Genomic DNA, 72089 nt, shown 5'->3' on the forward strand with positions numbered 1-72089 from the left:
AGGGGCTGCAGAGCTGTGTCCGCCGCCCAACACGGGGTCCGATTGACCTCGCTCCTGTCAAACTGCTTCCCCCTGGTCTCGGTGGCGGGCTCAGGAACAACCAAATACCTTTGGAAAAGCGAAGAACTTAACAGTTCGTGCCTGTGTATTCCGAGCCCAAGATGGTGAGGCGGGGTCTCTGCAAGCGCGCCACAGACAGACGCGTAGATACGTGCCAAGAACCTTCTCCAAACAAAGAAGAACAGAGACCCTCGGGGAAACGTTTGGAGGCTTTTATTATACACACATGGCGGATGCATTTCTGGCTGATGTCTTGCCGTCTTCAGCGCCCAAAAGCCTCCACAGGTAAGTTTGCACTTTCACCAATGTTCCACTTCTCTTTTAAACTCGTTGTTTCAAGTCTGCACCGCCCCCAGTGCTTTAACTCCGCACACCTGTGTAGCCGCCCTTGTGTTCTGGCAAACTACACATCCCAGAATCCCCCGTGGAGAGACTCTGGCAGTTGTTGCTGGGGGGTTGGATTGCTGTCACACCCCATCGTGCGTCCATACAGAGGAATGGCCAAAGTGCGCCCTGGGACACACCACCTCGTGTTGATGCGTTTGCTGGCTTCAATGTCCACAACAAAAGTCTCCTCCGTCTCCCCGTACCGCCTCCGCCTTTGAATCCAGGATTCACTGTGACAGGGGCTGCAGAGCTGTGTCCGCCGCCCAACACGGGGTCCGATTGACCTCGCTCCTGTCAAACTGCTTCCCCCTGGTCTCGGTGGCGGGCTCAGGAACAACCAAATACCTTTGGAAAAGCGAAGAACTTAACAGTTCGTGCCTGTGTATTCCGAGCCCAAGATGGTGAGGCGGGGTCTCTGCAAGCGCGCCACAGACAGACGCGTAGATACGTGCCAAGAACCTTCTCCAAACAAAGAAGAACAGAGACCCTCGGGGAAACGTTTGGAGGCTTTTATTATACACACATGGCGCATGCATTTCTGGCTGATGTCTTGCCGTCTTCAGCGCCCAAAAGCCTCCACAGGTAAGTGTGCACTTTCACCAATGTTCCACTTCTCTTTTAAACTCATTGTTTCAAGTCTGCACCGCCCCCAGTGCTTTAACTCCGCACACCTGTGTAGCCGCCCTTGTGTTCTGGCAAACTACACATCCCAGAATCCCCCGTGGAGAGACTCTGGCAGTTGTTGCTGGGGGGTTGGATTGCTGTCACACCCCATTGTGCGTCCATACAGAGGAATGGCCAAAGTGCGCCGGCAATCTCCCACCTTGAACCATTCTGTTGAATTCGGCAAAACCGAAAACAGGGAGATTGGTGCCACCGAGGACTGGATCTCGGCATTGGTTTTGGTGTCAGTCTCAAATGCAGGCTGACCCGTGGAAACTCGCTGTCAAACTGATGGACATTTTAAAACAAGCACCGAAATAACAACAGCACAACGCTCTACCCACTGGAGGGTTTTAAATTTGAACAGACCTTTGAACCACAGGTCCGACTTGGGTGTCAGAAAATAACAATCAAAACGGGAAGATAACACTGAGTGAGACACGCAAACCAATGAGAGGTGACTTTAAAATAAATCGGACTGTGTATTAAAAGGTCTGGGATCAAGGCACGACCACATGTCCCACAACACATTTCAAACCGGAAGTGATTCCATAAAAGAATGCCATTGGAGGCAAACGAAATGAATTAAAACATCGGACTGTGGAGTGATGTAAGAGCGGGGCTTACCTTTGAAGAAGTTCTAGGAGGAACGAAACATGTCGGGACTGAGCCACAAGCCGCTTGTTTACCATAAATAAAGGCAGCTAAAACGGAGTTTTCTGGTGTGACCAAGGTTTTTATTCCCTCGGGATCAAACATTGCTGGAATATATATATATATATATATATATATATATATATATATATATATATATATATATATATATATCTTTGGACTTTGCACACAGAGCGTTTTAATATTAATAAAGCCTTTTCCAGTCTATCCCGGAGCTGTGTCGCACTCTTTTCTCACCTGAAGGGAGCCTAGTCTGCATGTTTCGCCAGCCTGCAGGTTTGGCTAGCGACACGCCCTCTCGGTCTGGAGCTACGTGTCATACCTGCAACGTTTGGTCGGAGCATTGTCTGCAACACGTCGCCCCCCCGGTGCTACTAATTGCCATTTGGAGGTAACTGGCACATGGGGAGAGAGGAGGCAATATCGCATTGCCTGAGAAGGGAGACTGGAAGAGGCTTTGAACCCCCCAAGCGGCGGCGGTGGTGTGGGGAAAACTGCCAGCAATGGGACATCACATGATGGACTGAGAGGCCCCATTACTGAATGGGCTCGCACAGAGGACTCCAACACCCAGCATGCAGCAGCTTAGAGGAAAGGAGCGCAAGGTGCTCAGCAGTCCCCAAAGCGGAGGAGGGGCAAGAAATCACCTGATGGGAAGTGGTCATAACGGACATCTTTAAATCAACTGACCCCCAAGAAAATGAAAAGCCACAGAAACAGGCACTGATGAAGATAATTGAAAGCAGAAACGCGTCTGCCGAGCGTTTCTTTGGACTTTGTACACAGAGCGTTTTAATTTTAATAAAGCCTTAATCCAGTCTATCCCGGAGCTGTGTCGCACTCTTTTCTCACCTGAAGGGAGCCTAGTCTGCATATATATATATATATATATATATATATATATACTGAAAAAAACAAAGGTTATTGGGGCCTTATAGTTATGCTCAGATTGTACTCGTACAAAAACAATGAAATTAAGCAGTTATAGGTAACTGAGCTAACTATAAATTATGCCCCTGCAATGCACAATGAAATTGCTTATGACCTCACATATTACATCACTCATTACATGGTCAATGACGTCACTGATGACATCTCAAACGACATCCTCATTACATCACTCATGACATTATCATGTGAGAATAAGTATTTTGAAATAGTTTACAATTGTTAAAGATATATACTAAGGTACTATAAAAATTGAAGTAGTGTACTAGGTGTACTACTAATGAGTGATATAACTTCAAATATATATTGTGAGTGGCTGTGTAACTGCATGTATCCTTGTGTGTATGGGTGTGTGAGTGGCTGCATGGGTAAATAAGTGGGAGGGTAAGTAGCTGTGTGGGTGAAAGAGATGCTGTGTGGTTGGCTGTTTTGGGAGCGAGTGAAGTGTGTCAGTGGCTCTATGGGTGAGTGCTTGGTGGTGTGAGTGGCTCTATTGGTGGGTAAGTAGAGACTATATGGGTGAGTGTGTGGGTGTCTGAATGGCTATATGAGTGAGCAGTAGCGATCGGTGGTGGGAGTAGCTGCTGGGTGGCATTTGGGGATGCAGTGCACGCAACGAAATTCAATTTATTTATGTATATATTTACTAACCTGTAATCCTCTGTTATCCATAGATTACTACCCCCCACCCTGCCCCTCCCCCTCCCCATGTCACCGCCCAGCAGCTACTCTCACCACCGACCACTACTGTGAGTGAGTGACTGGATGTGTAAGTGGCTGTATGGCTGAGTGAGTGGCTGTTTAAGTTGGTGTTTCATTAAGTGAGTTGGTGTGAGAGTGGCGGTATTGTAGAGTAAGTGTCTGTTGTATGGATGTGTGAATGGGTGTGTAAGTGGTTGTGTGACTGCGTGTGTGAGGGCTTCTATGGGTGAGTGAGTGGCTGTGTTGAGAGGCTGATTGGGTGAGTGGGTGTGTGAGTAACTTTGTAGATGCATGAGTCAGTAGCTGTATGGGTGAATATGTGGTTATGTGACTGGCTAAATGTGTGCGTAACTGGTTCTATGAGTGGCTGTATAGGTGAGTGAATGGTTGTGTGAGTGGCTGTATGACTGAGTGGGGGTGTGAGTGGCTCTACTGAGGAGTGAGTGGGTGTTTGAGTGCTGGTATAGGTCTATGAATTGGTATGTGATTGGTTGTGTGGGTGTGTGAGTAGGCATAGAGTGTGAGTGGTTCTGTGGATGATGACATCAGTGATGCCATTTGAGATGTCATCGGTGATATCACTGACCATGGCATGAGTGATGCAGTGCATTGCAGGGCGTTAGCTAAAGTTATCTCAGGTAACTATAACTGTGGAATTTCACTGGTTTCATACAATTGAAATCTGAGCCCAACTATAACTACCCTGTAACCTTTGCTTTTTCAGTGAAATTCCAAGTTTTGTAATGCTATTTGCTAACTATACTGACCCTGTAACCTTTGTTTTTTAAGTGAATTTCTAAGGTTTTTCAAGATCTATTTCCAATTAAAACATTCCTGTAACCTTTATGGTTTTTATCTGGTAGTTGTGTTTGCAGAGTGTTGAGCAAAGGGGGCTTGCTGCTGACCTGCTCTCCAAAATCCTGCTATGTCAGTATTACTGGAGGTAACAGGCTGACCTCTGGGCCCCCAAGAACCCTACACATCCAAGAGGACATTAGCGCCCTACCAATAGTGTGCCAGGAGGCACATTTTCAGAGTGGTAGAGAAAGAGGGTGTAGCCTACGAAGACCTCTTAGCAATTCTGATTTACTGGAGGTAACAGGAAAGCTTGTTGGACCCTAAGGACACTCTAGAGCCAAGGGGACTTCATTCCCCCAACCAGCAGTATGCTACAGGCATGTTTGCAGAGTGGTGGAGAAAGGGGGTCTGACCTCTGAAGTCCTCTCATCAATCCTGCTATGTGGGACTTACTGGAGGTGACAGGAGAAGTTGTTTGCCCGAAAGGACCTTCAGCATCCACGGGGACTTCATCCCCCAACCAGCAGTGTGCCAGGAGGTGTGTTGGCAGAGTGGTGGAGAAAGGGTGTGTGGCCTCTCAGCATTGCACTCTGTGGGACTTAATGCAGGTAATAGGAGGGCTTGTTGCCCCCCTAAGACCCTCTGCATCCAAAATGGGTGCCACAACCAAAATGGCTTCAGCTCATGCTAACGCCAATTTTTGTCGATTTCCACGCTAAGTTTGGTATATACACAATTATTACATCTACATAGGTGAATCATGCCATTTATGTCTTGTGCACTTTTGGTAGCTCTGGCTGGCGCTGCTCCTCCAGCCCCACTTCAGGACTGGGTCATGTGATTTGTCCCGTCATGATTAACTCAGTGATGGGCAAACGTCTTCAGAATCTTGAGAATCTTACCTTTTGGATAGCACAGATATTTTAACAGATTGAAGCTGTTTTTCCACACACAAGCCCTATGGTGAAACACAGGGTCCTTACTATGTGTTTTCCAAGTGGATTGATTCTCCCTCTAGTGGATTGCAACACCTGAGGGGGGTGGTGTTTGCATCAGTGTCTGCACTGTGGTTTGGCACCCCCTCCATGAGCATTCTGTTGAGCGTTCTTAAACGAGTACAGGATGAACACAGGGCTGGCCCAGCCCTGGATCTGGGGATGAGATTAATGGGAATGTTCCCTATTGTCTCCGATATGATTCTGACTAATATTAAAGGAGAAGCAGTTTGCTTGCAAGTGCACCAATGCCTAGCGGCAGTGGGTGATACTGATCGAGAGTAACAGTTGCTGATTATTATTGCGGATGTATATACATCCCTCAGTCGCAATAATTTGGGAATCAGACCATTTACACAAGTACAAACGAAACCCCCTTTGGCAAAGAGGGTCATCTGGTCTTTCCTAAGAAGGGCTGGAACAGCAGCAACATAAGCCTAGGTCCCGTACAGGTTCACCTCCAACTGACGCTTCTAAGCGTAGATATGATTCACGTCACAGAACTAAAATTTAGACACCTGAGAGGTTCCTGATCCCCGTTCTCCTCATTTCTTTCAGGAATCATTGGATCAATAATTTGGTGGAGGGGGACAATAGGCTTGCAAACAGGGCGAGACCACGCAACAAAGTCGAGACCCACATCACCAATTTGACATGAAAGTCAAACGGGAGGAACCACCTCAGTAACCTGCTCCGTTTCAGAAGAAGTAAGTTGCTGCTTTGACTGCAAAGTAAGCCCCAGACAGTGAGAACCCTCCTCCTGGACAGGAGTTGGGTGGTAACTCTCCTTGAGAGCGCAGCAAACACTCCACCAGCGTCTGGAGGTGAAAGCAACGGACACTTTTATTACTGTTGAAACCGTGATAGAATTTACGACGTTGAGCTTCAAGTTGAAAGTGATATTAAACGCACTATTAATGCAGTCTTTTGGACAATTTGACTTCTTCTTAAGACATTTTGACGGCGGAGGTTCATTGTCCTCCCCCGTTTGTCTTCACTTCCTCTAGGGGCAAGGATGTTATATTACCGTCTTTCTCTCAATATGACCCAGACGAGACTAAACAAGCTTATGTTTCAGAGTGGGTTCTAGGCTTAGCTCCTGCTTTATATCGCAATCCGGAGGGTTGGAATAAGGATTCACTTCAGTATGTAATTCCTTTGCGATATACACCTCAGCTCAACCGCAAAATCCCATCAAAAAATGATGCTAAGGCGTCCATTGTTGACATTCTGACACAAGTAGAATTTGTGAGTGTTATAGAAACATGTGTATCGTCAATGAAAAATCCTCTTTTTCCGAAATTGAAACCAGACAGTTCATATCATATTGTTTTAGACTACTGGCATTTGTATAGTCAAGTTTGAACATTTGCAGTACAGAATACACATAGCTCTGCGTTAGTGAATAACATAGTTCATAAGAAGTTCAAAACCAAGCTCTAAATTTCCAATGGGTTTTTCAGTCACACTTTGGCTCCTGAGAGCAGTGTATCGTCCGCATTCAGCTCTTTCTGCAGTTAGAGATGCTATACGAGATTGCCTATGGGGTGTAGGAATAGCCCGGGGGTTTCGCTGCACGCTTAGTGTCAATTTTACATGAAATTGACCATGATGCATTTTTTTATGTCGATGATATTTACTTGAAAGACGATTAATAAAATCTTCATTTTATGCTTGTGGAAAACAAAATGACAAATTTTTTGACTTTAGGTTACAAATTCAATATTGCCCTATTGGCAGTTCTTTTTCTCAGTTTTGAATTGAATAATGAGGGTAGGTGTTTGACACCCAACTTTTTGGGGAAATGTGCCCGATTGCAACCTCCATCTACCCTCAAAAAGTTACAATCTTTGCTGGGTTTCTTGAATTTACATTCTAGATTATGCCCAGGTTATCAAACCGCTATATGCATTGAGACAACCTTCTTTCTCATCTTCCATTTGGCTTCCAGAACACACCACAGTACTGTGGTCTTTGCAGTCTGATCTACTTGCTACTCAATTTCTTTTGACATTTCAACGAATTTGGTTGTAAGGATTGTTCAAAAAAAAAAAAGGTTTCACCTACGTGCCTTTCTAATGAAGGGAACACAGTTCCATTTGCTTATAAATCGCGTTTATATACTCCTGCTGATATGCATTTTTCTTCTACTGAATTGTTTTTGACAGCGATGCAGATGGCAATTCTAAAAGAATACTCTCTGGCTCAGGGGAAACACATTTTCATGGTCTCGCCTGTGCACGCTTTGGAAGCTATTACCAAGGTGAGCGTGCTCATTTCTAAAGCTCTGCATCCACGCTGGGTACAATGGGGTCGTTCATTGACTTCGGCTTATGTCAATTTTATTCTTGATCCTTCTTTGCAGACATAAGAGTTTTTACAGTATGAACATGTCCATCCTCTTCCCTCATCCCTACTGCCTCTTGATCAGTATAAAGGTATAATTTGATGAGACTGCACAGCCAGCTATTTGTTCTAAACATGCTTATTCTGCAGCCTGAGCTATTGTGGCAGGCACAATAGTGGACATTGATTTTAAATCCTCCCTAGTTCACACACAATCCCTTGGGGATTATACAGCACAATCGGTGCTTTACTACTAGCCCTTGAGTTTGCTGATCCTGAAGTGCCTACTCTTGTAGTTTGAGATTCATTCTAATGTGTTCAATCCTTTAATGACAATCTATTCTTTTGGAAACATAATGATTTTTGTGATTCTAAAAGTAGTGCAATAAAGCATAAAACGCTTTGGGCCCGGGTACCCGCTCTTAAGGAACGTTTGCCACTAACACATGTATTTCATACGTTGGGTTCTCAAAGTTTGTGGGAACACTGTTGGTAATTCTATTATCGCAGGGATCCTGCTCTCACACAGAACTGTGCATAGAGACTTAGAACCTCAGTGAACTAGGGTGTGCCAAAACTCACCTTAGTATCCAAATTCCGCAACAGACTAGCAATCAGTGTCTCATTGGTTCTTACCGACCCCCAAAATTTAGACAACCCAGAACATGGACTTAGAACACCTCAGGTAACGTGGAACACATGAACACTCTTTCGTAATACTAACATATCAATCCAGAACGAGGAGTCAATGAGGACACGTGCGAGTTTGAAATGTTTATTTCTAATGCAGTATCTTAGCTAATACAAGCAAACATATTATTAGGAACAAGGTTAACCGCATGGTTACTATTCCATAAAATACAAAGGGTGAAAGCATGTTAAAAGGCTAAAGGAAAAAGGTCTAAATAGAACCTCCGTTTACCCTCCCTAGCTAGTATATTATATTATATCTACAGAAGGTCTCTTTGGGTTAAGAAGGGCGGGACCATACCTTTGGGTTCAGCAGAAATGGATCACATCATCTCCTGCACCAACTCTCTACATACGGACATTCATGAAGTGTGTGGGTCTCATGCTCTGTGCAGTGCGAAGGAGCCCTAGCCGAGACAGCTCTTCTTGTAACACAGGGTGTGCATCCATTTTGAAATAAACAAAACAGCAATAGGTCCCCAGCAGCAAGAGCCAGTAGTAAGGGAAATCCACCCAACAGGCTGGAGAAAATAGAATGAAAGAAAGCTGGAATGATTCCCAAAATCTTTTGGAAGGAAGTCACTAAGCCACTGCTTACAACTTTAAAAAAGTGAGCCAGCCCCAAAGTGGAAGACGCATTGAAGATTGTGTGAATTACTTCACACAATCTTCAATGCAAGAGCAAATCAGTATTTAATAAGGCATGCACCTCTGTGCGGGTGCTAGCCTAGTGAAGGACAAATGTTTGATGAGCAGATGTGAGAGCAACTTCTTTCTGGGACAAAAGAGCTATTATGCGACTCATCTTATTGAACTCTGCTTTCAAGGTCGGAATCTTCGGCCAGATGGAAACATCAAGTTTCCCATGCGGGGTGGATACATTACATTTTTGCAACAAACTACACGTTCACTGACTGTAACAACATAAGCAATCCCTTTTATTAACCCATAACAATCCTCATTGTTTAAAAGTAAATAACTCCCATTTGCCAGCAATGTGAATGTGGGAACTATTGCAGGCACGGGTCTACCTTTCAAAATACAGGCTAAATTAGGCTCATTTTGATTGCAAGAGCCATGTAATTGGATATGTCGACACATTAAGGAATGATCCGGTGTTTCAGTGCATTCTTCACCATTCAAATAAACTTCTTTTCCCTCCCCTAAGGCATCTATGAGTAAAAGGAAGCGACCAGGCTTCATGGAGATAAGAACTTCCAAGAGGCTCGTATCTACCAATGGCAAAGTTTTAAACTTGAACAAGGGAAACGGTAGAGTTATTAAACCGTGAATAAGCCATGTTGCAGTATTGGCTTCTGCCACAGAAAACGCTAAAGGCTGTAACCTCTCAATGTATAACATGGAAAAAGAAGCATCCTTCATCGACAGTAAGCGTCGCTTGTCAGTCAAATTAAAAGGGGCAAACAATGATGATGTATTCATGTAATAGTACAGCACTCTACCTGCCTTAAGGGACTGCAATGTCCATGCAAACTGCATAATGGAACACAACTGATTTTGACCGTGGTACAAAGCAGACACTTCATCTTGCACAATATCTACAACAGATGACACAATATTATCTAACGTGTAAATGCGGGAAGAGAGCGTGTTAATGCTGTTATCTACAACTGCTAGCACTTTTTCTAAAATAGCCTGATCTATAGCCGCCTCAATCTGGGAAGCTTTCCAGAATTTGTTATAAACAGCATATATCCATCTTTTAGATCTACCTTTAGCCAGGCCTTTAATAAAATCATTCAGATCAACATCGTCAGTCAGTTTAGATAAATGTAGTTTAACTGACGCCAAGGTAGAATGTCTGAACCAGTTCTGACACAATTTGCCTACAGAATAGGTAGTTACAGAATGGCCACTTTCAAAACGGGTATCTACCCTGACCTGTGCAAAGCCATGAGCTAAACCCAGAAAACGATGCTGGCATGAGTCAGCACTTCTGTGCCAGAGCAACCAGCCTTCGAGATCCAAACTGGATATGTTAAAGGAGAAATTCAACAATAGAGTTTGTAACTCTCGCATGGAAAATGTTGTAATATTACTCCAACCGGAATATTCCTCTAAATCAGGACAAGAAGGAGCTTTTAATTTTTTAGGAGTAGCCAATACAAAACATGTTGTCTGTGAAATTGTAGAATTAAAAAACAACATATGGTTCGGGATGAGGCATGCACGGTGCAAAGCCTCAGTGCCTTGCACTTGCCAGCTTTAAGTACCCCAAACTGATTTAAGGTCAATTGTATCTTTCCACAACTCGTAGCCCCCAACAGCCAACTGGTCTAGAAAGGACTTCAAATACAATAATTTAGTATCGGTAAGTCTAACTTTGGATGTGGACTTATCACCCATTTAAAAATAAAAGGCATTGGGATTAGATTGATTAAAATCTGTAAAGTATGTGAAGCTTTTGAAAAAGGTAGCAGAACTGCCTTGTATAGGAGCTGGACAGTGTTCCCACTGGGTGTAATTTACAGTGAGTCTCCTGGTATTAGCTTTATGCAGGTAGTGATTGCCAAAATGTTGATAACAATACAAATCACATAATTAGCAGACGCCAAGTACAAATCTTCAGCATCAAAGGCAGCATAATATTTCAAATCAGAAAACAATGATTCAACGGCCTGAACATCCCAATCATCAGAACGTATATTTTGTTTAACTACATCCCCCATAGACATTCTAAGCACATTAGGGACATTTATAACCTCAGTGGGCCCATGAATTTGAAATCTAACAGCATCCCATACAATCCCATCTAAGACAGGCCAAGCAGTGATATTAACTAAGGCCAAGTCTCTCTTCAATCTGTGTGATGAGGAATGGGGAGCCTAAGTCCCATTAATATGTCGAATGCATGTTCTCTTCTCGACATAATGTCCATTGACGAGACGGAAAAAATAAAACACAAAACCAATTGACATAAAAAGGTAAATCGAAAAAAGCACCATCCATATATAAGTCCAAGGGGGAATCAAAAAATGTTTTTTAAACAGTCTTGCCAAAACAGAAATCTTCAAAGGCTTTTTTGATGTGTGGGAAGCAGTGTCAAATGAAAATCTGGATTCTGTAGCTAAGCGAGTTTGCAAATCAGGCATTGATAAGTCAGTGGGATAAGTATAGTCAGTTTCATCATGTTGAGTACCAGGCAGTATACTCAATAAAGGACTTGAAGGCAACTCAAGAGCAACCTCAGGCACAGGATTGGAAACAGGGGCCAAAACAGAATTTCTCAAAATTGAAGGACATGAGACTGCCGGTGTCATACTAAGAAGAATCGGCCACTCTGTGTATCTTGACATTGTTAATGGAGATATACCTGTTCTCCTTACGACCTGGAAGTGGTGGTAAAATGACTGTTCTTGTGCCCTTCACTCCAAGCACTGGAACTGATGCTCGATAAGAGGGACAAAATTATTTCTTGTTATCGATCTTCTCATGAACCAGTTCTCCAACTTGGGGTAGCCAGCCAACTACCGGGATCTGCAATGCATCATCCGAGTTGGAGGGCAAATGTTCCTTTGCAAGACTGTCTCTTGTCTTTTGTAGATCCTGTAAAACATTGCAATGTTCATCTACGTCAAAGGAGGCAGCTTGAGCCACTGAGTCTAGACCGTCAAGGTCTGGGACATACATCTTTATACCAAAGAGCATTTCGTATGGGGTCCGCCCACTCAGAGACCTTTTAGGGAGATTATTAAGAGCACGCTGCACGTCATTGAGATGGGCCAGCCAATTCCTGCCAGTGCCTATAACTCGAACCATCAAAGACTGCTTTAAATCTCGGTTCATCCATTCCACAACACTATTACCCTCAGGTTTGTATGGAGATGAAAACTTGACTTGGACCTTTAACGAAGTCATGGCATCCTTATACGCCGTAGAGGCCAAAGCCGGACCCTGATCCGAATTGAAGGTACCACAGGCAAAAATCCCTACAAAGATACGCAAGTCTCTTATCACATATGCAGTGAGGCCAGACCGTCACAAAGCGTGTGCATGAATCAACTGCTACTAAGATGTACTTATACGCAGTATCAGAAGAAAAGGGACCGCAATGATCTAAATAAACACACCCAAGGGGTTTATTAGAAATGTACAAATGTGTCTGGGGCAGACCCGCAGCAGTTAAAGGCTTAATCTTCTGGCAAATGTCACATTGAAGGAAATAATCGCGCATCTGTTGTTGTACAGCCCCCGCCACCAGAAACGCTATTGTGACTGAGCTACAGTAGCCGAAGCGCCTGCATGCACAGACGCAACACCATCATGGGCTGCGGTAATCAAGCGGTCCGCGTTGGGAAGCAACCTCTCACCAACGCCAGGAATTTTCACATAAGGAACTTTATCAGGACTTTAGTGGTATGAATACTTTGAAGGGAATCCTTTCAGATATTTACCTCTCTTCTCAGTTGCAGCAACAGCTGCCAAGATATCATCATCAATCTTATATTTGGAACGTGTAACTGCTGCAACCAAAAATGCCGATACTGCTAATTTTGCAGCCTCATCGGCTAGCGAATTGCCAACAGCGTGGACTCCCACGCGCTGATGACCGAAAGTATGAATCACAAACACGAGGGGCAACTGCTCTTTAATCTCAGCCACTCGGACCCAGATCATTTTATGTTTTATTGTGCTACCCTTGGAATCACGAAAATCATTCTGAATCCAAAAGAACAGGTTTTCATTGTAAGACTGGACATAGTAGTAAGAATCACTCACAATAAGAGTTGTCACACCAGGATCAGCGTACTCCAATGCAAGCATCAGAGCACGAAGCTCTGCCAATTGTGCGGTGCAGTCCCCTAGAGTCTGTGTGTGCACGACTCTGGACTTGAACTCATCATTCATCATGGCACCTACCACAATAGCGCAAGCGGAAACATATGCGTGTTTAGACCCATGCGCAACCTGTGCTGAACCATCAGTGTATATGATGCAATGGAAGTTCTCCAAAGGCCGCATAGCCAAAGGGGCAGGATGAACAAACTCATACTGCAAAAACTCCTACGACTGTAAGGAGGTATCAAAAATAAACGTGTCATCCGGAGACATCAATGATGCTGCCCATTGTATCCACAGAGGGTGCAAAGCTTTAGAATTTGGCACACTGGCTTTCGTTACTGCCTCTAATGAAGGAAACAGCGTTACAACCAACATGCGTTTTCCCTGCGACAGTGCACGGTTCTTGAGAATCGCCATTTGCACTGCTGTCAAAACTTTTTCCACAGAGGAAAACCGCATTTCAGCCGAAGTGTACAAGTGTGACTTGTAAGCAATAGGTACTGTGTCTCCTTCGTTAAAGGTAAGGTATTTGAAACCCACCGCCCCAGGGATGATTCTTATCACCAGGTTGGTGTGGTTATCACGAGTCAGTAAGAATTTAGATTGGCGTGCAAATCTGCAGTAGCCACTTGCACAGTAGCAGATTTTACAAGGTTCATGACTAAAATTGATGATGATATCTTGGCTGCTATTGCTGTGACGAAGGAGGGGACAACTTTTCCCCAGGGTTTCTTGCTTGTTATACCTATCATTTACCTACCAATCAGGTCCCGTTTGTAACAATCCCTTCAGTTGGTGATCACTTGATTCTCAACAAGGACCGCAACCTTTCACTTATTGTGGGTGCCCATGAAGTAATGCCTTCTGCGCATACAGAAGTGACAACCACAATCACTATTTTATAGCAACGTTATTGGTGGCGTGAATTATATCAACAAGCGCATAAGTATGTACTTCCTGTGAAATTTGTCAACAGATTAAACCTTCTACTTTCTCCTGCCCATCACACAATCAACTCTTTATTTCGAATCAACCGTTCGGTTGTATTTATATTGATGACAGTGGTTCCTTGACCTCTGAGAATGATTTCAAATATATTTTGGTTGCAATAGATTCATACACTAGATTCCTCTGGGTTTGGCCGCAGTGCTGTGCTGACACTTGTACTGTGTTCAGAACAAGGTCCAGCTTTTCCCTCTAAGGCTTACCATGATTCGATGATGTTGGTTGGGGTGCAGGTGCATATCTCGTCTCCGCATCGGCCTGAAGGCAATTCAGTTGAGGAGAGGATGAACCATGATTTATAGCAATCTTCAACAGCAAGGGTATTAGGTAAAGCCCGGGGCTGGGTACCTCATCTATATTGGGTTCAACATGTACTCAATAATCTCTTTCAAAGATCTCTGGGTGGACAGACCCAGTACAAAATGCTCTTTGGCATTAAGATTAAGTCTGGATAGGGAACTCTGCTCCGCATGTGGAGTTTGTGAAGTTTTTCACACTCCACATAATGGGGAGCTCACGGAGTTCTGAAAAAGTCTGCTTTGCATTGTGGAGTGGAGTTTTTTTCCTTGCTTGTGTCCTCAATGTAAAGTTGGCAACCGCAAGCAAGGAAAATCCACCTCCTGGTGAGATTTTTCCTTGTTCGTAAACATCAACATCAAGTTGACGAATGCAAGCGTGAAAAATCAACCTCCCAGCAAGATTTCTCAATGTGGGCGGTCAGATGTCTCATTGCAAGTGGTTGCATATGCTCACAACTGCTTGAGTTGAGAAACTGTCCGTTTGTGTTGAGAAAGCTGCCACTCGAGTAAAAATCTACTCGAGTGGCAGAAAGGAAGCAGCGCCCCTTTGCACTGTGCATGTTGCCGTTTGCGATGACTGCACAGTGCGGACAAGCACCTGGCATTGAAAATCACCATGAACGGCATTTATCTAAAGCACTCTGCTACTCGCAGAGCTCCGCGTAGCGTGGCTGAGTTTTCTTTTTTTAACTCCAAGAACTACGCCCAGGTTTAATTAATATGTTTGTACCTGACCTTGATGATCTAGACATTGTGGCCGCTGCAGCAACATTTTACATAGATAACCAATGCACTATGTTATAAGACATACAAAAGAATCAGGATGCTCTAGTAAAATCACAGTTGCCCTCACCGACGGATACAGCAGTCTTAGTCCCCGTTTCTGGCTAGCTTGCTAAAGTTGGAGAGCTGGTCAGAGAAAAAGTGACTAACAAAAAGAATTTGGACTCTCCCACCAAGTTCCGGTCCCAGTCCTTGGTCTGAAGGGCACTCTAACAGTCATTTTATCTCCACTGCCTGGATACAAAGATAACCAATCATTTCGATGGTACATGTCATACTACACCATATGGCCGATTCTCAATAGCATGCCAAGGAGAGTTCCAAGCCGGAATGTTTCACTCTAGAAAATGAATACTGTTTCTCCCGAGTCTTTCCAAAACATGCAAGGGGAGTTGGAGTCTTCAAATGATTAATTCCCTGTTTTGCCACCAACACCTCCAATGGTGGGAAATGGGTACTCTTCCCCACCAGTTGAACTTTCGGTTTCTGTCTCTGACACTGTGCTACATTTGACTTCTAATGATGAACAACCTCCACTGTTTGAGCTAGGCTCCAGCGGTTACCATCTTGACCAGGATAACTTTTCTTTGTATACATCTTTGTTGTCTTTGTCTATTTCTATGCCTCATAATCGAATTTGTGTCTTCATCTCGTGGTGAAGAGCACATACCTAGTCCCTCCATGGACTTACATCTGGATCGTGTTGTCAATGGTGTTCCGTTTCATGTGGATTGGTTTTGTGACTGTCTTCTTTCTCTTGATTAATGGCCACTATTTACCTGTATGCTCTGCTGTTGAACTGGTTGACGAAGTACTGGCCCTGCACACTTCTTCGCATAAAATGAAAAGAGGCCAAACATTAGTTAATATTTCAGTAGTCCCAATCACTGATGGCTTTGTTTGGGACAAACTGCCATTCAATGTATATGGTCTGACGGAGACCTTGCAAATTCCATATGTCTTCTGTGATTCTGTGGGGGATGTAATTTTCCTGGTATGCATTCAGATGATTGAGATGTCAGTGCTGTTAATTCTTTGTTTTCTGATATGCAATATATTACTGTTTTTGATACAGAGGATCTGTATTTGAATTTAGTAAATTATGCAGATCTATTTTGTTACCAACATTATGGCCATCACTTTCTTCACAAATCCAGTACTCAAAGACCCACTTTCAATTACACACAATTGGAACATTGTCCAACACCAGCTCAAATAAGTTCTGTTACACACAAAAAAGAAATTTACATATTTTACGGTTTACATTCTATCTGACCCAGCATCATATTATTTTTAACTAAATGTACCCATCTTTTATAGCTGATTTGTTACTAAAGGGGTGTGATTTTTGGAAAGACACTATAATTTAAAGTCTATTTGGGACACTAAAGTGTGGCAAGTACAGGGGAGTGAATCCTTGCTTTGTGGGTGTTTGATCCCATCTCAAATATTATTTTTAAATCAGACAGTGGAACAAACTACCTGCTTCGGTTTGGCCACTGCAAAAAATTGAATGCTTCTTCTATTTTGTCTTTGGCTCAAAACGACTTGTGCAGCATACACACTAATTATACTATTAATGACTTGACTTGGATGATACAGAATGGCTCTTTTAACTCATCTAAGAAAAATACATAGGGTTGGGTGTTGCGGCCCACAGCCACCGCTGCTTGTCATTTACAGTTTCTGAATGTTATTAAGGGTTTTGCCCAAATTAGAACTGATCCTCGTTACCCAATTTTACATACGGTTACCATTCTGTTGGAAAATGATGTCAACAGTGGTTGGAACATTCCACCTTAGCATCTGTGAAAACACTATCTTTCCCTTTTGGTTTCTGTTGGTTCCTAAATCCCCTTGCACTAAACATGTTGTGTATGCAGCCTATAACAAATTTTGGAAACTTTCACAATTAAAGGTGGCACTGCGCTTACACCAAATTTCTCCGGATAATTTGGACAAGGTTCTTGCAGTGGTTGATAACAGCAAAAACACACTATTTTCTTGGATTTACACCTTAGACAATATTGTGTCATCTGCTATTAATATTGTTCAGAATTAAGTGTCTATCATGTATCACAGTTAAAATCAGTTAAGTTATGTTATGCAATTTGGTTGGACTTCACAGACACAAAAAAATAGGAGACTGCCATGGGATTACCTTAATGCTTCCGCACTGTTTTTTCATTTACATTGACAGACAAACAGAAAATGATGTCTATGAAAGATGCAACTTACACTATGTTACACATTGAAAAACTAGAACAGTTACCATTTACTGTGGCAGAAATAGATTCAGTGGTGTGTTTAATACATGGAGTTATTTTGTTGCTGATCTCACTTTTTCAATTTACAGCTGGCATGAAACATTATCCTGTGAGTAGATATGAACCCCTTGAGAGTAGTTTCATGCATGAATTGTGATCATTGCCATTTGATTTCCATTGTCAGTGTGCAGAGAAGAAATATTTCCACACAGGTGAGAATTGTGACTCTATTGCCGGATACTCCCTTGTTGGTAAACAAGTAAAACTCCACAGTGCTTGCAACGTTTTGGCACCTAATGTATAACAACAAATGTTATTGATTTTATAGTTCTGAATGGGCAGAACCTAGTAAGGGGCATATAGGCATATGACAAAATGTAAGAACATGAGATACTGGAGATCATCAGGAGGTCTGCAAAACATCTGACCTCATATCCCACCCCTCACCTTTCCCCCCAACTCTGCACCACACATCCCATGAGGAGCAATATATACATGCACAATAAGAAGATTAGGTCCACAGCTACAGCCAAATAACACATTATATTGGTGAGTCATTGATAACCAGTCCAGGATCTTGGTTTGCTGTTGTAGAAGGAGGGACAGGTCAATACCTCGATGTTTTGCCCACCTGGCCCAAAATATTCCCATGTTCCAGTGGGCAACCCCGTGCCTGAAATACCGCTACTTCAGCCGACATACATTTATCTAAGGCTGTTTTCTATGTCGCCACCCCGGGGGGAGAGGAAGACTTCCAATGCTGCGCAATGTCGCCCTTGGCTAAAGTGAGGCCTAGGAACAGGAGGTGTCTCTTGTATCTGTTCAACCCAATGTCTTCTGTGCTGTGAAGAAGTGTCAGTCAAGGGTCATCCAGGATGTCCCACGCCAGAACCAGCCCCAGGCAGGACAGCGCACCCAACCAAAAGTGTTGTAGTGCACCGCAACTCCAGACGGTGTGAAGGAACGACCCATAATCAGAGTTACAACGGAGACATGTAGGGGACTGAATAGCCCCATCTTCCAGAGGCGAAGGCGGGTGTAATAAATTCTGTGAAGGTACTTGAACTCAATCAACCACCGGTACCTAGAGGAGACAGCAGCATACCTGGGGATGGCAAGGGCCTCGGTCTAGTCGTCATCTGTTATGGCCAGTAAGTCAGTCTCCCACGCTGCCCGGGTCCGAGGTATGTTTGTTTAGGAGTGTGTTATCAAGGTTTGATAAATTTGGCAAATTTTATGTGCCCCAAGATCCCCCATTAACAGTATGCTTTCCATGGGGTGGAATTCAGGTAGGAACTGGAGGTGCTTTATCAGTGGAAACAGGGCATGGCGGAGCAGTAAATACTTATGGAATTGAGATTTGTGTAGGTCAAACTCCTCCTGCAGCCTATGAAAGGATTTAAGTATGGGCCCATGCACTACATCTCCTAGTGTGGATATCCCTATATTATCCCATCTGCTAAACCCGGTCAGGGTGGAGAGAGGCCGGAGGTGTGTGCCCTGCTAACGGGAAGTTGTGCCTGGCAGCGTGCCCCACCAGCCCATGGACCTGGACACACGTCTCCAGATCTGAATTACCATGCGGCAGGCTGGGGGGAGTGCCTCCAAGGACACGTTGCTGTACAGGAGACCAAGCAGTGGGTATTCCACCAGGAAAAGCCTTTCCACCGCATAGGCTGGATTGGCTTGAGAGTTGTACCACCATTCGTTAATTACCAAGAGCTGAGATGCCCAATAATATGCCTGAACGTCCGCTGCTGCAATTCCGCTGCAGTAGGTGAATGGAATGCATGTCGCCAGGGCTACCCGAATTGCCCCTATCCCCAGAGAAATCTGTTTAGGAGCGCATTAACTTGGAGTAACCACAACGGAGGGATGGGATATGGGTAGTTCTGCAGCCTCTAGAGCAAGCGTGAATGGACACCATTTTGAAGATGGCGGACCGACGATATAGTGATAAGGAGAGGTGGGATAATACAGTTGTTTCCTCACGCACCGCCAGGAGCAAGGGGGCTATGTTGAGTGACCACGCCATAGTGGGGCATCTAGCGATATGGATTGGCACCTAATTTAGCTTGTTTTTTAAAAGGTACACCAGTCCCTGCTATTATTCAAACTCTCTCTTTGCTTTCTGATGGTAGATATCTCATTCTAAACAATCAGAACTGCTGGGGTTTATGGGCAGGCATCACGTACATAGTAACAGTTTCACAACGCGTTACTTGTTGCATCAATGTCCTTGTTCCCCCACCCTCATAGGAGTGTAACTAGTTCACTGTGGCCTTCCATTTCCACTTTGAAAACAGATTTCAATAAGCTAAGTAGACTCAAAGCTCAGGTGTTTCGACAAGAAGTCGCTCTCACGTCCGCTCGTGAAACCTTCGAATTGCAGGTGGCAAGAACATCTAGTGAAATGCAATCTTTATTAAACACGAATCTCCCCCTACACTTCTGGGAATTAATGCATCAAATTTTTAATGCGTCTGATACAGCAGGCCTCGCACACTTTTTTCAAGTTGTGGGATCCGGCCTTGTTACATTGTTTCAGACTATATTTGGAGTATTACCTGCTTTTGTTCATTCTATTTTTTCCAGCATATTCTGAGGGTTTCCCTTGCTGCTCCTCCTGGTTTGGGGTGTGCTGGTACTTCTTTTACTGTTCCGCAATGGATGTTCGATCTCAGCCGCGGTCGGTAGTGGGAGTACCTGCCGGGCGGTGACGAGGGCAGGGGGAGGAGCAGGATCGGGGGTAGTAATCTATGGATTACGGAGGTTTACAGGTAAGTAAATATTAAAGACATAGTCCTGATAAGGCGCTTTCTCAGAACAGCACGACCAGAAACGGCCCACCACTCAGCAAGTATTTTCTTCAGTGCTTTTATTCTTCCACCAACAGCATGACGCGATTGGACCAGGAACCCCGGTCTTGATCACATGACATGCCCAGACCAACAATGTGCTTAAATACTATTGCACTTAAAATATGCTCCTCCCATCAATGTCATCCCCAAATGCGATGCAGTGCACGCAACAAAATTTGTTTTATATATTTATATGTTTACTTACCATTAAACCTCTGTAATCCATAGTTTCGCAACTGCCTTGGCAACATCTGCGCATGGATGGCTTCTAATCACTTGGCCCTCAATACGGATAAAACGTTGGTGCTCTTTTTTAGCCAGAAATCAGCCCCCCCGCCACCTTGTGGTGGCCTACTGTCTTGAACCCCCCTCCCAATCCAGTACAGTCATTCCGCAATCTCTGCTTCCTTTTCGACAACGCCATGTCCTGCAAAGCTCAGGTCAACAGAGTTACCGCGGCCTGCTTTGGTAAGCTGCGCATGATTAGGAAGATCTTTCCCTATCTCCCCCAGATGTCCCGCAAAAGATTGTCCATGCTCTCATTACGGCACATCTGGATTATGCCAACAGCTTATACGCCGGTGCCCCCCTCTATCTCATTGACCAATTGCAAATTGTTCAGAATGCGGCAGCTAGACTTATTGGAAACATCCCTACCCGCAACTCGGTCACAGCATACCGGAACGACCTACACTGGCTTCCCATCGCCCGACGCATTCAACTCAAAATCTTGATCCGTGCCTTTCGGGCTATTCATGGAATTGGCCCGGCTTACCTGAGTAAAAGACTCAAATTATCTATATCAGAAAGACATCTGAGATCTAACAGCCTCCGTCTATTGGTGGTTCTCAGATTTAGGCTCGCCAGGAGTGGCGGCAGAACGTTCGGTGTGACGGCGGCCAAGTACTGGAATAGCCTTCCTCTGGACCTTAGGTTCATTGAGTCAGAGCAAGTCTTCCGACGCCAACTAAAAACCTGGCTGTTCACCATACTCTGATTAGGCGAGCCTGTGGCCCTCTGTAGCTTCAGGTTAGGATGGTTTTGAACCTGGTAGCCCCCTCCCGTGATTAACTTGTACTCTCAGCGCCGGATCACCCCCGTCGGGGGTAGCCGCGCGCTTTATAAGCTTCTTAAATAAATAAATAAATAAATAAATGTCACCGTCCGGCAGGTACTCCCACTACTGACCGCGGCTGCTCTATCTGAGGTACTGCCCAGTCAGGCACAGTTGCAGCTGCACTGTGATCGGATGCAGCAGCATTTGGCTTAATGCCGTTGGGGGCATTTGACATTGGCTATTGGCTGATGTCTCGCAATGCCTACTTCACCTGTGTGCAACCTGTGTTCTATTGTATCTGTTGCACTTTTCAATGGGCCTTGGACGTCTACCTCTATACAACGTTGCCCGCTGCTCTGGATTATGAACTGTTGGTGGGTCCATTGAGGTCCCATAGGCAGTGCTGGTCTGTGGGTATGTGACTTGTGTACGATTCTTCACTGGAGCCGATGGCCGAAGCGAGTACCTGTGCCCATGCACAGCACCTCTTGGATTTGAGTTTCATCCGGTCTGACACAGGTTGCCCTAGTATGCTCCTTGCGGATTCAGGTTATGAGGAGCACCTCTGCTCCTTTGACCTGATTAATTGAATGGCATCACTTTTTAATATCGACGGTTCTGATGCCTTACTGGAACTCATGGCTTTCCTCTTAGGACACAAAGTTTTTGACCCGGAGAATATGCTTTAATTGGATATATTTTTAATTACTTAATTTTCGTTTTCAATTTGACTTTCCATCATGGTCCATTATTGGCTTTGTGGATCATACTTGTCACCTGCTAGGGAGGCTTTGGTTCTGCTTACATGTGACTTCTGTATTTGTCCAGGGCTGACATACTGACCGCGGGAGGGTGTTACGTGGCCCATGGGGACATTGTCATCTTCCCTAAGTTAGCATGAGCACGGTGCAGACTGTCTGCTGATTTGCGCATGTTACAATATGAGTTTATTTTGCTTCTTTTAATATTTTCACATGAGAACCTATTGTTATATTCACGCTTTGCAGGTTCCTGGGATTTAGCCTACACATTGTGAACAACGTCAAACAACAATGCTCCTTGTTATTCTGTTCTGATCAGGCCCTAGCACCTAGACAAAACATACAGATGCAGCTGTTGTTTGGGAATACATACTTTGGTCTTATTGGAATACACAGATAGGTAGCACACATTTGAGAGGGACCTTTTCAGAGAGCAGAGCAAGACATCACCTATGATGTAGAGCTACCATCTACAGACTGGGGTCCGGGGTCTGCAGATAACACCCAGAGATATTTTAATATATAATCATCCTGTGAATGCAAGGAGAGGGAGGTTAGGCTAGTCTGTCTCTCACTATGACAGCTCCTTTTATGATCTATGGATTATTTCCTGTGCTGACCGTATTTGTGTCATGCTTTTTTTTGCTTATTGTGGCATGTAAACTATATATTAGAACACTTTAGTTAAAATAAATATTTCAACTCGTTTGTGTCTCTTATTGTGGACAAGCACAAGAGTATGAGCAAAAGGGTGTGTCTTGTAACAGCAATCCCTGAGAGAGTTGGGAGTGTTGTGTTCTGGGGTGTCTAATTACTTGTTCCTCTGTAAGTGAGTAGGATGACAAGTGAGACACTAAAGCTAGTCTGTCCTGGGCTCATGGGTACTTATGTAGTAGGTTGAATCAGTCCCTATATAATAAGGTCCCATAATCCTATGCATAGTTCTGTGCTGTGCAAAATCCCTACAACAATTGTTTTGTCACAGAGGGAGCTGCTACCATGCAGCTTCCTCTCGGTCAAAACAATTGTGCTCTGCTATGAGCAAGTGATAGCAAAATGCTCTCTAAGAAGAGGCTAGAGGTGTGTTCGGCTCAATGGTTCTTCCAGGACTTATCCCAGGAGACAGCCACCTGTAAAAAGCTGGAGAGGATGTGGCATTGCCACTAACTAAATGATGATAAGGTGAGTTATAAGGTGCCCTTGAATAGCTACCGTACAAATATAAAAACAATGTGCTCCTCTTTCCATACTTCGTTTATTCGAGAGGCCAACAATAACAGCAACAAGATTTTTTTAAATCGTTTCTAGTTTCAAAGACCTGAAAACAAAATCTCAGCTCCCTGAATCCAGTCACTCACTTTGTGCTGGACTAAGTGAATTTTTTGAAGAAAACGTCTACAAAATTCAGGCAAGTCTGGTGAGATCCAACTTCATGGCCGAAGACTCAGATTTTGGTGACATTGCAGGCCCTTCAGCTAATATATTGCGCTGGCACACTTTCTACCACCCTCTTTAGAGGACTTGAAGAAGCAGTTTGCCTCCTGTAAATCAGGATCCCCTGGTCACGGATAATATAGCTTCAATTTATCAGGAACTATTCTTAGTTTCACTTCATTCAGGTCCCTGACTAATGAAAAAGAACCAATGTTGTATTGTTATTCTTGCTGATGTCAGTCCCTCTGCAGCACTCCTAGCGATTGGGCAGATTGGGCTCCACTCTAAGTGCACCTAAATAAATAGATATTTAGTTTGTATTTGCTGTTATCTGACTGACTCTTCATTTGGTATGAAAGGCTGAGAGGTGGTTGTGAGTGACCCGGGTGAATCTATTCGGGCCATTTCCTTCAGTTTGTACCCGAACAGGAACTCCTTTGGGTGAGTGATGTAGGAGAGTAGGATCTGCTTCCTACGGTTACCCCCACTTTTTGCTGTGTTTCACTGTTTTTTTTAATGTATTCTAGCTGTGGCCCTGGTAATCAGGACCACGGCCTAGCTGTTCTCTCTCTAAATTGATTACATGTACTTTAGGTACATACCAGATTGGTTACTGGGTCACCCTTATGAGTCCCTAGTATATGGTACCTTAGGTACCAAGGGCATAGGTATCACAGAGGTCTACCAGGGGCTGGAGCATGTATTATGCCACCCTTGGTAAGCCTTCCAAAATGGCATCACAGGTCTGCACTTGCAGCCTGGGTAAGATGGTGTTAGCACCCCTTACTGGGATATAGTATACCTATATCCACCATTTAAAACAGACACATATTAACCTTTAAGTCACACCTAAGGTAGGCCTTGACAATCCTGAAGGCAGAGTGTTTGGTTTTCTGTAAGCGGGTGCCCTAGCATAAGCTGAGCGCCTCTGCAGCTTTCGGAATCCCTTCCTTATAGCTGTTCTGTGATATGGCCATGCCATAAACTCTTGTTAATGCTAACTTTGGTTTGGCTTCATTAAAACATGTCGTGTTTTGTGTCAAACACTTTGGAATACTATCCCCCTCCCGTTCTGACAGCGGGGATAGTATTCCACCCTTCTAGAGGGAGAAGACATATACACACTGGTATACCCGGTAGAAGTTTAAAAGAGACTCAGCATCATAAAATGGATGCTGCTGCCACAGACACAAGTCAGACCTCCTGCTGCTGGACAAAACTCCAGCATTGGAGGCTTGGACAATAGGTTTTCTGTCCAGGGAGGTGCCAGCACCTCCCCAGACAGGCTTTAGTGTATTGGGGCAGGGTGGGTGGTATTCAGTGAATGCTTTTCAGACACTGCCTGGGGCACACAAGGTGCTCAATGCATTTCCCAGTTCAAACTGGTTGCTGGGGCACTCAGCCCCCGCTCTGGTGCGAAACTGGACAAAGGGGAAGGGGTGTAACCACCCCCTCCCCAGTTCCTCCCATGGATGGGACCCTAGAGTTAGTCCAACCCCTAAACTTACTATAAGTATATGAATCCAGTGACTAGGACTTTAGATTACCCTGGACAAAACTCTGAAGCAAAATCTTGTACCTTTGACATTCCATATCGACAGGAAGATGGAAGAAATCTCCCTTGGGGTCAAGGAGTTACCTCCCTGTTCAAACAGGCACCAAAGAACCATCTTACCAGTCTGCATTTTTGAGGCTCCAGCCAGATCCCGAACAACCTGCGACACAGGACATGGATTTCCAGACATCTCTGAGGCCGAAACGAGATCCAAGCAAAGCTGAGACCCGCAGCCAACACGGGAGACGTGGGACTGGAACTCCTCGACATCCTGCAATTTTGAAACTCCACCTACTTCCTGAAGTTTCCCGAAGTTGTGCATTGGGCTATTTATTGCCCTTGCCCCGAGCACCTTTTGCCCAGAAGCTGAGAGGCCTAGACTCCACGAGTGTTCCGTGGTCCCACTTTCTTCACCGTAGCTCGACGCTCCTTTGCGATCTCTAGTCCTTTGGCTAGTGGGTCTCCACAAAGGACAATCCTTTGTTGCTTGAGCTTTCCTGATTGCTCCAGACATGTTCTGACTCCCCTTCAAAGAGTGAGTCCCTCAGACATTGCTGGTCTGCACCAAAGCCAATCTTGCTATCTTTCGTGGGTTGCTGTTGCCAAGGCTTGTTGGGTCCAATCAAGATACCGACGCTGCAGCACGTGACATCCAACAGCTTTAGTCCAGCTCCTGGTCATCTTCAACGCCTCCTGGACCTCGTGGCTGAAGAGTCAAGCTTCACCTGCTTCACCTTAAAGCACCCAACATCAGCTGGCATCTTCTTGTCGCCATCCCGGTCACTGGCTAGTAACCCAGACCCAGACTCTGTCCCCTCTGCTTTCAGTATCTTCTGATCCCCGATCCACCCTTGGATCCGTCTGGACACTTTGTTCCTGGTCGCCTGCAGCACTTCTTTGCAGCTCTCTATAGGAATTGACGGCGAAACCCGACAAGAAAAGACACCTATGCACCCGGCTTCCCTGGGTGAGGTAACATGAGTACTTCGGTGCTTCCATGGGTCTTGGCTCTCGAAGTGTCCAGTACTGTAGGTGTTTCCTCGCATTCCACTCCTAAGTGTCCTAAATCTTTAACTTTGTAACTTAAACTTTCTCCATAGAAGTCAATGGTGATTCGCTGCTGTGTTTAGACACTTCACGCGTCCCCCGTAGGTTTCCGGCGTCCCTACCTTGGGTGGTTCCTGGTTGCCCCAGTGCTACAAGCCCTGGGCCTCAATTCTATCCCTCACGTTGTTCTTATATCACTATTTTAGTATATGGTTTGTGAGGCCCCTAGGGCAAAACATTTACTGTGCTATTTACTGTGTGCTATTTCAAGTTCTTGAATTGTACTTTTGCCACTCGCCTCATAAATAGACTACAGGGGTTGTGTTTAGAATAAATGCATATATTTTATATATAGATTCCTTGTGTGGTGTACTTTCATGTGATTATTCAAGAGATTATAGACTGGTAAAACAAGCTGCTTTACATTCCTTCAAGACTTAGCCTGGAGGCTGCTCTCCACAGCTACCACTAGGATAGCTTTCTGTTAGACCTGACATCATTGGCTTGAGTCTCTCCTCCATTTTTCTGTTTGCCTATACTGTTTTACGATGTTTTGCTGGTATATGCTTTGGGCGCCGTGTCACTGCTGATCAGTGCCATAGCGCAAGTGCTCCCTCTGTGAAAATGATGTATCTATTGTATCCATGTTTGGCTTATTTGGTTTACTGTCAGTCCCTAGTCAAGTGCACCAGGAGTGCCGGGGCTTGTAAATACAAATACCGCTCGTGGGCTTGCAGCACGTGTTGTGCCACCCACAGGAGCGGCCTTGTAAAAGAATGTCTACGGGTCGGTCATTGCGAGACCCACGTGCAGTCTTGCACTGTCACGTCGGCTGCGCAGGTATACCTACTTGCCAGCCCCTCCAACCTTCCCTTAAACTTCATGTTAGTCACCCCTATGGTAGGCCCATGGGCAGGGTGCATTGTAAGTGTAAGGTAGGACAAGCCTGACCAAGTTGGCATGTCCTGATAGTGAAGTGCCGCCATCTTAGTGCTTCACTATTGCGAGGTAGCCTGCTCTCCGTTGGATAGAATGGGCCGCCGGGATTATTAATGCTATGATCCTAGCTGGCTCGGAGAGTACGGTGCAATGTCGAGTGTGGTATCCCTGAGCTCGGGGTTTAATTACGCATCCGTTGGTGTGGATGGTTTTTGGACTCTGGGTTCGAAAATAGTACTTTTAGAAAGTGTCTATTTTCTTGTCTAACCATATCTGGTCTCTGCTGGTCTTGCGTGTGTGTGACAGGAGCTGGGTGGCTCCAAGAGGTCTGGATGAGTCAGTGTGGGATGAGTGGAACATTACGTTGAGAGTAGGGGGAGAGTAGTTGTTGATAGCCTGCCTTGCCTGATACAATGCTGGCTCCACCTCCTGCCGAGCGACTGATGGCTCTGTACCTGCCATGGACGATCCTAGCCCCACCTCCTGCCAGGAGGGCGATAGCTCTGCTCCTGCCAGTGTCAATGCTGGCTCCACCTCCTGCGGGGCGTCTGAGGACCCGGCCCGGCTCAATGAATAGGCCAGGTGCGACTGCCTAGCTCCACCCACCACAGACCCAGGATGTTGGGAAACCCCCGGCATAGACAAAGGGATCAAAGACGAAAAGGGGTATAAGAGAAGGACCCCGGAACTAGGAGATCAGATCACTTCTGACAAGGAACCCTGTAACCAAGGACAAGAAGCCTGCTGATCTAAAGGACTGCTTACCCCTTCTGCCAGTGTGCTGTTGTTGGGGGAATCCTGCAGCGCTTCTTTATTTTTGCCAAGGAACCAGGAGAGAGGAACTGTGTGTGTACTCTCACGCTTGCTAAGAAAATCTCCAAGGACTGGAAGAGTGCCAGTCTCCTGCCGAAGTCACAGGGCTAAAGGACTTCACCTGCTACAAAGTGCTATCTGCTGGAAGTGTGAATCCAGCATCTCTGAAAGAACCAGCAACCACGACGATCGGACGCTGGGCCCAACCGACGCCAGCAGCAACGCCAGTGAGTAGGAGTACGGCTCTAACTCCAGAGGACCTCGTGTCTGCCCCGCTGCTGATCGCATCAACCGTGTGCCCTTCGATGCCGTGAGCGCTGCTCACTCTGTGCAACTGCATCATCGACAACACCTGCTGTGGCTTGATCGACACCGAAGACGCGACGCCGGATTGCTCGACGCCGCTGATCATCGTGTGCTTCATTTTCCTAAGGTACTGTGTTGTTGGGGGTCCGTGTGACTCCAGGCCCGACGCAGCGCTCCTCGCGGTCGACGCCGAACCTGTGGATTATCTCTGCCCAGCGTTGTGTAGCTCCCGTGTGAGTTACCCTGTTGCTAAAGAACTGTGTTTCCAAGAAGAAGATTTGCTTGATATAAAAGACTCTTGTGCTAAAGAAGAAACTACCTTTGAACTATCCTTTTTCCTTCCCGAACGTATTTATTCCGATTGTGTACAGTTTTGCCGTTATTTTGGTCTTGTGCTAAGCCTTATATAAAAATACTTATTTTTATAATACTACGGTGTCGTGTCCATTTGTAGTGTATTCACTGTATTACTGTATGTGGTCATAATTGCTTAACACACAGCCTCTGAGATAAGCCTGGTCTGCTCTGTCAAGCTACCAAGGGGGTGAGCAGGGGTTATCGAAGGGTGTGATCCCCTTGCCCTGACTAGAAAAGGAGCGTCCCTATTTGTCAGAAGTGTATACCTCTGCCAACTAGAGACAGCCGGTTCTAACATTGGATGCAGCGGTGAGGATTTGGACCTTGCATTTATGACCCATGTACAGTGATTAGTGTGCGCTACGTAGTGAAAGCAGACCATAACGCAGTCACAATCTGATTCGGAAGGATCCTATTTTTGTTCTCCGCTTTCCTGAAACTTGATTTTCTGAACACTGCCAGTTTAACCATGAGTGACAACGGAGTCACTGCCCCTGCTATCGTTGTTGTGGAAGAGTTCGAGAGGAGTAAGCTAAAGAAATACAAGAAAGATGAGCTGAAACACTTTTGCAACCAGTTTGAAGTTCCTACCACCGGCCTCTCGAGAAAAGATGATTTTTATAAAGCATTGCAGGCCTGGTGGGAGTCCAGAAATCCCTCTGATGTGGTGGTGGTACCCACAGAGGAAGGGGATGAGGAGGTGCCAGTGAATGGACCTGTGCCCTCTCCCGGAAGCAGTGTTTCCTCCAAAGGTCTTTCCCCTGAAGAAAGAGAAGAAAGGGCGAAAGAGCGAGCTTACAACATGGAGATGGCAAGGCTAAAGATAAATGGGCAGTTGGAGTTAGAAAATGCAAGAGGTAGAAGGGAAGCTGATTTAGAGATCAAAAAGTTGGAGTTTGAACGAGAGAAGTTAGCTTTGGAGCGTGAAGCCAGGTTGAGGGAACTGGATATCCAAGCTAAAAAGTTAGAGTTGAATCCCTCTGGTGGCAGCATTCCATCCGAGCCTGCAGAAAGTAAGTTTTACTTCCCGAAAGATGTGATCAAAGATTACAATAAGAATGAAGATATTGGTCAATGGTTTAAAGCATATGAGTTAGCATTGTTGGCCCACCAGGTCCCTGAGAAGAATTGGGGAGCGGGGTTGTGGGGTCGCTTTGTGAATGAGGGAAGAGATACCCTGTTAGACATGCCTGTTGCGGATAGGATGTCGTATGCTCATATGAAAGATGCTTTAATGTTGCGATATGGTTTAACCCCCGAGCAGTACAGACAAGCTTTTAGAGAATGTAAGAAGTTGCCTGGTACGACGTGGGTTGAATATGTGTCTTATTTTTGCAGAGCCATGGATGGTTGGGTAAAGGGCAGCAAAGTGGAAAGTTATGAAGCTCTCTATGATTTGTTTGCGTGGGAGCACTTGTCGAATAACTGTTTTCCAGAGCTGCGCCAGCACCTGATTGATAGCAAGATATCTAACCCTAGAAAACTTGCTGAGGAGGCGGACCGCTGGGTCAGTACCAGGGTCCACAAGGGTCCAGTGGGAGACTCAGCCAAAGGTGGGCAGGGTCCCCAGCAGAAGAGTGGGGGGGACAAGGGTAAACAGAAGGTGTCTCAGAAAGGGCCCCAAAGTAATCCCCAAGGGAACCAAGGGAAGGGTTCCCAGCCTCCCCCTGAGAAGAAGTCAGGGGCCCGACGGGTAAACCTGTTCATAGGGGCCCCCTAACCTGCTACGGTTGTGGGCAGGTGGGACACCGGTTTTATGACCCCCAGTGTCCCAAGAAGGATTCGAATGCACCGCCGCGTGCACCCCCTCGTCAGTTGGCAAGTGTAGCCTTGGGAGGGGAGGAGATGGTTGTCCATGGTGGGAGGGGTCCCGCAGAAATGTCCCTGGTCTCGCTAGGAGACATGCAAATGGTCCCTCCACCCCCTCTGCCTAGTAACACTAGTAAATATAGGCAGTGGGTGACCATTATTGGCCATAGAGTGGAAGCTCTCAGAGACACCGGAGCGAGTGTGACAGCTGTCAAGTATCACTTGGTGTCCAGAGAGCAGGTGGTTCCCCACGCATTCTACCCCGTGATAGCTGCTGATAACTCCCAGAAAGAGTGTGAGGTGGCTCAGGTTTCCTTTGAATGGGGGGGAGTTTCAGGTACTCTTCAAGTTGCTGTGAGGCCCGCCATGCCTGTCGACTGTCTCCTGGGCAATGATTTGGAAGACTCCCCTTGGGCTAAGGTGGAGAGAGCGGCGCACTTGAAAATGTTGGGTGTGCCAGAGTGGGTGTGTGCAACCACTCGATCCATGACAGCGAGTAAGGGTGTTGATGGGGTCCCGGAGCCTGAAAGTACGGCCCAGGACCCAGCTGTGAAGAGAAGAGGCAGGAGGCGCGGGAAACCGGCCCCCATTGTTCCCGTGGTCCAGAAGGAGGTAGACCCTGAGGGGGATGCCCTGGAGCCCACCGGGGAACAAATTGCCGAACTGGGAGATCTGCCCGAGCTGACCCACTGGCAGCAGGATGGTGGTCCCTCCAGGGAGGAATTCTGTGCGGAACAGAAAGAGTGCCCTTCTCTTGTGGGCATGAGGCAGCAGGCCTCAGCCCAATCCTCAGGTGATCAGTCAGGGTCACATTTTGTGTACTGGGAGAACGACCTCCTGTATAGCGAGCCTAAGGCTGCTGAGCCTGGGTCAGCCCGTGTGCTGGTGGTACCCCAGCGCTTCAGAGCCTTCCTACTGGGTTTGGCTCATGACGTACCGTTAGCTGGACATCTGGGGCAGGACAAGACCTATGACAGGCTTGTCACCCATTTTTATTGGCCTCAGATGCGTAGGGATGTAGACATCCATTGCAAGACTTGTCGAACTTGCCAGGCAAGTGGGAAAAGCGGAAGGAAGCAGAAGGCTCCCCTCCAACCTTTTCCGGTAGTCAGCACCCCCTTTGACCGGGTGGGTATTGACATTGTTGGGCCCCTGGACCCCAAGACAGCCCTGGGCAACAGGTTCATCCTGGTCTTGGTGGACCATGCCACAAGGTACCCGGAAGCCATCCCTCTCAGGACAGTGACGGCCCCCGTGGTGGGACGGGCACTGATGGGTGTTTTCTCCCGGATGGGGTTCCCCAGAGAGGTGGTGTCCGACCGAGGCACCAACTTCATTTCGAACTATATGAAGTCTCTGTGGAAGGAGTGTGGGGTAACCTACAAGTTCACCACTCCTTACCACCCTCAAGGAAATGGGCTGGTTGAGAGATTCAACCGGACCCTGAAAGGCATGATTATGGGTCTTGAAGAACCAATGAGGCGGAAATGGGACGTCCTCTTGCCATGCCTGTTGTTTGCTTACCGTGAGGTGCCGCAGAAGGCTCTAGGGTTCAGCCCCTTTGAGCTCTTATACGGTCACCCGGTAAGAGGACCTTTGAGTCTGGTCAAGGAAGGCTGGGAGCAATCTCCCAGGAAACCTCCCCAGGATGTATACAGCTACATGCTGGCCTTTCGGAACCAGACTCGGCGCTTCAGAGAACTTGCTCAGGCAAATCTGGAGGCCAGCCAGGAGGAGATGAAGCGATGGTACGACCGGAATGCCACTCTGGTAGAGCTTCAGCCTGGTCAGGAAGTGTGGGTCATGTCCCCTGTGGAACCTTGTGCGCTCAAGGACAGGTGGACTGGACCGTTTAAGGTTGTGGAGAAGAAGAGCGATGTCACCTACTTGGTGGACTTGAAATCTCCCAGGAACCCCTTGCGGGTCCTGCATGTCAACCGTTTGAAGCCCCACTTAGAAAGGTCCGAAGTGGGCATGCTCTTAGCTACAGATGATGGAACGGAGGAGGAGAGTGAGCCTCTTCCCGACCTCCTATATGCTAAGGAGCAAGACGGGTCAGTGGATGGTGTGGTCTTCTCTGACACACTGACCCTTGAGCAGAAACAGGATTGTCGCCACCTGTTGGGACAATTCCCGGATCTGTTTTCCTTGGTTCCGGGTGTCACGCATTGGTGTGTCCATGACGTTGACACCGGAGACAGCCCTCCTGTGAAGCACAAGGCTTACAGGGTGACTGACAAGGTCCGAGCGTACATTAAGGAGGAGGTCTCCAAAATGTTCGCGTTGGGGGTGATTGAGTCCTCTAGCAGTCCTTGGGCCAGCCCAGTGGTCTTGGTCCCGAAGGCTGCAGCGCCTGGTGCTTCACCAGAACTCCGGTTCTGCGTGGACTACCGAGGGCTCAATTCAGTCACGAAGACTGACACGCACCCCATCCCCAGAGCTGATGAGCTCATCGATCGGTTGGGGGCTGCCCGGTACCTTAGTACGTTTGACTTAACGTCTGGGTACTGGCAGATCGCCTTGACTGATGGGGCAAAAGAGAGGTCAGCATTCTCCACACCAGATGGGCTATACCAGTTCCGGGTGATGCCCTTTGGGATGAAGAATGCCCCCGCCACCTTCCAGAGGTTGGTCAACCAGGTCTTGGCTGGACTGGAGGAATTCAGCGCCGCCTACCTGGACGACATCGCAGTGTTCAGCGCCAGCTGGGAGGAACACTTGCGCCACCTCCAGGAAGTGTTGTTGGCCCTGCGCGGAGCAGGCCTCACAATCAAGGCCAGTAAGTGCCAGATTGGGCAGGGTTCTGTGGTGTACTTGGGGCACCAAGTAGGGAGCGGTAAGGTGGCCCCCCTGCAACCCAAGATTGATACCATCCTGGCTTGGGCACCGCCCAAAACCCAAACACAGGTGAGAGCCTTCTTAGGACTCACAGGTTATTACAGGAGGTTTGTCAAGGATTACGGTAACATTGTGCACCCCTTGACTTCGCTGACTTCCAGGAAGCAGCCACGAAACGTGATCTGGACTGATGCCTGTCAAACGGCCTTTGACACCCTGAAAACTGCAATGTGCACAGCCCCTATCCTCCAAGCACCCGACTTTTCGAAAGAATTCATTGTTCAGACGGACGCTTCAGAGCATGGCGTGGGGGCTGTTCTAGCTCAGGTGAATGAAGAGGGCCGAGACTTACCTGTAGCCTTCATCAGTAGGAGGTTACTTCCCAGGGAAACGAGGTGGAGTGCGATAGAGAGAGAAGCATTTGCTGTGGTCTGGGCGCTGAAGAAGCTAAGACCCTACCTGTTTGGGACTCACTTCCGGGTTCAGACAGACCACAGGCCCCTCAGATGGTTAATGCAAATGAGGGGTGAGAATCCAAAACTGTTGAGGTGGTCCATTGCTCTACAGGGGATGGACTTTACGGTGGAACACCGCCCTGGTACAGATCACGCCAATGCTGATGGTCTGTCCAGATTTTTCCGCCTTAGTGATGAGGACTCCCTAGGTCAAGGGTAGTTCTCCCCACATTTCAGCTGGAGGGGACACGTGTTAGACCTGACATCATTGGCTTGAGTCTCTCCTCCATTTTTCTGTTTGCCTCTACTGTTTTACGATGTTTTGCTGGTATATGCTTTGGGCGCCGTGTCACTGCTGATCAGTGCCATAGCGCAAGTGCTCCCTCTGTGAAAATGATGTATCTATTGTATCCATGTTTGGCTTATTTGGTTTACTGTCAGTCCCTAGTCTAGTGCACCAGGAGTGACGGGGCTTGTAAATACAAATACCGCTCGTGGGCTTGCAGCACGTGTTGTGCCACCCACAGGAGCGGCCTTGTAAAAGAATGTCTACGGGTCGGTCATTGCGAGACCCACGTGCAGTCTTGCACTGTCACGTCGGCTGCGCAGGTATACCTACTTGCCAGCCCCTCCAACCTTCCCTTAAACTTCATGTTAGTCACCCCTATGGTAGGCCCATGGGCAGGGTGCATTGTAAGTGTAAGGTAGGACAAGCCTGACCAAGTTGGCATGTCCTGATAGTGAAGTGCCGCCATCTTAGTGCTTCACTATTGCGAGGTAGCCTGCTCTCCGTTGGATAGAATGGGCCGCCGGGATTATTAATGCTATGATCCTAGCTGGCTCGGAGAGTACGGTGCAATGTCGAGTGTGGTATCCCTGAGCTCGGGGTTTAATTACGCATCCGTTGGTGTGGATGGTTTTTGGACTCTGGGTTCGAAAATAGTACTTTTAGAAAGTGTCTATTTTCTTGTCTAACCATATCTGGTCTCTGCTGGTCTTGCGTGTGTGTGACAGGAGCTGGGTGGCTCCAAGAGGTCTGGATGAGTCAGTGTGGGATGAGTGGAACATTACGTTGAGAGTAGGGGGAGAGTAGTTGTTGATAGCCTGCCTTGCCTGATACAATGCTGGCTCCACCTCCTGCCGAGCGACTGATGGCTCTGTACCTGCCATGGACGATCCTAGCCCCACCTCCTGCCAGGAGGGCGATAGCTCTGCTCCTGCCAGTGTCAATGCTGGCTCCACCTCCTGCGGGGCGTCTGAGGACCCGGCCCGGCTCAATGAATAGGCCAGGTGCGACTGCCTAGCTCCACCCACCACAGACCCAGGATGTTGGGAAACCCCCGGCATAGACAAAGGGATCAAAGACGAAAAGGGGTATAAGAGAAGGACCCCTGAACTAGGAGATCAGATCACTTCTGACAAGGAACCCTGTAACCAAGGACAAGAAGCCTGCTGATCTAAAGGACTGCTTACCCCTTCTGCCAGTGTGCTGTTGTTGGGGGAATCCTGCAGCGCTTCTTTATTTTTGCCAAGGAACCAGGAGAGAGGAACTGTGTGTGTACTCTCACGCTTGCTAAGAAAATCTCCAAGGACTGGAAGAGTGCCAGTCTCCTGCCGAAGTCACAGGGCTAAAGGACTTCACCTGCTACAAAGTGCTATCTGCTGGAAGTGTGAATCCAGCATCTCTGAAAGAACCAGCAACCACGACGATCGGACGCTGGGCCCAACCGACGCCAGCAGCAACGCCAGTGAGTAGGAGTACGGCTCTAACTCCAGAGGACCTCGTGTCTGCCCCGCTGCTGATCGCATCAACCGTGTGCCCTTCGACGCCGTGAGCGCTGCTCACTCTGTGCAACTGCATCATCGACAACGCCTGCTGTGGCTTGATCGACACCGAAGACGCGACGCCGGATTGCTCGACGCCGCTGATCATCGTGTGCTTCATTTTCCTAAGGTACTGTGTTGTTGGGGGTCCGTGTGACTCCAGGCCCGACGCAGCGCTCCTCGCGGTCGACGCCGAACCTGTGGATTATCTCTGCCCAGCGTTGTGTAGCTCCCGTGTGAGTTACCCTGTTGCTAAAGAACTGTGTTTCCAAGAAGAAGATTTGCTTGATATAAAAGACTCTTGTGCTAAAGAAGAAACTACCTTTGAACTATCATTTTTCCTTCCCGAACGTATTTATTCCGATTGTGTACAGTTTTGCCGTTATTTTGGTCTTGTGCTAAGCCTTATATAAAAATACTTATTTTTATAATACTACGGTGTCGTGTCCATTTGTAGTGTATTCACTGTATTACTGTATGTGGTCATAATTGCTTAACACACAGCCTCTGAGATAAGCCTGGTCTGCTCTGCCAAGCTACCAAGGGGGTGAGCAGGGGTTATCGAAGGGTGTGATCCCCTTGCCCTGACTAGAAAAGGAGCGTCCCTATTTGTCAGAAGTGTATACCTCTGCCAACTAGAGACAGCTGGTTCTAACACTTTCTATAAAGGGTGTCTTAAACCTACCATTAATAAGGGTCATTTGGACTGGTGCAAGGTGCCCACTAGAATAGGGGACATCATATGCCACGCCAACTTCTCACAAGTGACCCATCCCCTTCCGTGGACCGGGGGAGGTCGAGGACATCGTCAGATGGACGGATCAGAGATCCCAGCACAAAGAGTTCCCAGTACTCGTAGCTGCCTCTTCTGTCCTGCCGGATGGTTTCTCGCCCAGTGGTCATCCCGTCAGGAGTCCTGAACTGCGAAACCCTTGGATCTGACCAATTGGTCTGAAGAGTCGGCAGTGGAGAATTAATTAGTTATACCTGCATTAATCAGGTGAGTTTGTTTTGGTTCTTTGTGGATTAGGCATCATTTTGTTTGTATCTGGTATGGTCTAAGGACCGTCCTTTGGACAAAAGCATTTGCAATTGCTTTGCCAGGCATAACATAGTGAATTGGTTTTCTTTTGATAATGCCTGGTGTTAGTAAACTGTTTTCTTGGTGCTGTCACTGTTGTTCTGCAAATGCTCGATTGGAAGAAGCTCAGACGGCGCCTGTAGAAGGCACTCTAAAAGTTGATATATATGTGAAGCATGGCCTTGGCCTTAATATGTTTAGTACATTATGGCACAAATATACAAGGGACAATGCAGAGTTGCAGTGGCCATTTACGGGCACTTTTGATGAACCAAATATTGAGTATTTACAAGAACAGTTGTTCTAGAGACAAAGTAGGCACTCTATGTTTGATTCCCTCCGAACATGGCAGAAAGCTGATAGACAGGAGCAATTGAAGGCAGAAAAAGAGGCCCGGAAAGGTAAAATGCAGACATTGACTCAGAAAGCTGTAGCATATGACAAGGAAAATCAGGAAAAGGGTGCCGAATGTGATGAAAGAAGGTTTTGATTACACATTGATTAATCGTATGTGGTTCAGGAATAAGATGACACTTTTGTGGAAGAATTGTTAGATACTCGACCCCTGCCTCCATATGCCCCACAAAGAATATATCCCACTGTTCCGCTGCCATCACAGCTGCCCATTACAGTTGCGTCCACTGTCTCTGTCCCTGTGTCTACTGCTGTTATTTCAACGGCTGTGGCTTGGGCTCCTCCTCCTCTTCCTTCTGTTTCTATGCCTTCTGTGGCAACTGTGACTGTTAGTACCCATGCCACAGCTATTGTCTTACCGTCCCTTTCCCCAGCTCTTTCTTCTGTGACACAACAATTAGTGACAGTAGTGCCTGCTACTTCTGTTGCTTCTCCCACTATGGATTTTCATCCTCCGACATTAGTAAGTAGCAGGACACCGGTACGTGGATTTGAGGATAGGGATTGGACGAAATTTAAGGAGCGCATGAGACCATTAGTGTGATCTGATGTGGGAGATAATGGAAAACAGGTAATAGCTAACTAGGCTGCACAGTGGGCCCCTAATCCTATTAGTAGTGTAGAGGATGTCTGGGAGACTATGAGAGATTGTGAGCCCTTTATACAGCAGCATGCCCTTGAACATGTGTGCAACTTTAATTGGTCTTTGGCAACAGTACTTTGAAGCGGAAGCACCTTAAATTTGATGTGACATCAGAGATAAGGTGTATATTAGTGAATTGGGGCCAGAACAAGTTTTTGCTAATGTTACGACAATAATAGCTTATAGTGGAAGACTACATTAGAAAAGTCCCAGGTTAGTGTCTCCGATGCGGGAGATTCATCCTATACATCATCCAGAATTGCTGATTTACCAGATGGCCGTGGTACTATTACTAACCTTAGGGAGGCAGCCCATTTTTAGGAGCAATGGGTTTATACTCCATAGAAAAGAAGTGAAGTTTATCTCTTAAGGCTCATTTGCCTGACCCTAGGAAAAATCGCACTGCATATTATAAGGAATTGACTGAAGCTACCTCTTCCACTGAAATGACTCTTGCTGACATTCCAATGTTTTTGGTTTGCTGGTTCTGGTTGATATTTGGAGGCAGGTACACAAACAAGACCATGTTGTGGAGTTTGGAGGTACATGGGATCAAATTAAAGCATGGGACCAGGAAATAAATCCAGGTGATAAACCCTGAGCTTAGTAGAGCTCCCGCCGGCCCGAACTTCCTTGCGACATTTATCCTGGCCCCCGAGCCCGCAGAAGATCCCTGGCGAGTCTTGCTGACTCCGGAGTGTGTCCTGTCCTCTCCGGTGGCGGGATCCCGCGATTCTGTCTCCGCCGGGACCCTGAAGCGCCGACAGCAGTGTGTGGCCTGGTGGCTGGCCGCGAGCCGGGGACCTCGATTTTGGTGACGCCGTGCGGCGGCTGTCGGAGCGCGGCTGAGGGCGCCATCTGTGGTGCGGATCCCGGACGTCCCTGCAGCGCTTGGACCCTGAGCCCATGGTTGGTGCCGGGCGGGCGCCGTCGGTCCGTGAGTGGCTCTGATTCCTCCGGTGCCAGGCTCTGGCGGCTCCATTCCCTCGGGGACCCTGTGGTGCTGACGGCGATCGGCGGCCTGGTGGCTGGCTGTGGGCCGGGACCTCGATTTTGGGACAGCCGAGAGGTGGCAGTGGGCGCACCGCTGCGAGTGGCGTCAACAGCGCGGACTTTGGCCGAGTGCTTCACCCGGTGGCCACTGGTGAGTGGGGACCTTGCTGCATTACCGGGCCACCGTTACGTGGGGACACTGCAGTATTCTTGGGCCACTGTCACATGAGGGCACTGCTGCAGCCTGGGGGCGCCGCTACATAGGGATACTACTGAAGGTGCCCTGCCCCCTCTGGCTCCTGGAGGTACCTGTGGGCATCGTGGGGACCTGTCTGGTCCGGAGCCTTGTGTGTCGTGCCGCTGGAGTCGTCTTGACCCGCCGCCCCTCCTGCGCGGATACCGGACCCGCTGTCCGAACGTGGTCCTGAGCTTCTTGTTGTGGTCTCACTGCCCCGGGCCTGCGGAACCTACCTGTCCAGTCCAGTGTGCTGATCCATTGTGTCCGTGAGCGGCCATGACCAGGGGTGGCGGAGGGGGCCCGCCCAAGCAGGGCCCCATGGACAAGTTTGCCGGGCCCAGTGGTGGCGCCGGGGCGTCTGGTGGAGGTGGCGGATCAGGGCCAGACAACGCTGCAATCCTGGCGGCCATTACCCAATCCCGGGACATGCTGGACGCTAAAATAGGGGCGGTGGGAGCGGATGTTACACTGCTTCGCCAGGACCTCCGGAACGCAGTGGCGAGGATCACTGAGACTGAATCTCGAGTGTCGCTGACCGAAACAGACATTGGCGCCCTAAAGAAACGAATGGCGGAGGTGGAGTGCGTCCAGAAGACGCTTGCGGCCCGCGTGGAGGATGCCGAAGGGCGCGCACGGAGAAATAACCTCCGCTTCATTGGCTTTCCGGAGCGGTGCGAGAAGGATGGCATGGAACGTTTCCTGACTCACTGGCTGGAGAGCTGGGTCCCCGAGGGGACGCTGTCGGCGTGTTTTGTGATTGAACGGGCGCACAGGGCCCTGACTCAGCGGCCGCCTGAGGGGGAACGTCCTCGGCCGGTCATTGCTCGGCTGCTGAATTATCATGACCGGGATGCCATACTGCGGGAGGCGAGGTCCAAGGGCTCGCTTACATATGAGAATCATGCCATAATGATCTTCCCGGATTACACGAAAATGGTTCAGCAGCAGCGACAATCCTTTGTGGCCGCCAAGGCTAAGTTGCGGGGCCTGAAGCTTCAATACTCTCTCCTGTACCCGGCCCGCCTGCGGGTAGTGCACCAGTCCCGGACACACTTCTTCGATACACCCGAGGAGGTTTTTCGTTGGACCGATGAGACGGTGCGACTTCGGCCCCATGCCCAGCCGGGGCTGGATCCTGGCGGGTCCCAGAGATCGTCACCGGAGCGGACGGACCGCACCAACCGGAAAGGACGGCATCGGAGGTCCAGGTCTAAGAAACGGTCAGCTTCCGCCAGTGCGACGCAGACGAACGGCACAATTGACTCTGAACACTCTGATGCTGGCAGTTGAACCCTGGTGGTGCCTGGCTGTTGGTGTTGCCCGACATGGACCGACTGGTGAGACTGTTCCATGTGACTTTGCCTGAGCTTCTCTGTATGCTTCTAAAACACTCTGAGGCCCTGGGTAGAGCCACTGCGGGGCTCGGGTGGCGGCCTTTATGGGCCTTAGACCCTCACGAGTAGTGGGTGTTGTTGGGGGGGTGGTGAGTGAGTGTTAACGGGGGTGTTGGGATCCATTGGTATGGTGGGCCTTGGGTTCTCTGTTCTGGACCCGGGTCTCTCCATGCCGCGACAGATACTTCACTGTTTTCTGAGGTATTGGGGTGGGGGGAGTGGGGTGCAGGGGGGGGTTGTTTTCTTGTTGGGGGTTGGGGAGGCCGGGGCCGGAGGTGGCCAGGTGGGTTTTGGGGTACTGGGTGTTCGGGTTGGGAGGGTGGGACCACACGTGTCTTTGGCTTTTGATTTTGTTGCTTTGTGGGGTGTGCCAGGGTGGGGCCGGGGGCCGGATGCTGGACACTGTCTTAATTATGGCTGATACTGCGACTGTACCTCCTCAAAAGACCCTGCGTGTTGTGACGTGGAATGTGAGGGGCATGCTGGACAAAATTAAGCGTGGGGCTGTGCTGCGTTGGGGGAAGAGAGAGATGGTAGATGTGCTGCTGCTTCAAGAGACTCACATGGTGGGCTCTAAGGCCCTTAGCCTCCAGAGGTTCGGGTTTCAGCAGGTGTACCATGCGGGCTTTACAAGGGGTTCTAGGGGGGTGGCTATCTTAGTACACCGCAGGTTGGCTTATGTGCATGACAAGCAGTGGATTGATCCACAGGGCCGATATATTTTCATCAAAGGCCGGTTGGGTGCTGAACAAGTGGTTTTTGGTAGCGTATATGCCCCCCCCTCTGCAGTGGGCTTTGTCTGAGCGGCTGTTTGCGCTGTGGGATGAGATTCCGGAGGTCCTCACCATGGTGGGGGGCGACTGGAACGAGGTTATGGATGTTGGCCTGGATCGTCTGAGGCGGGCGCCTGTGGTGTCAGATCCCCCCCCCACTATTGCTCCCACCAAACTGCGTGCGACTGCGAGTGGCTTGGGCTGGGTTGATGTATGGCGGCACTTTCATCCTGCTGTGCGTGAATTCACGTATGTGTCGGCGGTGCATGGGTCCTTCTCGAGACTGGACTATCTGTTTGTGCCGGGTGCCTGTCTGAGTCGGGTTAAGGATGCTATGATACTTCCCAGGGGCCTGTCAGATCACTCCCCCGTCCTAGCTACCATGACCCTCCCCACCGCGAGACAGCCGTTTCGATGGCGGATGTCCTCTTGGCAGTTGCAGCGGCCTGAGTATGTGCATCACCTGCGGGTGGCGATTGATCATTTCTGGCGCGAGAACTTGGTTGGAGATGTGAGTGCGATGGTGGTGTGGGAGGCGCTGAAACCCACGCTTCGGGGCGTGGATATAGCTTGGTGCGTGGCTGCTCGATGACAACATCGGGAGGCCATTGTGACCGCCGCGGCCCGCGTGGAGGAGCTGGAGCAGCGTGGCCGGCTTGGGAGCGACGAGGGCATTGTGAGGCAGCTCTTGCAGGCCCAGCAAGCATACGCCTCTGTTCTTTATGAAGAAGCCCGGCAGGCGTGGCTCGCCACGCGCAGCAGGGTGTATCAGTGGGGCGACAAGTCCTGTACTATGCTGCATAGATTGTGCCAGGCGACCTTCCTGCCCCTGGTGTTGCCGGGCCTTACCGCAGATGACGGGTCGGTCATGACCGACCCGGACTTGCTGGCGGCTAGCTTTGCCCGTTACTACGAGGCGCAATACGCTCCCCGGGATCGTTTAGAGGCGCGCGAGATCTCCGCGTACCTTGACGACCTACTGCCGGAAGCCGTCCCCGATGAGACCAGATCCGCACTGGACGCCCCGCTTACGGCTGAGGAGCTCGGAGAGGCTCTTGGTCAACTGAACACGGGTAAGGCGCCCGGCCCGAGTGGCTACCCAAGTGAATTCTACAAAAGGTTTCACGTTCAGCTAGGGCCCCACTATCGCTGTGCTCTGGAGGAGGCGCGGGCTCTGGGAGAGCTGCCACCAGATTGGCGACATGCGGAAATCGTGGTATTTTTGAAGCCGGGCAGGGCACCAGACCGGCATGACTCGTACAGGCCGATTTCCCTCCTCAACATTGAGGCCAAGGTTCTGGCTAAGGCCTTGGCAAACCGCCTCCTGCCCCACGTGGCTGACCTAGTGCACCCCGATCAGGCTGGTTTCATGCCTCGCAGGGCCACTCGACATAATATTCGGCGGGCGCAGGCGGCGGTGGATGCTATGGGGGCTAGAGATGAGCAAGCGGCACTCCTCCTAGCGGACATGGACCGAGCCTTTGACTCAGTGAGCTGGGCATATCTGTTCACACTGTTGGCCCGAGTCAACCTGGGGCCGGTCTTCCTGTCGTACATTCGTCTCCTTTACACCAACGTTACGGCCTCGGTCCGCGTGGCCGGTGCTACCTCTGGGCGCTTCCATGTGGGTCGTGGTACTCGGCAGGGTTGCCCGCTGTCCCCGTACCTGTTTGCCCTTGCCATGGAACCTCTGGCGTCGCGGATACGAGCGGATGACCGGTTGCGTGGTTTCGTTTGGAATGAGGATCTGGTGGATAGGATTGCACTGTATGCGGATGACGTTCTCCTCTTCCTTACGGACCTACGGCGATCGGGCCCCCGAGTTCTGGAAATCATGCGGGAGTTTGGCGGGGTCTCGGGCCTTCACCTTAACCTGAACAAATCGACCCTGTGGGTGCTGGGCGGTGGTGTGGTTGCTGACCCCTGGGCTGCTGAGTTGCGAATGGCCTCGGATGGCCTAAAGTATCTGGGAGTTTTTCTATCGGAGTCGCGGGCCGTGGCCTGGGCGCGTGGAGTCTTGCCGGTGTGGGAGCGGGTTCAGGCTGATGTCAAGACCTGGGCTAGAATGCCGCTTACTATCTTTGGGAGATCGGCCATCTTCAAGATGGTGGCGCTTCCGCGGCTCCTGTACCAAATCCAGAACTTCCCATACCCCATTGGCCTGGAGTGGTTCCGTCAGGTTAACTCGGTGCTGGGCCGCTTCCTGTGGGGTGGTGGTGCGGCCAGAGTGGCGTTGAAGACGTGCTTTCTGTCCACATACAGTGGTGGCCTGGCCACCTCGGACCTCCTCTCTTACTACCAGGCTTCCCACCTGCTGGTCCTAAATGATTGGTGGTATGGTGATAGAAGAGACCCGGCTTATGCCCTGGAACGGTTGCTCATGGGCGACCACACGCTCCATACAATTCTTTACTCCGCTCGCTTACGTCGTGCATTGCCATCGGTCACCGGAGTGGTCTTTGCGGTGTGGCGACAGTCATTGCGCCGCATGGGATGGTGGGGCAGGTTGACGGCTGAGACGCCGCTTTGGCACAATGGTTTGCTCCCGGAGCTGGCGGCCCTAACCGGGTTTGAGGGTTGGGAGACCATTGGGATTACTCAGCTGGGCCAGGTTGTGTCGGGCACCACCCTCAAATCCTTCGAGGAGCTCCGTGCAGAGTTCCAAATGCCTCAGTCCCAGTTCTTCCGCTACCTCCAGCTGCGGCATGCCCTCGCCCCGAGCATCGCCGGTCTCGACTCCCTGCCGGAATTTAGTCCAGTAGAGGCCAAGGTATTTATGGGGGACCTGGGGGACAGGAAGGTCTCTAGGATCTACCAGACACTTGTAATTCATTGCTCCTCCACCCTACACTCCCTTCGGGAGGCGTGGGAAGTGGATGTGGGCCCCCTTGATGACGACGATTGGAGGGAGGCACTGGAATCCCCACGTGGAACCGCCATTGCGATCCGGCTCCGGCTGATCCAATTCAAATATCTGCATCGTGCCTATTATACCCGTGAGCGGTTGTGGAAGGCTGGGTTGATTGTGTCCTCGGAATGCCTGCGCTGTGGAGTGGTGCCTGCCTCTCTGGTGCATACGGTGTGGTCGTGTGGCCGATTGACTGGGTTCTGGAGGGGCGTGTGGAGTTGTCTAGCTGAGGTCCTGGGCTGGGATCTTCCCCGTACTCACCGGCTGGGCCTCTTGCATATCATGGAAGGGATTGGTGGTAATGTTTATAAGCGCCACTTGTTGCTATTGGGGTTGGTCGTGGCTAAGCGGGACCTGGCCCGAGCGTGGAAGTCGGTGAGGGCTCCCCCCTTGTCGGCGTGGAAGGCTGGGCTGGATTATTTCATGGGTCTGGAGGGACCGATATTTGAGGCGAGGGGGTGTCCGCGCAAACACTACAAAATTTGGAAGCGTTGGGCAGACTACCGTGGTCTGTCCTTGGACCCCCCGGCAGAGCAGGAGGAGGACATCTGATCGCAGTGACAATCTTGGTCCGCAGCCGTAACGCCCTGGTGGAATTACACCCACATATGACTCTTCCCTGTTGCTATATGTACACGTGTGGTGGGGGGGTTGGGGGGGGTTCTTAGAATGGGGGGGAGGTAGCGTTGGGGGTTAGGGTAGGGTTTTGGGGAATTTCTATACTAAGCCTATTCTGAATCTGCTCTATTATTTGCTGCCTGTGTAATTGCTGAACTGATTTTGTTGTGGTGCTCTTGATGTGTGGAGATGCCACATTTGTGATGATCATTTGCTTAATAAAATTGGTTGTGAAAAAAAAAAGAAAGATGAGAGTGTGTCTGATTTTTTTACTTGTTTGAAGGTTCGCTTTTGGATTACAGTGGGCAGGATTTGTCTATGTTCGGTTGTTTGTTAATAGATTTGTTTCTAATTTGTTGCCTGAAATAGTGACTCGATTGCAGGCCTCTAAAAGTACTTGGTCATTTCTTACCCCTCTGTTATTTTGAATATGGCACAGTATTATGAGCATAGGGATAAGGAGGAGAAGGTGACGACAGAGAAAAGACAAGGATTTTAAAACGAAGGTGTTATTGGCAGAGGATGTGGTGGTCCTGCCCAACAGCTTCCACGCACTAGTAGGCAGCCGAATACTACGCAGATGGGGCAGAATTAGTGTGCGTACTGTAAAGAGGAAGGACATTGGTGTAGCAAGTGTCCAGTGCTTTTGCAGAAGGTAGCAGTCTCTAGCGGACGAGTTTCTCGTTGACGAGGTTGTGGAGCTGGTGGGGCTGATAGGGCACAGAATGCTGCAGCCTTACAGGTTTATTCTGATAATAATTATTTTGATGATCCTCAGGATGGACAGTACTATCATGATGATTATGATATGGAGGACGTGACTGGGATGTCTTACAGCTAGGAGAGCCAGAGACAGAGTGGGGTACCAGTTCCGATACCTGTAGACCAGCGTGGTCCTTATGTAACAGCGCAACTGCAACGTTCAACTAAGGAATTTTTGGTAGACACAGGTACGGCAAAAAGTTCTGTTTCTCAAAATATGGTCTCTGGGGTGGCTCTGTCTGGCCATATTAACGTTTTGGTAGGTTTTTCTGATGTACCGGCTGTAAGCCCCATTTCAAGACCCTTTGCATTGACTATTGGTCCTTTCACTTTTGGATTTGCCATTCTTGCTGACATCCAATTGTGGTGAAAATTTGATGGGTTTGGATCTGTTGAAGAAACTGCATGCTAATATTTATTGTTCCCCAGCAGGTGTCTATATGACAATGGGACCAGATGTAGTATGTGCTAAACAGTGTTTATCCAAACATGCGCCTCTTCCTTGTGAAATTGCTGATGTGCTACCCACTTTGTGGGTGACAGGTGACACAGACATGGGACTACTGCAGATACCACCAGTTTCGATACAAGTTAAGGAAGGTGCTATTTTGCCCTGTATCCCTCAGTATAAAATACCACAGGCAGGAAAGCGAGCCTTATTGCAAACTATTCAGGTTTTGATTGAGAAGGGAGTGGTTGAGGAGACGTCTGCTAATATTTATAATTGCCCTATTCTTCCAATTCTTAAATGGACACCCTCGTGTTATCCTGATGATCATGAAGATGCTTAGCAATTTGTGATTGATTTGCGCAATGTTAATAAAATAGTGGTTCCCCAGTTTCCAGTGGTCCCTGACATTACTACTCTTTTGACAATGATTCCTTCTACTGCTAAATTCTTCTCTGTTATTGACTTGAAAAATGCATTTTTCAGTATTCCTAGTCATCCAGATAGCAGGTACATGTTTGGGTTTACGATAGATGGCAGAACTTCTAGGTTCTGTCGAGCTCCTCAAGGCCACAATGAGGGTACAAGTATTTACAGTCAGACTTTAAAGTCTCAATTGGATTCCCTTTTGCTTCCCACAGGTAATGTATTGGTGTGGTATGTTGACAGCCTCTTTATTGCTTCTGATACTGAGCAGGGTTGTTGAGACAGTACAGTTAAATTGTTGTTGCATTTGTCCCAACATGGGCATTAGGTGTCTCTTTCTAAATGTCAGTATTGTCGGCAGGAGGTCACCTACATAGGTCACCTACTGTCAAAGGAAGGTAGGAGATTGACCTATGAGCGCATCAGTACTATTGTTAAAATGCCTATCCCGCAGACTCAGAATTATACACACGCTTTCATTGGTATCACTTCATATTGTCAGCAGTGGATACCTAACTGTTCCTTACTAATCAAACCCTTGCTTGCACTAACCACTAAAGACGCGCAAGAGCCCCTGCCTTGGATGCCTGAGTGTCAGCAGTCTTTTGAGCACTTGAAAACTGTGCTTTGTCCAGCTACAGTACTTGGCACCCCTGACTATAACAAATCATTTGTGTTGTTCATCCATGAGATGGCTGGTTGCACACTTTCTGTTTTAACACAAACATTTGGACATAAGCAATGGCAGTGTGCTTATTTCTCTGCTGTTCTTGACCCTGTTGCAAGAGCCCTCCTGAGCTGTCGAAGAGCAGTCACAGCTGTGGCCACCTCAATAAGACAATCGGCTGGACTCGTACTTGATACTGATTTCACAGTCATGGTACCTCATGCTGTCGATACACTTTTGAATAAGACAAAGACACAGCACCTCACCAATTCACGTCTGACTGGCTATGAATTAAGATTGTTTGCTAAATATATTACGATCAAAAGATGTGCATCTCTGAATCCAGCCATGTTACTGCCCCCGCTTCTGAGAGTGATGAGATTGATAAACATGACTGTATCTTCCTGATGGAAAAAGAGACAAAAGGACGTGTAGACTTGTCTGATGTTCCCTTATCTGACCCACAAGGGGAATTATATGTTGATGGCTCTTGTTTTAAATTACCAGATTGTACTACAACTGCTGCGTATGCTATCACCACACTGCATACAGTAGTTGGGACATCACAAGTTCCTTATCAGTCGGGCGAAGCTGCTGAGCTTGTTGCCTTAATACGAGCTTGTGAATTGAGTGAGGGACTGGTTGTCAATATTTATACTGACAGCCAGTATGAGTTTGACGTCGAGCATAACATTGGGCGACTTTGGGCTGAGAGAAGATTCCTTACTTCGCATGGTATGAAAATTCAGCATGGGTACCTCATATTGAGGCTTTTGTCTGACACTTCCTAAGAAATTGGCTATAGTAAAGTGTAGTGCCCACTGGAAAGTCACTGATGATGTAGGTAGGGGAAATGCTTTCACAGATCAGACAGCTAAGGAAACAGCCCAAACAAATGAAAAGAATGTTCATAGCAGGTCCCGCCAGGTGGGGGCTGAAGTTACCATGTTTGAAGATACACTCGAGAATGTGAAAGAGATACAAAGTGAGGCCATAGTAGAAGAATTAGCAATGTAGCAAGAAAATACAGCACCATTGAATGATGAGGGATGTTAGATTGATAGGTCAGGGAGGCAGAGATGGATTTTGCCAGATGCATATGTTCTTCCTGTGGTCACAATGGCCCATGGACCAGCCCATATTAGTGTTAAGGGTATTTGCAAGTTATTAGACCTTGTATTGCAGAATGATAAAACTTCAAAAACAGCTGCACATTTTGTGAACTACTGCATGGTGTGCATGATGCACAATCCAGGAAAAGGTACCCCTACACCACCGGTAATTTTGAACCACCCACTTTTCCTTTTGAGGTCCTTCAAATGGGTAACATAGAATTAGATAGGTGCAGTAATTTAAAGTTTGTCTTGGTGGTCGTTTCATTTGTGCATTTAGTAAATGGGTTGAGGTTTATCCTACCAAAGACATTACAGAAATTACGACTGCAAAGGTACTCCTGAAGGAGTTCTTTCCTCATTTCGGCTTGCCCCGTTTCATCTGGAGTGATAACGGAAGTCATTTTAATGCAAAAGTAATTCAATTGATTTGTCAGGGTCTATGCATTAAGCAAAGGTTTCATGCTTTCAATCATCCACAGTCGGCATGTTTGGATGAGAAGTACAATGGCACTCACAAACCGAAACTGGCAAAAATTCAGGCGAAAACAGGGTTACAGTGGCCAGATGCTTTGCCATTAGCTCTTTTGTTGACATGATCAATAGCTCATTCCAGAACAAGATTTCACCATACGACGTCGTATTTGGATGCCCGGTAAATGTCTGGGGCGTCCCACGCCCTCAGCGATTTTCCAAAACTGAGTACCCGTTGTTAGTGAACTACCTTGCTCAGTTAATGGAAAGTTTGCGTTCTATTCGCCATCAGGTCCGTGAGACCCTGCCAGCTACACCATAGGGGCCTGGACACAATATTCAGCCTGGCAATTTCGCACCGGTAAGGAACTTCGAGCAGAAGAAGAGTTTGAAGCTAAGGTGAAATGTACCGGAGCAGGTCCTCGTATCAACACGCACAGCAGTCAAGGTCGCTGGCAGTAAGAACTGGGTGAACATGATTCACAGTCGCAGGATACCTCTACCCTTGCCCTACGATGAATGGGTGAGGTTTGTCCCCTTCATGAACTCCAGGCTGACCTGGACCAAAATGCATGAGGAAAATGATGTAGTGCTGAATGCAGCAGTTTCTCCGGAAATATGAGTTATCCAGGAGCCCCTTTTCGCTGATCCTTCTGTGCCTGGAGTCACTAGGTACAATCTACACCGTTGACTGTGGAACGGTGCACCAAAGGAGAAGTCAGATTAGTTAGGGATGGACTGTGTAATTTAGGGTGTACTTTGCTATAGTACCAATGGAGTTAGTTTAGGGTGATGTGAGATTTGTGTAGTGTTTGAATATTGGAGAGGATAGCTTGAAAGTATGACCTTGGGGGTACATTATCTTGGTCGACGTTATAACCCGAGCTTAGGACAGAGCAAGCTCCACCACCAGTGCTCAAGAGCCCCGACGTTTTGATGGACAATAGGAGCCTGTACCAGTGAGGCTCTGATGGACACTGGGACCTTCTACATTCTTCTTGCTGGCATTTTGCCCCCTGCTTTATCATTTGCTATGCATCGCTTTGACAGAATGGTTGTTGATGAAGAGCAGCCAGTGATACCCCTTGTTCACACACGCATATTTTGGTCTACCAAGAAAAATATATTATGTGCTATTCTTGTGATTTTGCTGTTATAGATTCTGGGTGGGGTGTCCTGGGTTTTGGAAGAAGATCAAGATGCGCCGTCATGTACCAAGAAAAAGATTGTTTCCCAAGACAGCACAAAAAGGACACCCGAGTAATGTATTTCTAGATACACATAAAAGATTTTTTGGAGAAGGTACAGCTTGTCATCCCACCGAATCTGTTACACGTTTATGGACTGGTTATCCATTGTCACTTGTCATTTCATTTTTTCATTTTCATAATCTTTATTTCGATGATTGTTCATCATAAAAGATACAAAAAACAGTACATTGATACAATATTAAAAATGATCACTTGTCAATTATATGGATACCCGCCCACCCCTTTTCGTTGAGGTAAGGGGTGAGTTTGGTATGGGGTATCCTGGCCCTTGTTTGTATTACAGAAAGCCACAGGGAAGGGGATATCCAAGGTGTGACAATACTAAGTATTGTGATCATTTGTATATGAAAGAACAAAACGTTACCTTAGTGGGCTGACACTACCAAGATTTAACAGTCACTCCAAAAGCTGGTTAATATCCTGCCTGTTGTCCGATAATAAATAGTACTGACGCATCTCTGTACATTAATTGTTCTGGGATAATGTTGTTCAAAAATACGATGCATTTAGTGAAAGAAAAAGACCCGAGCACCTTTGGAATGAATACCAGATATGCTCCAGTAGATTATGAAGGACCACTTTATGTACACCGAGGATTTTATTTCTTGTCTAATGGTACTTACTCAAATGTTTATAATGGCACAAACGATGTTGCTCTAGGGATGGTGCTCCCTCCAGCGTGCCATGAAAGTACAGTAAGCCAAGTGTAAAATGGGTAAAAAGAACATTGACTGCAGAGTTCTGTGATGTAGTGACAGATTTGGAAGTCAATAACTATAGTAATGGTATTACCTTTGGGTAAATTCTCTCCTCCATTATTACCTTTGGTGGTACTGCAATGGCCAGGGGTGAAAGAGCTAGAACATATTTTGGATGTAAGCTGCAGATACTGTCTAATTCCACAGTGATGGCCTTGAGTGACAAAATCAACCAATTGGAAAGTATGCAGATATATTCTGAACAGACCAGACATGCTGTTGATTTCATCCTAGCAAAGAGTGGTGGTGTGTGCGCAGTAGTAGGAGATCGGTGTGTGGTCGGGATCACCAATATGGAAAAGAACATTACCCAACACATTTTATACATCCTAGAAAACGTTAAAGGAATGGAGAGTGGGAACTGGAGTTGATCACTTTTTAGTAGCTGGGGTTGGATCATTGAGAAGGTGAGTTATTTCACTGTGAATTTGATCTCTTGCTGTGTCGTGGTCCAGAGTCTCCTCTTTTGTTGCACTTACTTCACCACCCTTCTCACTCCTAAGAGAATATCGACTCACGATACTAATGCAACATCTATGCTTCAAAAGGAACTAGAAGACCTCATGCAAATAGATGAGGGAATTTTTGAGACCTCTTCCCTCCTCACTGTTTCCCTTACTGGCAACTGAAGACAAGGAGTGCTCCTAAAACAGTTTATTATTGGATTATATAATATGTATTTTGCTATTATACAAAATGTTTAGAACATGCTAAAAGGAGGGTTTGTTAAAACAGAAAAATGGGCTTTCGCATTGTTTTATGTAAGGTTAGCATTTGCTGCACGATTTCGTGTATGGCCGCCATTCTGAAATACAATCCCTTCTCTAGGCAATGTTTCTTCGAAGCTGGGTTTTGCTACACTAATGAATGCACTGTACTTATTAGGGGATACCTTTTAGATGTAGGCCTTCTCCCACTTGTCTAGTGGTGGGTACAGGCAGAGTGACCTTGAATAGTAGATAATGTGTGTCCGGCCTCAGAATTGAAAATCACTCCTTTGAAATTTACTGTCCAGCTGCATCTCTTTGGAAAATTCCCTGGTGGGTGTGCTTTCATTGGTTTCGAAGTGTACATAATGTATTGTTTTGCTTGCTGATGCCAGTCCCTCTGCAGCACTCCTAGCGATAGAGCAGGTTCGGCTCCACTCCGAGTTTACCTAAATAAATTGATATTTGGTTTGTATTCTCTACTGTCTGACCAATTCTTCCTTTGGTGTGGAGGGCTGAGAGGGGGTCGTGAGTCACCCGGGTGGCCCTAATCGGGCCATTTCCTTCACATTAATGTCAGAGTAAACACACTGTTAAAAGTATGTTGTTTTTTCAAGCGATTGGGAATGCAGAAAACAATCATAGTAGTTATTGTTCTTTGTTTACTATGGTTCCTGCTCAGAAATGTATTTTCGGCCATAAATGTAACTTTACAGCCCAAAACACCTTGGGCATATGTATTATACTTTCACACAGTGCAACGCAGCAAGCTACCTTGCTCTACTGCGTGAATGGCGAAGGGCAGGAAAGCACCATCGTTAACATTATACAGTGCATATCTGTCCTTCCTTGGCTGCTGGCGCCAATGCAGTCACCCTTGCACCATTGTGTAAGAGTGCCTGTATTTTAAGCAGGATTTTCTGTGCACAAAGACAATCCTGAGAGGCATTTTTCCCTTTCTATGCAGCACACATTGAAAGAGAAAAAAAACGAGGAGCAATAAAGCTATTCATGCTCTTTATGCCTCCTATGGGGAGGTGTAGTATTTTCATGCATTCTCAGGTCTACCACTAATGGTAAATCTGGCAATGCGCCAATATCCATGGGTGTATGAGTGGGAACACCCACGCTTCACCAATAGAACGTCTACCTGGGGCAGAGTAACACTAGATAGGGATTTGTTCTGCCTTGCATTACTCCAGATTTATCAAGCCATGCAGGGCCACACAAGGTGGACTTGCATGGTTTGAGAACTCTGGGCCCGATGTAGGTAAAAGTCATTTACCGAATTTAAAATACCGATTTTTACCGAATCGGTATTTTGAAATCGGAAAATGAGATGTAGTAAAAAAAAATCGGTAAAATACCGAATCGGAAACAATCGGTATCGTGTTTCGATACTTACCGAATCGGTATTCACCGAATCGGTAGAAACCGAATCGGTAAATACAGAATCGGTAAATACCGAATCGGTAATGGCAATACAACCCTATGGGCCGAAAGGCCCATAGGAATGCATTGTAAATACCGAATCGGTATTTACCGATTCGGCAATTACCGAATCGGTAATAACCGAATCGGTATTTACCGATTCAGTAAATACGGAATCGGCGAGCAAGTAAAAGTGAAACTAATGACAACAGCCAATGAGGTGGAACCACCCTCCCCACCCTAGCAGGGAGTGGCTACCCAGGCAGGTGCAACTCATTAGAACTTTCTGGAGAGGCAGCCAGAGCTGAGCATTCAGAGTGAGCAGCAGAGAGAGTGGTAGCACAATCCTGATCACAGTGGAAATGGCAAGCAGCTCTGAGAGCCAGAAGGCTGAGCGCAAGCGCAAGGTCAAGTTCAGCAGCATGGAGCTGCAAGTATTGGTGGAGGAGGTGGTGAGGGTCCACAGGCAGCTGTTTGGGAGGCTGTCCCTCACAGTCCCTGAGTCCACCAAGAGGAAACTGTGGAGTGGCATCGGCGAGAGGGTCAATGCAGTTGGTGTGACCCCAGGAGCCTGGACGACCTCAAGAAGAGGTTTTATGATATACGCAGCCTCACCAAGAGGAAATTGGTGGAGCTGCACAAGCAGGCAGGTCTGACCGGTGGAGGCAGGAACCCCGCAACACCCCTCACTGAACTGGAGGAACTGGTGTCCACAACGATTGAGACCGAGAGTGTGGTGGGAGTTGGGGACCTGGACAGCTCAGCCAGAGCTACATCAAAAGGTAAGACGCATGTGCATCATGACACACCCTACCAGACACCTCCCCTTCAGCCCCAATGCACAGCCAAACCCCAGCCCAGTACTGCTAGCAACATACATGAGCAATGCATCATGGTAAATGTAGTCAGCTAATGTAGTAACAAATGTCAGTGCACATTAAACTGCAATGCACTTAAAAATAGATTCAGAGTAATGAAAATGATATGTGCAATGCTTTTATTGTAGTGACTGTAAGACATTTGCACTCAGTTCACAAATGCTTCTTTATACCTAGGGGCACCATCAGGCAGTGGAGCAGCAGCTCCACAAGCGACAGCTCCAGCAACAGCGGACAGTGTGGTGGCAGGGCCAAGCAGCATGGTTCCTTCACAGGAGGAGGAGGAGGACAGCAGTGCCATGGCAAATGAGGATGACCCAGGACATACCCTCTCATTTCCCCACTCCCCCTACTGTCACTATCTCCCCCATTGCAGTTCTCACTGGTTGCCAGTGAGGCAAAGAGTGGCATTTAAGGCGCTGTGTATTGCGCATCAGGCCTTTTGGAAGACGGGATCAGCAATCAATAACAACCTTGTCATCCCTTACCACCCAAACAGGAACCTTCGGTCTACGGAGGCTTTCCTGGCAGTTGTTCCTAGAGTGAAGAGAGCCAGGACTGGGGGTAGGCTGTTCTCGTTGAACACCGCCAAGCTCTGGAATGCCCTCCCCCTCTCACTTCGGTCCAACCCTGACCTGCTCTCATTCTGGAAAAAGCTGAAAACACTACTGTTCGCCAAACCCTCCTAGTCCTAACCTCCCCTGTTCCGTCACATTTCTGCTTCAACTCAAATTTATTTTCAATTTCAATTTCAATTTCAATTTCAATTTCACTGGAGAACTCACCCACACTGACCCAGCCAGCACCTGCCACATCTCCTGCCAGGAGGATCATTGTGGCCCCATTGACCATCATGGAGGGAGCTGCGGGTCAGGCACCAGCACCCACACCTGCAACACCTGTGGCACAGCAGGCCACCCAGCAGGGCAGCACCAATCGCCGCCGCCCACGCACTTCCAGCCGTGCTTTAACAGCACGGGAGGGCACCGTCTTCCAAGGGCTTGAGGGGAGCATGGTGCGGATCCAGCGAATGCAGGCCAAGTCCATCCTGGCTTGCCAGCGCCAATTGCGGGAACACAACCTGCAGATGGGGGAGATGTCAAAGGGATTTGTGAATTTCGTGGCAAGTAACAGGGAAATAGCAACAGGACTGGGGCGCATGACAACTGCCATAACACAGCTGTGTGCCAAGATGGAGGAGCATGAGCACACTAGGCGCAGGGATGCCCGTGTACAAAACCGGGCAATCAACCGGCTTGCCGCAGCAACCGTCCTGCTATGCCGCCGAGGGGCAAATATGGAAGACTGCCTCACTCAGAACACTGCAGAGGTGACCAGGGGCATGGCCCGCATCACCACTGCCATAGAGGCCCTCATCATCTCCAACACGGTGGTGAATCCTGCCCTGGACGTGGCCGAGGCTGGGGACAGCAGCAGCCGCAGCAGCCCGGCCAGCGCTGTGTCTGAGCCGCGCTGGAGCACCAGGCGCTCCGCTGAGGCAGCCGGACATGCAGAAGGGGGGAGCCACATCACAGTGGTTGAGTAAAGCGCAGCAGGAAGTGAGACTGCCAGGGTGGGTGAGGCAACCCGTCCCATTTCCATTCCCCACCTTTACTGTAGTTATTTAATTTGTTGCACATCAGTGCTGTAACGTTGTGCCAACATTATAAAAAATTTTTGGTTCACATCCATGACCTGTCTGTGCATCTGTACTCACTCAGAAATAGTTTTCTGTTATCTCCTCACGCCTGTATCTGCCATCACTTGGTGTAGACACCCCAGCAGGTTGTGTTTGTGGCACAGCAACGTCGTCATCATGGTCCTCGTAGTCTGACAACTCCACCTCAGTGCCCTTCTTCACCACAAGGTTGTGCAACATTGCACAGACAGCTATGATCTTGCAGCAGGTGATGGGGGTATACTGCCTTGCACCTCCACTCTTGTGCAAGCATCTGAACCTGCTTTACCAGATGCCAAAGGTCCGTTCTACTACATTCCTTGTGCTTTTGTGGGCCCGATTATACCTCCTTTGGCTGGGTGTAGAGGGGCTGAGGTAGGGGGTGAGTATGAATGAGCGGAGGGCATATGCACTGTCGCCTAGAAGGAAAAGGGGTAACATTACTCACATGCATACATGTACTTTACAGTGCTACATTTTGTTATGGGTGTCTGATGATGTGTCTCACCTAGGAGGTATCCTTCACCAAATTCCCCAGCCGTCAGCCGTGCATAGATGCCGCTGTTTTGGAAAATGTAGGAGTCGTGGGTACTCCCTGGGAATTTTGCTACCCGGTCTGTGATGGTGCACTTAGCATTGCAGATCACCTGCACATTGATGGTGTGCGTAGACTTCCTATTGCGGTATATGTATTCTGTGTCAGCAGGGGGGCAAATCGGAATGTGTGTGCCATCAACGCAGCCGATGATGTGGGGGAATCGTGCCATCTGGTAAAATTCTGCTTTTGTTTGTACCAGTTCCGCATGGGTTGCAGGAAAAGAAATGTATTGGTCCATCCTCTGTATCATGGCGTCAAGGAATTTGTTGAAAAACCTTGACAGGCTACTCTGGGTCATCCCTCCTACCGCAGCAACTGCACTTTGATAGCTGCCAGACGCAACCAGATGTAGGCTGCATAGCAACTACACGTGCGTTGGGATGGCGTGTGCCCTTGGGGTGGGGTGGTCCAACAGTGGTTTAAGGTCCCTGATGAGCTCCAGAATGGTGTCTGAGTCCAGCCTGTACCTCTGTAGGATCTCTGCCTCTGTGAGCATGAACAGGGTGATCCTTCGTCTGTAGACCTGTTCCTCTCTTTGCTATTCCCTCTCTCCTTCCTGCTGTAGCCGCCTTGCAATTACATAAAATGCCGCCATCCTGCAAGTTGGATTGCATTTTCAATCAATCAATCAATCATTGAATTTATATAGCGCACTACTTACCCAGAGGGTCTCAAGGTGCTGGGGGGGGGAGGGGGGGGGGGGGATCTTCTACTGCTCGAACAACCAGGTCTTGAGTTGCTTCCTGAAGGCGAGGTGGTCCTGGGTCAGGCGGAGGTGGGTGGGGAGGGAGTTCCATGTCTTGGCGGCGAGGTAGGGGAAGGACCGTCCCCCTGTGGTGGCTCTACAGATGCGGGGGACGGCGGCGAGGGCGTGGCTGGTCGAACGAAGCTGGCGTTTGGGAGCGTAGAAGTTGAGGCGGCTGTTGAGGTATCCTGGGCCTTGGCTGTGTAGGGCTTTGTGTGCGTGGGTGAGGAGTCGGAAGGTAATTCTCTTGTTGATCGGGAGCCAAGGCAGATCTCTCAGGTGTCCGGAGATGTGGCTGCGACGGGGGATGTCCAGGATGAGTCGTGCTGAGGCTTTCTGGATACGCTGGAGTCTCTTCTGGAATTTGGCGGTGGTTCCGGCGTAGAGGGTGTTGCCGTAGTCCAGACGGCAGGTGACGAGGGCCTGGGTGACCGTCTTCCTGGTCTCGGTGGGGATCCACCAGAAGATCTTACGTAGCATGCGCAGGATGTTGAAGCACGACGAGGAGACGGCGTTGACTTGTCTGGTCATGGAGAGGGAGGAGTCAGGATGAAGCCCAGGTTGCGTGCGTGGTCTGTAGGTTTGGGTGCGCTGCCTAGGGCGGGGGGCCACCAGGAGTCATCCCAAGCGGCGCGTGAGGATCCTAGGATGAGGACTTCCGTCTTATCTGAGTTCAGTTTCAGGCGGCTGTTCTTTATCCATTCAGCTACCTCTTTCATCCCCTCGTGAAGGTTGGCTCTGGCGGTGGCGGGGTCGTTGGTGAGGGAGAGGAGAAACTGGGTGTCGTCGGCATAGGAGATAATGTTGAGGTTGTGCTGGCGTGCGATGTCTGCGAGGGGGCTCATGTAGATGTTGAAGAGGGTTGGACTGAGCGAGGAGCCTTGAGGGACGCCGCAGAAGACTTCGGTGGCTTCAGATCTGAAAGGGGGGAGCGGACTCTCTGTGTTCTTCCGGCGAGGAAGGAGATGATCCACTCCAGTGCCTTCTCCCGGACTCCGACGTTGCTGAGGCGTTGTACTAGGGTACGATGGCAGACAGTGTCGAAGGCCGCGGAGTGGTCGAGGAGGATGAGGGCCGCTGTTTCTCCGTTGTTGAGCAGTGCTCGGATGTCATCGGTGACTGCGATCAGGGCGGTCTCGGTGCTGTGGTTGGCCCGGAAGCCAGACTGTGAGGGGTCGAGGGATCCATTTGTCTCGAGGAAGGTGGCCATCTGCTTGTTGACGGTCTTCTCGATGACTTTTGCAGGAAACGGGAGCAGCGAGATGGGGCGGTAGTTCTTGAGGTCGGTGGGGTCAGCCGATGGCTTCTTGAGTAGAGCGCTGAGTTCGGCGTGCTTCCAGCTCTCCGGGAAGGTAGCGGTGTCGAAGGAGGTGTTGATGATGTCCAGCAGGTGGGGTGCGATGATAGCGTCGGCCTTGTTGAAGACGTGGTGAGGGCAGGGGTCGGTCGGAGATCCGGAGTGGATGGAGTTCATCGTGCGGACGGTGTCTTCGGTGCTGATCGGAGTCCAGGTGCGGAGGGTGGTGGTGGGGGGCGGTGGTTTGGTCGTGGTGTTCGTCGGTTGAGTGCTGAAGCTGCTGTGTATGTCCGCGATCTTGTTGTGGAAGTAGGAGGCGAGGGAGTTGCAGAGGTCTTGCGAAGGGGTGATGTCATTGTTTCCGGCGTTGGGGTTGGAGAGCTCTTTGACGACGTTGAAGAGTTCTTTGCTGTTGTGTGCGTTGTTGTCCTGTCGTTCCTTGAATGCAGTTTTCTTGGTGGCGCAGATGAGTTGGTGATGTTTCCGGGTGGCGAGCTTGAGGGCAGTCATGTTGTCCAGTGTTGGGTCTCTGCGCCAGGTTCTCTCGAGGGCTCGGCAGTTCTTCTTGGAGCTCTTGAGTTCGTCGGTGAACCATGGGGCTTTCTTGCTGCCGGGTCTGCTGGGCGGGGTCCTCAGGGGGGCGAGCTTGTCTGCGCAGTCGGTGATCCACTTTGTGAGGTTGGTGGCCGCTTGGCTAGGGTTCGTTGTGCTGGTGGCTGGGTTCATGCTCAGGGAGGATGCGAGCTGGTCGGCTGTGATCTTGTTCCAGTTCCTGCGTGCAGCCTGTTGCTGGTGGTGGTGGGTCATGGTCCTTGCGAAGCTGAAGTGGACGCAGCTGTGGTCCGTCCAGTGGAGTCCGGTGGCGTGGCTGAAGGCGATGTCCTTGCTGGATGAGAAGACGGGGTCGAGTGTGTGTCCGGCGTAGTGGGTGGGGGTGGTCACCAGTTGCTTGAGTCCCAGGTTGGCGAGGTTGTCCAGCAGGGTGGTGGTGTTGCGGTCGTTGTTGTTCTCCAGGTGGAAGTTGAGGTCCCCTGGGAGGATGTAGTCAGCGGAGCAGAGGGCGTGTGGGCTGATGAAGCCGGCGATGTCTTCGCTGAATTGTGTGCGTTGTCCTGGGGGTCTGTAGATGAGGGTGCCTCTGAGGGTGGTCTTGGGGTTGATGTGGACTTGGAAGTGCAGGTGCTCGGCGGTTGTGAGGGTGTCATCGGTGTTGGTCGTGATGCGGATGGTGTTCCTGTGGACGATTGCGATGCCTCCTCCGGTGTGATTGATGCGGTCCCTTTGGATGATCTTGTAGCCGTCTGGGATGGCGATGGCGATGTCAGGCGCGGAGGAGGCGTTCATCCAGGTTTCCGTGAAGAAGGCGACCTCTGGGGCTGTGGTTTCGAGCAGGTTCCAGATCTCAATGGCGTGCCTGTGGACGGAGCGGGAGTTGAGCAGGATGCATTTCACGTGGCTACTGCTGTTGGTCGGCGGGGTCTTGGGCACTGCAGGAGTCGTGCAGGTCCGGATGCAGGTGAACTTGCAGGAGTTGCAGCAGAAGCGTCCGTGGGTGCGTCTCGGGGTGGCCCGGTAGCAGCCTGGGGCTCGGCCGGCGTTGAGTGCGTTGAGGGTGGCGGCGTCGTACGTCCGGCGGGGGCCAGGAGTCCTGGCACTGGGCGCGGTCCAGGCGTGGACGGGCGCAGACGGGCTTACCTTTGGCGCACCTTCGGCGCTCATGCGGCGCGCCCGTTGCGCGTCAACGCTGCGTGTTTGCCACTCTGCCATAAGAGGAGAGTGGGGGGGTGGAGCGAGGGAGGGGCAGCTGGGAGGCGTGAGCGGGGCGGCGAATGGGAAGGCTCCAGGTGGAAGGGGGCGGGGCCGCAGGGGATCAGCGGCAGGGAGCGGGGAGGTGGCGGGAAGCGCGGCGGGGACACAGCGGGAAAAACAGCGGACTGGGCAATAATAAACAAATAAGAGAGAAAGGCTGGGCACAGCAGGGGAAAGCAGCACCAACACAGGAAACAACGAGCAACAGGGGAAAAGTCGCGCAGGCAGCAGGAAGCGGCGCTGCGCTCCGCTCCAGAAGCTGAGACCACGCCTAGTCAGGAGAACAGCTGCGAGCAGCGGCGGGAACGGGGCAGCCTGGGCACACCCACGGGGAGTGTGCGCGGTGCGTGGTGGAGTGACCGGCCCAGAGGGACATTTTGGTTCTCATTTTATAGGTTGCAGTTGGTTTCCACCTGATTCAAATCCATGGTAAATACCGATTTTGAAATACCGATTTTGAGGCAAAATCGGTATTTCTGTGCTTCCCTACATCTCTATCAGAGTTTTGGCCTGTCCGATTCGGTAATTTACCGATTCAGTAGATGGTCCGATTCGGACTATTTACCGATTCGGTTTATCTACCGATTCGGTACATGGTCCGATTCGGTATATTTACCGAATCGGTATGTTAGCGATTCGTTCTTTTACCGAATCGGTGTATTTCCGATTCGGTTTATTACCGATTCGGTATCTATACCGATTCGGTATAAATACCGAATCGGACGGATTTCTGCCTCCTACATCCCGATGGCTGGATACCGCTCGGTAAGGGCCGAAAATCGGTATTTTCTGCCGTTACCGATCGGTATTGGGCCACCTACATCGGGCCCTCTGACTTTAGTGCTGCATCACCCTTGCGCCCCCTAGCCTGGTGGAAGGGAGATGCAACACTATGATAAATATGGGCTTCACTAATTCCTTACGGAAATTCAAAAAGAAAATCTTCCAACACAAATGCGAAGAAATCTGCAGTAGTGAATCCCATTCAAGGAGAAAGAAGGGGAAATTGAAAGCATGGTTTGCACTGGAAATTTGGGAACTTCCGCAAACATATAGATGTTTGCTCATTTTTAAACCCCTCTACGTCCCCTTTCCACCCTTCAATGTTTTTACAATTACTTTAGCCAAGGGCTACCTAACTCATCTTCCAGGATGGAAAGGGGAACAAATCATGCCCAGATTTGCTCTGGGTTTTGGGAAAGAGCTTTTTCCATGCAAAACCTTGGATTTGCACACAAGTTTCCTCCCAAAACACATATTTCTAAGCTCTTTAGAAGCCCACACAGTAGGGACTGAAGCTTGTTGGAATAGTCACATGACATTTGCAGTAGCATGCCTTTAAATCTGCTCCTGGACCAGCTTTCCTGTAATACTACTAGAAATGTTGGTGCATACCAAAGTAAAGTTAAACGTCCTTTTAAACGTGAGCTCAACTGCCACCCATACTTTATACATCTTTTTTGTTGCAGGAATCTATATGTTTGTGCTCATTTAGTCATCCCTAAGTGAGTAGATGGTCAAGTTTTAGGATTTTAGACATTTCATGTGGGCACTTATGTGAAGCTCTTTTATGGATAATATCAAATAATGTTCACTTTCCTTCTGAGTGCACTACTTATCATGTGATTGAAAGGGGTGTGTAAAGGGTTGTTGACACACCGTGTTACAGGTACAGTACATTTTAAAGTTAAGCACTGTGATGATACTTACCCATTATATAACATCAAATCCATGTAGTGAGATATAATGTACCTGCAAGATTGTCCAATAGGGCCCGTAGCCCACTTTCCAATCATGTTGCTTAAGGTGGGGATGGGAAGGGTTGAATATATGTTCACTTTGCCATACTGCTCCTGGAAGGGTAGGGAATGGGACTCCACAAAAAAGAATCGCTATATTTGGGTTCATTTCTCTTTTGGATTTCGAGTGATATTGCTCCATGAAGTGGTTATATGGCCACCAACAGAAGAGTCAAATCCCTGGTGCAGATCAGCTCTTTCCTTCTTAAGGGAGACGCATTATCATTGTGTGTGAGAAATTACAATGTATTGGGATTTCGATGGCCTTCGTGAGGCAGTGAAGCAGACACACATGACACTGCCAGGTACTGGACTCCTTCGTGGAAAATGTCAGATTATATGCTCCCTGATTGGGACACCCTAGAGGTCCAAATCCTCTTTTTATAATCTTTTCTCCCTCCGCTCGTGTGAAGTGGTTCTGTATTGGTCTGTTTTGTGGCTGGGAAATTTGATGTTAGGTTTTATAGCGTTCTTTTTCAGTGTCTATAGTTTATAAATCATATACACCTACATAGGCATTATAAAACATGCAAACGTTCGAATATTTAAGAAGTTGGACAAAAGGATAATAGAATACATAAAATCATTTTCTCAATACAATTCGTGATATTCAATTTAAACACTACAAATTGAATTTCAGGCCCTTGACATGGAGATGCATGTGCCATTTAAATTAATTTGTAAACCTAAACATAGCATCCATGATTTCCTTTGGGCCCCCTTTTGCAAGAAAGTGCAAGTGTTTTCATCCTCACCCCATTATACTCCTTCACTACATTAATCAAGCTTGCCTGATCCCGGTACATATGCTGCTACTAATGAAAGAGAGCTTTGCTGTGGCTTGTGTTTCATAAGCAATCTTAATTTGCAGACTTTTGGTAGGATATTTTTCCTTTACTTTCATCAGCTGAGACGAATCTCTGCCCTCATTTGATTTTGATACAAGACACCGAAAAGTGACTTTTCCAAGTATCGAAGGGCCAGATGTATAAATCGTTTTTCCCGCTCGCAAATGGGCCAATTTGCGGAATCGTCCCGTTTGCGAATTGGAAAAAATCATTTGGAATGTATTATCCCAAAAAGCATTTGCAAAATAGGGAATCGAAAAAATTGTGATTCCTTATTTTGCGAATGCATGTAAGGAATAACAATTTGCGATTCCTTAAATAAAATGCAGGAAGCAAAAAAATATTGCAACCTGCCTTTAAGGAATCGCAAATTACCACCAACTTCAAGTTGGTGGTAGAATGTGAATTCCATGAAAAATTCTTTTTTTTGCATTTTTCACTATGCCATGTGCACACATGCATATTCCAGGGGTGCAACAGGTTGTCCATTTGGCACCCTTGAAATTACATTCGCAATTTGCGAGTACCTAATGGGTACTCGCAAATTGAGTATGCAATTCCTGTTTATTCCTATGGGCCTTTAGGCCAATAGGAATGAATGGGAAGCCAATGCTTATTTGCGAGTCACAATTTGTGGGTCTCATATAAGGAATTTGTAGGAATCACAATTATAATGGCAAAACCTACACACATTACATTTTGCTATTCCATAATAGCGAATCGGTAAAATTCACTATTAGGGAATGGCAAAATCCAATATTGATACATCGGCCCTAATTCAAATTCCGGTTATGACAAGCCAATTGTTTTCTCTGGGATTTTTCTCTGTCCACTTATTCTGAGCCTTCCCACCAGTTTCTTTTGCTGATGACCTGATTGTAGTCATTTATTTATTCAGACAGTTTCAAATTTGCATAGCACGAATCAGACCCAAAAAAGTAGCAGAGCTCTTTACATAAAGTCATAAGTAATTACATACCCGGGTTATGATGCATTGAAAATCTGAATATAGAAATGCTGATCGAACAATAAGAGTAACATAAAACTAAAAATGCAATAGGTGCAAAGTGAGTAGAATATGCGAGTTATACACAGTTAACAAGGGTAGTATTGCAAGAAGTTGCGGCCCCAAAAGAAATACCAGAAGTAAAAGAAAAATCGTGGAGACATAATCCAATAAAAGTGATCAAGATCATATGTTGAGCACTTTGAGCATTACACTGCAAGATAATAGGGTTTGTTCTATCAGGTTTACCACTATATCATCCTTAACAACAGTGTGGACTGTGGAGATTGTAAGAGGCGTTGAAACAGTATGGTTTTAAGTGCTTTCTTGAAACTGATGGATGTGTTCTGAATGCAGGAGTTAGTGAGTTTCATACCGTCGGGGCCTTCCCTGAGAAAACTTGTTTAAGAGTTTATGATTTTTTGAATAACGAGGTTTATACATCACTACTTTGAAGAGCACAGGAACCTCCTGAGATGATTATTTCCTGTATATATTTAGCTGGCTCGCCGTGCAGCACCGTGCTCCATACAGGCCAACTTGCACTCACATCTGGCTTCTTTCATATTCATCTTTAAGATAGCAGAAGTCTTTCCAAAAAGTGAGATGTGTGTGTTGTTTTTAAGAGTTTAATTCAATATTCTGCACACCAAGGAGCGATTTTTAAACATTGTTACTTATCCCCGGGGCAGTGCAATATATTATCCTACTGTGGAGAATTACATCTTTCCTTATATGCCAAACACTTTCATCTCTGAATGTAGAGGTGGCAAACGTTTTGAACTTTTTAGTCTACTTGTTTTTTACAATTTGTTTTCTCTGTATTGAACTTCTGTTTTTCATTGTTATACAATAGTGCAGCCCTGGAATCAATATTGGCACATTTTTGGCTGAAAAACTTGTGAAATATTACAGATCACCAAAACATGAATTGAAGGGAAACATTTGGAACAATGCAGGCAGAGCCACCGTGTTCCAATTTTGCAAGCGCCACCACGCTTGCCTTAACGTGGTTAGGGCAGGGTGCGGACTAGCTGCTGGCTGGCAGAAGCAGGAAGTATGAAGGATCGGGAAAGGGCGCTATGTGGTGAGGTAAGTGGGGCTAGGCCAGGTTTTGGGGGGGTGGGGGTAGGTTCCAGGGCTGGGGGTTGGGCAGTCTTCCGGGCTGGGGTGTCGGGGTCGTTTTCAGCGCTGTGGGGGGATCAGGTAGATTTCAGTGCTGAGGGGTGGGGTCGTTTTCAGGGTTGGGGGTTCAGTGTAGTTTTCAGGGTGGGAGGAGGGGGTTGTTTTTTAGGAGGGAGGGGGTAGTTTTAGGTGTCAGGGCTTGGGCTTGGGGACATTTTAGGGCTCAGGGCAGGGGCAGGGATCCTAAAACGTTTTAGGGTTTAGGGGGGCAGGGTAGTTTTTAGGGCTTGGAGGTAGTTGGGGTAGTTTTAGGGTTCAGACTAGGACAGAGTAGTTTTTAGGGCTCAGGGGGGTCAGGGTATTGTTTAGGGCTTAGGGGAGGGTGGGGTGGGATAGTTTTTAGGACTGTGGTCAGGTATGTTTTTAGGGCTCAGGGGAGGGGGTTGGTTGTATATATATACATACATACTACATCTATAGACATGTACATTGAGGACGCTTGATTAAGGCTGAAATTTCAATCTAAATTTTGCCCAAGAAAGGTTCTTACTTTGCAAATTTGGCACTCCACAAAGGTTCCAATATTTTTAAACTTCACACATTCATATTTGGGGAGGCCCTTTTCTAGCAAAAGCTTTTTTACCAGATAAGTCTTACGCTAAAATGTTTTTTTTTTTTAAGTTAATTCTGCAAAACATACCTTTTGAAAGGTTTTGATGCATACAGAGTTTGGAGGAAAACTTGAAATTTGCAGATAAAAATCATTTTAACTTTGTAAGCTTGGTGATTTCAACATTGCATTCAAATCTACCGCCCTGCCTTCAGCAATAGCGCCGAATGTGTTGCCCTCCCAACAAAATCAATGAGGTCTCTCCCAGCGAAACTGAAATGCTTGATTGATACATTTGGAATTATTTATTCCTTAACAATTATAACTGAAATTGTGTCCTGTAACCACTAATAAGGCTGAGGCTGTGTTTCTTTTACACCTCTTCAGCTTGCTTTTTTCTAATCTAAATAATAATTATAGCAAGACAGGCTAACTCGCCTGAAATGTAATTTCCCGGCTGAGCAAGAAGTGTCTTCATGAGCTACAGACAATTTATTTTTTAATGCAGATTCTTAACATAACGCTGGCTCATTAAGAACCTGGTTATAGAGAGAAGTACATAAACAGCGATGAGATTTAGTCTAGTGAATTATTTGTTGACTTTTCAACTACGAAGCACAAGTTGATTCGAGCTTCCCGCATAATCAAATTCAGAGGTTCTATTCCCAGGTCTAACATTAAGGGTAAATTTGGGAATGCGCCAAAATACATGGGTAGAAGCATGGGAACACCCACGCTCCACCCATGGAACGCCTTCCTGAGGCAGAGTAACACAAGGCAGGGATGTGTGCTGCCTTGCATTACTCCAGATTTATCAAGCAATGCAGAACCACGCACGGTGGCCTTGCGTGGCTTGAAAAATCATCTGACTTTAGTGTTGCATCACCCTTGCGCCCCCTTGTGTGGCGGAAGGGTGACGCAACTCTATGATAAACACGGGCCTCCATTAATGCCTTCCAGAAATTCGCAAATAAATTCTAACAACACAACTGCGAAGAAATCTGCAGTAGTGCTCGCAAAATACTCTTGGCAATTTGAGACTAGTATTTTTGTAACCAGTAAATCATTTTCTGAATTGACCTACATACCAATAGGTAGGTACAGAAAATTCAGATGAAGGTTGCAAATTGTTACTCACATAGATTGAAGGGCTCACAGGGAGTTTGACCTTTGTGGTCAGCAGACTATCATGTCTACGATTGCCTTTCATTAAAGTATATTTTTATTCAACCCCTTTTCCTTAAAGTAAATGGGAGTGAATTTCTTTTTTAAAGTTTACTTTTTGAAAAATGTTTGAGCGTTTGCAGTACTTCCTTAGACCACTGCCTACTCCCTAACCCTTTAAACAAATATTATACAAATGGGGAGGGGTCCTAAGTTAACCCCTTCCATTTTGTAAATGGGCAACTCCCAAACATGAGGGTTGGGAACTTTTCAATGGTTTACAATTGCTTTTTTGGTCCGAAACCACTGATAAATATATATGGATAAAATTTGCGTTTGAAAGTGATGCAAGCTCCTTCCAAATAGAGGGTCCGTATACATTTCGAAACCTATTTTTATAGTTGCAAAAAAGTTATGAATCTTAAAATGTATTTAGTACAATGCGAATAGAATTTTTGTGTACAAACTCTGGAGTATGTGCAACCATCAAAATGCTTTGTGCTCCTAAACATTACTTTCATTGCGCTTCTGTTTTCTTACTTATAACAATTTAGGGGCCTTATTTATGAAGGCCTTGCGTCAGTTTTGCGCCGCCGGTGCGTCACTTTTTGTGACGCACCAGCGGTGTAAAAAATGCGCCTCTTTGTGCCTTATTTAAAAAGTGACGCATCTAGGTAGATGCGTCAGTTTTTAAACCCCTGCGCCACATTATACCTGCGTCAGGTATAATGTATGCAGAGGGGGCTTTCCCCCGCAAAAAGCCTCGTAATAGTGACGCAGTGAAATCTATGAGATTTCACTGCGTCACTTTTAGGACGCTGTTGCGTCAAAATCTTGCGCCTGCCTCACAGCAGGCGTAAGACTGATGCAAGCCCTTTCAAATGGGGCTTTCCCCATGTGAAAGGACGCATTGCTGGAGTTGCGTCACTTTTGTGACACACTCCAGCAATGCGTCACTTTTGCGCTTACAGATACGTCAGAAATACTGACGTATCTGTAACTCCTTGCGACATGATGCGTCATACATTAAATATGACGCATCTGGAATGTCGTAAGGAGTGCGCAGTGAAAAGTGACGGATCGCTGTTTTCATGCAGCGATGCGTCACTTTTCATAAATGAGGCCCCAGATGTTTTCGATTTAGCTAGCAGTTGGCATCTCTATAAAATTGGAAGTTTGAGTGTTCAAAGTTTTAAGACCACAAAGCAGATACTCCATCTTGTGAGATGCACCAACTGATATTGATAAGATCAGCATATGAAAAAAGACTGAGAAAACATCTTGCTCAATGTAGGCTCATATTTATTGACTTTACAAACATATTTCCCTATAAAAATGTCGACCTTCACCATGTCCCACTAAGCATGTTTCTCCAAATTTGCTAACACAGCAGTTAGGCATGTAAATTAATCAATTTCTAAGAGATATATTTATATATATATATATATATCTACAGATCGGAAGTGAGGTTGGCTGCATTTAGGAATTAAATCAGCATCACAATTTTTGTAGGGAGTTTAAATGTATGGGTGAGGCTTAGCAGTCTATGGGGCACATGCATCAAGATAAGCAATTGCGAATCCTTAATAGCGATTTTAAGGAATCGCAATTCAGGAGTCGCAATTTCTTATGCATGTAAGAATTGCAAAATAAATAGCGATTCCTACACATTCCCTAATAGCGAATCACAAATTGCGATTTGCTATTAGGGAATGCATTCCCATTCATTCCTATTGGCCTTGAGGTCCATAGGAATGTATGGGAAAGCATTTTCAATTTGCGATTACCAAATAGATAATCATAAATTGAGAATGGAATTCCAAGGGTGCTAGGGGGCCCAGGGCCCCCCTGATGCACCCCCCAAAAAGGTAAGTGTGCTCATGTGGCACACACACATACCCTAAGGGCATGTGTGTGCACCACATGGCACTTTGAAATATGCAATTTTGTGCATTTTTCTAGGATTTGTAATCCTTGATGCAAAGTCGTATTTTTAAATCCTCATGCATTGCATTTAGGGATTCGCAAATTGCGATTCCCTAAATGCATTCACAAAATAGGTAATCGCAAAAATGACAATTACCTACTTTGTGAATGCAGTAAGGTTTGATGCATCAGAAATTTCTTTTTACCGGTCGCAAACGGGCCAATTCTGCGAATCAGCCTGTTTGCGACCGGTAAAAAGCTTGATCCATGTGCCCCTATATTTTGTTGTCCTTTAGCATCCTTAGGGGTTGGGGGAGCACGAGGGTAACCATAAATTAGCAAAGATCCTGCCTCACCAAACTTTCAGTTTCCCTATCTTCTTTATTGTTGTGGGAACCATTGATTTTTCAACAGGAAAGCTTCAGTTAATTCCACGTTAAAAACCCTTGCCCAGGGACCCCCAGCCACCTGAGGACTGTCTGGTTACATAGCAGCATTTAAGATGGGGCTACCACCACTGATATCCACCCTGGTATGCTGACCCAGGCAAGGAAAACAATATGAACCATGAAGCACATGGTAAAAACTTTCTGAGACTTAGAGCCATTGATTTTTTTTCTGAAACAGAGTCCGGCTTTCAGAGATGTAGAGAAACGCAAAAAGAATGGAGAGTGAGTCAAATAAACATGGTGTCTTCTTGGCCACCAACTGCACTTGCACTAAAGGGACGGAGGTCCTTGCCAGGCAGACAGGAGTCTATGCATATTGTCGGAGGTCGTCTGTTGGGGGACATAAGCAAAGGCCTCGGTTGTTCCAGGGGACAAGCAGTCCACCTACTAAACTTTAAATGAGCCATTACCAGAAGAATACAAAATGATTGTCTGTCTTTAAAAACAACCAAAGTCCCGAATGTTAGTCAGTCAGTCAGTCATATACTTTATTCGATAACTTAATATCATAAAAAGGCACAGATACAATATTCAGCACATATATACCAATTCACAACCAAAACATTATTAAATTACATAAAATCTATTACATTTAAATTTCATTTCGAAGGTCTTCAATCAAGGGACAGTTATAACACTAAAATAATTCCATACATTGCTAAAAATTAAAAATTACAGTAAAAAGTTTTCACAAATGCTGAGAATAAAATTAACAAGCAATACCTTATACAGTAGACTAAAAATAAATCACATCTTTCTTCATAGTCAAGCTACAGCTCCCATAAGACCTAATCTTCTTGTCTTCATCCCATTAATACGCACAGCTGCCACTAGAACATTTGCAACATGAAAAGTGGTTCGAGTACTATCCAGGAGTTGCAGATAAAGGAGTGCCGGCCTAACCTGCAGAAACACTGCTCCCCTTAACACTGGTACTAGATACTTTTTCCTGATGTCTGCGTAATACTCGCAGAACATTACAAAATGCATAGTTTCTTGTAATGAAAAGTTATCGCACTTACAAGGTTCAGCATCATCCGGGATTCCCCATTTAGGGAAATTTCCCAGTGTAAGGTGAATTATATTAAGTCGAAATCTGGTTAGTAAATACCGATGGAAAGGGCGTGTAACTAATTTCAGGTAAGGCTCAATTCCAGGACAGCTCACCAGACCATAGTTTGCTCTTACCATAGGTTTTTTCAGCTCTAATTCCTCCCTTTCAGAAGAAAGAAGGTTTGCCATGGCATTTTTAATCAGGTCTACATCTTCTTTCTTAATGGTTTCCGGTGCTAAAAAAAGCCCAGGACGACCAAGTTTTTTAAGGGTGGATTCAATGAATGCTAGCCATGGGATTTTACTAACCTTATCTAGAGCTAGGCAGTCTTTTAAAATCATGTGGTTCAGGGAGATCTCCTGATTGAGCCAGGTCTTAAGCCAGCATTTTAACGGGGCTATTTTCAGTAAGTCAGTTACATAACTCAGCCCCAATTCTGCATGAATAGAAAAAGTAGGGGTGGACTGAGGTACAGACAGCAGGGATCTTAGAAATATATTTTCAACCACTTGAATTATGTGGTATTGTGTACTATACCCCCAAATGTCGGAGCCGTATGTAGCAATTGCTAGGCACTTGGTCTTATACACCTTCACAATGGCTTCCATGGGTCTGGCCCAAAGACGTTTTGAAAATCCCATAAGGGCTGATGTAGATCTGGCAAATATATTTCTTGTATGTTTCATTTGAGGACCCCAGGACCCTTTTTCATCAAACAAGACCCCTAGGTAAGTAAACACAGGGACCCTTTTAACCTCATCACTCCCACAGAAAAGGATATCGTTTTTTTGTTTTTTCCTACTGTGATCCCCCACTATCATAACATGGGATATTTTAGCATTTATTTTCAGTTCTAAAGATTCCATAAATCTGCTGAACGTGTCCAGCAGTTTATTTAAACCAACACCAGTGAGCGCCCATAAAACGGCGTCATCTGAGTAGAGGAGAACCGGTATAATGGTTTCTCCTATACGCGGGACGTCTAATGTAACTCCCTGCAAAGCGGGTTCTAAAGCATTTATAAAAAGCGTAAAAAGTAGGGGAGCCATAATGCACCCCTGTCTGACCCCTCGTTCTGAGTTAAAGTACCTAGTACATCTCCCTTCCTGGTTGACTCGGATAGAGGCCGACAAGCAGCAATGAAGGTCAGCCAAGAATTTAACTAAGGCATAATCAATGCCGGTGTTAAGTAAAATTTGCCACTACTTCGACCTGTTTACCAGATCGAACGCCGTTGAGAGGTCTATGAACCCCATATAGAGGGAGCCCTCTTTCGCTATGGTGTATTTGCTAATAAGGAGCTGGAAATTAAGACATTGATTTAATGTGCTTCTTTTACTTCTAAAACGATACTGAGCATTTGACAGAATCCCTCTTCCCTCAAGACAATCTGTCAACCTCGCTAGAATAACTCTGCCTAAAATTTTCACTGTCGAATCTATCAGGGAGATTGGCCTATAACATGATGGGTCATTTCTTTGACCCTTTTTAAAAACCGGAATAATGATGGATTTGGACCAGGAAGCAGGGAAAAAATTCACACCTGAGGCATTGAAGACATTTGTCAATACCTTGGCCCAAAATCTAGGAAAGCTTTTAAATAGGTCCGCTGGAACGCCATCCGGACCTGGCGCCTTGTTTTTCCTAGTCTCCTCAATTGCTCTTGCCACTTCTGTCTCCTGAAAAACCACTGCGGGGGTTAATTCTGAACTCAAAATCACCTCTTGGGAACCCTCTGCTGTCTGATTCCCATAAATCTTCTAAAAATTAGCTATCCATTGGTCATCAGGGATAATACAATCAAGTGGAGAATTCTCGCCCACCGAAAAAAAAGGCTCATTAATGGTGGACCAGAATTTTCCACTATCTCTCAGTACCTCCGGGGACAGAAGTTTCTCCCATGACTCTTCTTTAATCTGGTTTTTCCTGTCCCTGATGGCCTGATTATAAGCCTTCCTTAACTTCAGGACAAGCTCCCTATTTCTAGTATTTCCTTTCAAGGCTTTTAAAAGAGCTGAATGTGCCCTAGAGCAGTTGCCATCAAACCATTTTTTCCCTTTGATTGTTATAGGGTGAATGTTTACCGTCAAATTGGTTTTAATTTGTTTACAGATAGCATCAAAAGCCCCCTCTATCATTGAACTCGATGCTGCATTATCCAGGCAAATAGCAAACTCATTCTCAACTTTGGTCAGAACTTCCCCCATAAAGGTTTCTGGAACTACTTTGTCCATTTTAATCTTCTGCCCTGGTCCGTTGATACCACCTCATGCCTAGTTCAGAGAAAATTAGGTGGGGCCCCAGTGCCACTTCTATAATCACAGGATTATGATCACAAAAGGCGGAGGTCCCAACCTTATATGTTAAAACTCTGGTTAATATGCGTGCTGTCCCAAATATGTAGTCTATAACTGTGCCTAGCTCCGTGCCTTTAAAAGTAGGAGCCCTAAAACCTCCTAAGACACACGCCGATTCGTACAGATTCGTTGTGGCCAGAAGGTTTTCAAG

The sequence above is a fragment of the Lissotriton vulgaris genome, chromosome 7, assembly GCF_964263255.1.
Source record: "Lissotriton vulgaris chromosome 7, aLisVul1.2, whole genome shotgun sequence".
NCBI lineage: Eukaryota > Metazoa > Chordata > Amphibia > Caudata > Salamandridae > Lissotriton > Lissotriton vulgaris.